General features: G+C 55.7%; 4 protein-coding genes across 6 annotated transcripts in view; all 4 read right to left on the bottom strand.

Annotated features, from left to right (window-relative positions):
- Nucleotides 1-8,457: 8,457 nt before the first annotated feature.
- NCLN (nicalin) lies at nt 8,458-24,330 on the bottom strand. 3 transcript variants are annotated; one of them, XM_030845800.2, is made up of 15 exons: nt 24,024-24,329; nt 18,630-18,820; nt 18,364-18,508; nt 16,635-16,729; nt 15,724-15,804; nt 14,230-14,333; nt 13,130-13,218; nt 12,908-13,047; nt 12,487-12,665; nt 11,558-11,645; nt 11,445-11,483; nt 11,206-11,369; nt 10,261-10,314; nt 10,088-10,166; nt 8,458-9,974 (listed from the first exon to the last, which is right to left on the bottom strand). In XM_030845800.2, exons 1-15 carry the CDS (start codon nt 24,205-24,207, stop codon nt 9,918-9,920), a joined length of 1,689 nt encoding a protein of 562 aa, XP_030701660.1. In that variant the 5' UTR covers nt 24,208-24,329; the 3' UTR covers nt 8,458-9,917. The 3 variants fall into 3 exon arrangements, with proteins under 3 accessions (XP_030701660.1, XP_030701661.1, XP_030701658.1); XM_030845801.2 differs by having other exon boundaries at nt 11,206-11,366; XM_030845798.2 differs by lacking the exon at nt 8,458-9,974 and having other exon boundaries at nt 10,004-10,166; nt 24,024-24,330.
- Nucleotides 24,331-32,049: 7,719 nt separating this feature from the next.
- Nucleotides 32,050-33,444, bottom strand: S1PR4 (sphingosine-1-phosphate receptor 4). Its single transcript, XM_030845629.2, has one exon. The coding sequence runs from the start codon at nt 33,442-33,444 to the stop codon at nt 32,050-32,052; it is 1,395 nt and encodes a 464-aa protein (XP_030701489.1).
- Nucleotides 33,445-43,709: 10,265 nt separating this feature from the next.
- GNA15 (G protein subunit alpha 15) lies at nt 43,710-60,110 on the bottom strand. The gene is made up of 7 exons (XM_030845698.3): nt 59,640-60,110; nt 52,083-52,267; nt 50,319-50,473; nt 49,505-49,633; nt 46,996-47,125; nt 45,625-45,778; nt 43,710-44,651 (listed from the first exon to the last, which is right to left on the bottom strand). Exons 1-7 carry the CDS (start codon nt 59,782-59,784, stop codon nt 44,425-44,427), a joined length of 1,125 nt encoding a protein of 374 aa, XP_030701558.1. The 5' UTR covers nt 59,785-60,110; the 3' UTR covers nt 43,710-44,424.
- A 6,215-nt stretch (nt 60,111-66,325) lies between these two features.
- Nucleotides 66,326-67,283, bottom strand: part of GNA11 (G protein subunit alpha 11) — a 19,819-nt gene continuing 18,861 nt past the window's right edge. The window contains exon 7 of the mRNA XM_030845701.2: nt 66,326-67,283. This exon is cut by the window's right edge and continues 1,167 nt beyond it. The gene's annotated coding sequence lies outside the window, so the exon portion shown is untranslated.

Here is a 67,283-nt window from a genome sequence, read left to right as displayed (position 1 = left end):
ACAGACATAGGAAACATACTTATGGTCACCAAAGGGGAAGAGGGTGGTATAAATTAGGACTTTGGGATTAACAGATACACACTACCACATATAAAAGAGATAAACAACAAGGACTCACTGTAGAGCATAGGAAACTATATTCAATACCTTGTAATAATCTATAATGGAAAAGTATCTGAAAAAAGGGACTTCCCTCGTGGCACAGTGGTAAAGAAGCCGCCTGCCAATGCAGGGGACACGGGTTCGAGCCCTGGTACGGAAAGATCCCACATGCCGCGGAGCAACAGAGCCACAAGCCACAACTACTGAAGTCCGTGTGCCACAACTACTGAAGCCCACGTGCCTAGAGCCCGTGCTCCGCAATGAGAAGCACGCGAACCACAAGGAAGATTAGCCCCTGCTCGCCGCAACTAGAGAAAAACCTGCTCGCAGCAACAAATACCCAATGCAGCCATAAATAAATAAATAATATAATTAATAAATTTTAAGAAATATTTTTAAAAAGAATCTGAAAAAGAATATATATATATATAAAACCAAACCACTTCGCTGTACACCTGAAACTAACACAACACTGTAAATCAACTATACTTAAAAAAAAAAACCTCTCCAAAGATGTCCCAAAATTAAAACCCCAGTCCTTCCTGCAGCCCACAAGGCCATGCACAGCCTGCCCTGTCCCTTCCCTGCCCTCCCCTCCTCCCTCTCTCCCCCTCGCTCCCTCTGCTCCAGACACACGGGCCTCCTGGCTGTTCCTCCAACACACCAGGCATGGTCCTGCCTCAGGGCCTTTTCACGGGCTGTGCCTGAAATTCCCTTCCCCCAAATGGTGCAAGGCCCACTCTTTCAATCTCCCATCACTTTCTCTGTCCACCTGATCGAAAATCGTTCAGCTACCATTACTTCCTTTCTCAGGCTTCCTTTTTCCTCCATAGCATTTATACTCATTTTAATTTAATTAATTTAATTCTAATTTGCTATATACTTACTTGTTTATTGATAAGCCACATAGCTCTTTCCAGGCGCCAGGCTCTGTGCTAAGTGCTTGACATGTATGAACTCATTTGATCCACACAGCAAATGCCTGGGGTGGGTACAGACAAATAAACCAGATATTTTACACTGTCATCAATGCAATGGAGGAAACAGAAGTGGAGGGACGGCTTTAGGAGGCAAATTCAGGGAAGACTTAGAGAGGATGGCCTTCAAGCAAAGATGAGAATGAAGCAGCAAGTGCAAAGGCCCTGAGACAGGGTTGGAGAAACAGGGATCAGTGGCTGTAAGAGAAAGAGCACCACACAGCCACTGGGGGCAGTCTACCAACAAGGACTTCATTTTAAATTTATTTTCTTTGTTTTTATTTTAAAATAAAAACAGGATCAGTAACAGTGCCATACTGAGCCAAAGGAAACCTCAGTAATTCTGAGTCTATTTAAAATGTTGACATTTTGTTCACCACGGATTTTTTCAGCATTATTTTTAGGTTTTTTTCAATTATTGCATTGGACTGCCCTGGTGGTGCAGTGGTTAGGAATCCACCTGCCAATGCAGGGGACACGGGTTTGAGCCCTGGTCTGGGAAGATCCCACGTGCCGCGGAGCAACTAAGCCCGTGCGCCACAACTACTGAAGCCCGCGTGCCTAGAGCCCGTGCTCTGCAACAAGAGAAGCCACCGCAATGAAAAGCCTGCGCACTGCAACAAAGAGTAGCCCCCGCTCGCTGCAACTAGAGAAAGCCCGCGCGCAGCAATGAAGACCCAACGCAGCCAAAAATAAATAAATAAAATAAATAAATTTATAAAAATAAATAACACAACCCAGATCTTCAAATAAAAAAAAAGAAAAAGTTAGTGCATTAAAATAATCTTTATCTTGATGATGTTTTTTGGCACCCCCCCCTTAAACTTTGCTCCCCAGGCAAACTCACCCTCATAGCAAACATAAGAGGGAAGTATTGTTCCCATACCCACTTTACAGAGGGGGAAACAGGCCCAGAGAGGTCAAGTCACTTGGGCAAAGTCACACAGTGAGAGTACTGGGATTTGAACCCAGCCAGCTGGACTCCAGAACCCACACGCTTCCCGTGATCCCACACCATCTTTCCCATGCTTTACACAGCCAAGCTTCCATTTCCTTATTTGCCAAGTGAGATTAAGAGGGTGAAGCCCCTGGCATGGATTCAGTGAGCTAACAGGTGAGGCTCAGCATAGCGCCTGGGACATCTTTATCATTCAATAAATGGCTATTATCATGACTGTTACCAGAAGCCACCTGCCCACCCCCAGACAGGAGCAGGACGTCAGGACTGGGGGAGGAGCAGAGCCCGGGTGAGGGGTCCAGAGTCCTCTTAGAACATTCCACCCCTTGGCCCTGCCCAGCCCCTGGTTCTCGGCTCAGCCCCAGGCTGGGCTTGTGGAGCCAGGCTGGAGACAGGCTCTGTCTCCATGGAGACAGGATGCTTGAAGCCCTGTGGCCCTCTGATGTGCCGGGAGAGTCATTTAAAAGAATAAAAATAAAACCCCACCAGCTCTCCTGTGAGTCAAAGAGGCATTTTTCTCAGCCTCTTTCTTCCACTGAGGGGAACAGCCCAGTCTAGCTTGAGTCTGACCTCCGGGAACTTAAATTCAGCATCCCACATCCTGAACAATACTCATCCCTAGAGTTTATTCCCTGACACACCTCAGCCGTATCAGGGAAAAGGTCATGGCAGAGAAAACTGAGGCTGTGCGCTTGAAAGCATCTGAAGCCCTCGAGGCCGACTCTCTGATTTATTATCAGCCAGAGGAAACCTTGTCACATTGGCATCATGGCAGGAGGCCCACGGTTTGGGCTGTTACTTAAAAGGCAATGAGGGTGGGAACAGAGCCTGTTGGGGGATCCGGGGCTGGGAGGTTTCTGGCAAGTTGCCTGGCTCTCTGGATCTGTCGTCAAACACCTGCCCCAGGACCTTTGCACTTGCTTAGTGTTCATCTCCCAGAATAGGGTTTCTCAAAATAATTACCCAAACTTAAATAAATTTATCTTAAAGGAAAACTGTCTACATTTGGGATCAGGTCATTCTCTGTGGGTGGCTGAGCAGCATACTTGCCCCACCCACTCGGTGCCAGGAGCACCCCCAGTCGTGGCCACCACAGATGTCCCCAGACACGGCCCAGGGTCCCCTGGGGGCAGAACTGCCCCAGGTGAGAACTGCTGATGTGGACAGGTAAGGTGCTTACCTCAGCAGAGGGGCCAGGTTGGAGTCAGAGGGCAGAGTGTGCACGAGACCACCTGGGCATCCTGCCAGGAATGCAGATCCCCATCCTGCGGGTCTGAAGTGCGGCCTGGGACTCTGCCTCCAGGTAAGGGCAGCAAAGTTATGAGGAGATATCCACTGCGTTCCCGTCTTGACTTTTACTAGCAAGACTCTCATTTCATAGGGTGTGGGTGTGAAGAAGGCTGAGCCCACGAAGGGAAATGTCCTTTCTGAGTCCCTGCCTTGTCCCTCTCTGCTTGAGGGTTATTGGTGGCGGCGGAAAGGTCAGCCAGCGGGACAGAGTCAGCAAGTGGGGCGAGGGGCCCAGCCTGGAGCTGCCCTGTGCCGGTGGCCCCTTCCCTTCAGTGGTCTCTGCACAGCCAGCCTGAGTGTCTTCCTGGGTGATGGTCAGCCGCACCCCGTCCCCTTTGACCCTGGTGCCCTTTGGCTCTGCCCCCTCCATGCCTCGAAGACCCTTACTGCCCAGGCTGTGTACAGCTCTTCTGGCACATTCCAGGGGGTTGAAGCCCTAGGCCCATCCTACAAGGGCCTAGGGACTCAGGATGTGTCCCCCAGAAACACTACACCGCAGTCCCCACCTGCCCCAGATGCCTGCCGCCTTCACACATCTAAGGACATAAAGCAGCCAGAGCTCTCCAGTTCTCGGTGCCTCCAACTCCACTGCCTTCCCTCGCTTGGGAAGGAGCTGCCCATCCACTTTCTTGCAGGGACCCTGGATCCTCCCCGGTCCCCACTATTTGGCTTCAGGGATGGGAAATGATTCCTCATTGGACCAACCCCGCCCTGTTCCCTCTTTCAGCAAACCCCACTCCCTGGACAGGACGGGGTCGGGGAGGGGGAGGTCTGAAGCACAGCTTGGCCAACCCTGAGAAAGCCTGGAGAAGGGGAAGGAAGGAAGGAGGGGCTGAAAACAGGAACAGAGATCCAGCCGTGGCCGCCCAGGGGCCGTGGCCCCTTCCCCCCACCCTTTCGCCACAAGAGTGGACACCTGCCCCACAGGGCTTCTTGCCCTGGGAATTTGAGCTTGGGAAGAAGAGGGGCTGGGTGCACACCATGTTGAACACCAGAGTCGTCAGGGGTTTTATTTCCCCCCAGGTGAGAATGAGAAAGACAAGAATAAATTCCCGTTTCTGAATGAGCCAGCCTCAGTGTGATCCAGGCCCTTGCCATCAAAACCGCGTGGGTTTCTATATCGTAGGATTCCGTTTCTGTGAGGCGTCCAGAGCAAGCAAATCCACGGAGGCAGAGAGTGGCTTCGTGGTTGCCAGCGGCTGGGGGCGGGGATGGGAGTGACTGCTCATGGGGACGGGGTTGCCTTTTGGGGTGATGGAATGTTCTGGAATTAGATAGAGGTGACGGATGCACGTCTCTGTGCATGTACTAAAACCCACTGAACTATACACTTTAAAAGGGTAAATTTTATGGTATGTGAATATATCTCAATAAGGCTTTTTTTTTTTAATTAAAAAAACCTGTCTGAATGCCGGCTGTGCCCTTTTGCCACGCGACCTCAAGGCAAGATGCTTCACCTGCCTGGATTTCCCTTTGGTTCTCTGTAAACTGGACATAAAAGCAGGTATGTGAGCCTGACCTGTACCTTTAGGAGGGATGGAAGGAGGGTCCCCGTTGGGCACCAGGGTCCTGGTTTCGGGCAGGAATCGTCAGTGGGCGCTGCTGACACCGTGGGGTGACCTGGAGGAGGAGTGGTATTTGCAGAGACTGAAGGATCTCCCTGCAAATTGCTTATTCATCACAAAGGGGGAAACAGTGACTCTCCGGTGAGATGCCCCGCAGACACTACATCACACTGCGCTCAGGAATGACACTCCCACTTCATTCACGGTTCCTGCAATGGCCCACCCGCCCCCTTTCCCCCCATCCCGGCTTGATTTCCTCTGGACCTGCTGCAGGTCAAATGGCGATTAAAATCAGTAGTAACTCTCAGAACTGAGACTGAAATGTCGAAAGAAGCCAAGGATGTATGTCCCCCGCAAAGGACCACAGAGCCACCCTGCTCTGGTAGCGGCCAAAGTTTTCCCACGATGAGAAAGGAGAAAAACCAGAGGGCAGATTGGGGGCCGCAGATTTTCCTGGAAAGAGCCGTAAAGGTAAGCACTTGGGGGTTGGTGGGTCCCTGGTGAGAAAGTAACCATGGACCATACACAGTCTGGTGGGTGTGGCCGTGTGCCAATAAAGCTTTATTTACAAAGACAGGGAGCGGGCCGGACGCAGCCACGAGCTACAGTTCTCTGACCTCTGGTTAAACACGCTCCCTCCCAAGAGGCACCTATGAAGGCTTGCGATGGTATGTCCATCAGCAGGGTGCCGGGTGGGTAAGTTGTGGTGTCTTCTGAGGGTAGAATACTACACAGCAGGGAAAAGGGGTGTGGGGTGTAAGTGGGAGATGCCAAAACAAGAGTTAATGCAAGAGAGGGACGGCACAATGCCACCCATATAAGATGTGTAGGCCACACACCAAGCAATGCTGAATATTGTCCCTGGATCCGTAAATGTGCACGTAAACGTTTTTAAAAGAATGACAAAGTTACAGACAGTGGACGATGCCTCTGTGCAGAAGCGGGAGGGACCGAGGTGGTTTCATGGGACGCTCTTCCTGTTTTACAGCCTTAAAACAAAGACCCCTGGGAAGAGATCAAAGCCACTGGATGTGACCCTCTGGGGGTCCCCGTGGGGGGTGCAATGCCCTCACTGGAGGACACCTTTGCCCAAATCGTTTGCTGCCGCCCAGGGTTGATGGGGACCTCGGGTGATGCTCATGGGCACTGAGGGAGCCCAAGGAATGTGGTCATCTTCATAACTGTCCCCTGGGAGCCAGTGACCTCTCCACATCTCTCCTCTCCTCAGCCCACCTCTCCCTACAGCTCCCCATCACACTGAGAGCAGAATGCAAACGCCCACCAACGTCCTGGGGGCCTCCCTGCCCTCCCCTCCTCCCTCTCCCCCCCTCCCTCACTCTGCTGCATACACACGGGCTTCCTCTTTGCTGTTCCTGCAACACGCCGGGCATGGTACTGCCCCAGGGCCTTTGCACGGGCTGTGCCCTCTGCCTGGACCACCGTCCTGTCATCCCGATTTCACTCAAGAGCCCCCTCATGTCCACCGGGCATTATTATTATTATTATTATTATTTTGTGGTACGCAGGCCTCTCACTATTGTGGCCTCTTCCGCTGCGGAGCACAGGCTCCGGACGCGCAGGCCCAGCGGCCACGGCTCACGGGCTCAGCCGCTTCGCGGCATGTGGGATCCTCCCGGACCGGGGCACGAACCCGCGTCCCCTGCATCGGCAGGCGGACTCTCAACCACTGCGCCACCAGGGAAGCCCAAGGGCATTATTTTTATTTATCCGTCTTTCCCAGCCGACCGCGAGCGCCACGGTCTCCGTTTGGTGGCTGCGCCTGCGGGCCCCCGCACGGTACCTGGCATGTGGCGGGGAGGTGGGGAAATACTGGTTGACACCAGTCGAACGAGACTGATCTGTAGTGACCAGACTAGCGGGCGCCTGGGGAGGAGGGCGGAGGCAGGGGGTGTAAGGGGAGCCAGGGGCGTTTGGGACGATGCACACACCACGCCCTCCACGTGGGATGGCTTCATGGGTGCCTGTCCACTGTGCCTATGGACAGAAACACTTAAACCATTTTTATACATGAACCTCAATTCCAGAACGAGGTTTCGGGTACATACGGTACACACATCCACGTACCTGGGGGTGTGAGGACAGGATGAGGCTCCAGCATGTAGATGGTGGCCATCTCTGTCTGCCGGGCCGGTGTGGTTGCAATTTTCCTTTTCTTGGCTACAGTCAATGGAACAGTTTTGTGGAAAACGAGGAAGAAATATCAACCTGTGTTGAAATGAGGAGATGAGGGACTGGCTTTGCCCCTGAGACGTGGGGAGTTTTACATGAGTCCGTGCTGGGGCCAGAGCCACCTTCCAGCCTCAGGACAGTGGGGGGCGGGGTGGGGGAGGAGAGTGGGGGGAGGAGAGTGGGGTCTGAGGAGAGGCAGCTGTGACCCTGACCCTATGGGCGTCACTAATGCAACTTGAGCAACCCCCTGCGGTCTGGCCCACACGGTCCCAGGAGCACCCTCCTAGCCCCTCCTCTGGGTTCGGGGAACCCAGCCCACTCCTCCCCTCCTGTGCCCCCACCTGGACAAGCACAGTCCTCGGCGCCTGGCGCCCTCCCCTGTCTGTCCCCCCGCAGCCGCCAGCAGAGGGCGCCTGTGAGCACCTGAGTCAGGCCCCGCTCCCTCCTCTGCCCACAGCCCCCCAGGGTCCCACCTCCCTGGGATAAAGGATCCCACAACCCCCTCCCTTGGCTCCCCCGATGCCTCGTCCAAATTGCACCCCCCTCACTAACTCCGTCGCCTGTGGCTTCATGTCCCCGCAGCATACGTCTCTGTACTGTGTATCCTACCCCACCCCCAGAACCCAAGCTCCTGAGGGCAGGGCTTTGTTCAAGGCAGACCCTCGGGAGCTCCCAGGCCAGAGCAGAGAACCTGACGCCGGAACCCCTGCGTTAAGCTGCACGGGGCACCACAGCCAAGCCAGGGCCTCCCCGTAGCCTGGTCTGCGGCTGGGTGGCGGGGCGGGGGCGGGGCGGGGGGTGGTGGCGGCGCCTGACCAGTGGGCGTGGCCTTCACACAGCCATTGCACCCTGCATCAGGTTGAATGGTGTCCCTCCAAATGTCACGTCCACGCAGAACTTCAGACTTATGGTCTTATGGAGAAATAGGGCCTTTGCAGATGTGATTAGCTGGCATGCAGTCCTGCCGGAGTAGGATAGGCCCTAAACCCAAAGACGCATCCTTATGAGAGAAGACAGAAAAGACGGCCACACGACACAGAGACCAGAAGCCGGGACAGACCTGGGATCCTCGCCCTCACAGCATCCAGAGCTGGGACACGACAAATCCCTGTTTTGAGACACTGAGTTCGTGGACAGCCACCGCAGGAAAGGAACATGGCCCGGTGTCCCATCAGCTCTGAACTGGTTTTTACCCCATTCTGCAGTGGGGAGTGGTAGCAGTCTCAGCTGGGGGCAGGAGGGATGCTGACCCTGCTCTCCATACGGGCACCAGGCCCCCCCCACCCCCCGGGGAAACGCAAACCACTTTCAGGTGGGCAGGACTGAACCCTGAGTCCCCAGCCCCCGACAAGACAGGACACGCAAGGCTGTCATTCATTATGGCTTTATTTCTGATCGTCCGGCCGCGTCCCACAAGCATCCTGACTCCAACTGGTCAGCGATCCTGACCATGCGCCCTGGGGAGGAAGGACGTTCACGCGGCAACCACAGCTCGTCCACGGCTCACACACTCACATGTGGGGAAGGATAGGATGGGCCAGGCGGGGCCGGGCCCATACCCGCCCCAGAGGTGGCGGGGCACTCGGTAAACAGTCTTTGGGGGAGATGGGCCACCGGGCAGGGAGAGGGTGGGATGAGACAGAGGACCTGCAGCCTCCACGCCTGCCCGTCCCAGGCCTGACAGGACGGTCCAGCGGAGCCAGGAGCCCCCAGGAGCCCGTTCCCTCCAGTGAGCGTCGGGAGGCTTTGGGAGCGAGCCAGTCCCCAGCCCCTCCAGGCCCCTCAGAACTGGAAGGCAGGCGAGCCCTCCATGGTGGCCAGGAGGCCCCTGGAGTCCCCTCTCCTGGACCCTGGCCCCCCAGCACTCAACACTTAACTGACTGTATTGCTAATGAATCTGGGTCTCCCTGAGGTCAGTCCCAGCCCTGCCCCCTCCACCCCTTCCGAGCAGCTCAGGCCCCACCAGGCACCTGGTTTGTGGGGCTCAGGCCCAGACCCACCCCCTCATGGTCGCAGGAAGAGCTGCTCCCATGGTCACGTCTCCTCCTGGGATGGGGGGGTGCCCACTCCCCCCGAAAGCATCCTCCTCCTTGCATATGAGGAAACCAAGGCCCAGGGAAAGGGGCAGAGGGGCCTCCCCCCACCCCGGGAGCTCCGCAGGGGGACAGGCTGAGCGCGGAGCCCCAAGAGTCCGGGGCAGGGGCAGGAGGGGCAGAGGCAGCGCGAAGCAGGGTGAGCAGCGCAAGGGCCCCTGGGGAGGCTGCCAGGTGTTCAAGGCGCCAGCCGCCCAAGGGGGCTCAGGGGAGTCGTGTCCCAGGGCCAGCTGGGTGAGGGCACAAGGCTGCGAGGGGGCGGCCAGAACCTGGGGACCCAGAGGCAGTGCCACCCTCTCCAGACGGGAGAGAAGGGAGTACGCGGGTCGACGGAGGGGGTGGGGACAGCCTCGAGGTCAGACGCAGAGCCAGCACGGGGGTGGCCTGGCCCTGACCCTGTTGGCCTGTGACCACCAGGTCCACGGTCAGCATCATGGGCGGGGGTGAGGCCGAGGCTGAGCTGGGCACAGTTCCTCTTTCCTGGCGTGGCTTACGCGCCCCGAGGGCCACGGGGCCGACTCCAGGGCAGGGGCTCATCCACACGTCTGTCCCCGAGTCCGCGGCCAGGCCCCAGACCAGACAGACCTCCACCAGCGCTCCTCCGAGGGAGCTCCAAGGAAAAACAAGAGAAAGAAGCCCCCAAATCCTCAAGAGCAACACAGAACAGCTCTGTAATTCAGGGTTACAGCCGCCGAGGCCGCGGGGCAAGGACCTGCCCTCCTGCCGGCGCCCAGCAGCCGCGTCACTGCGTCTTGGCCTTCAGCAGTCTCTGAACTGTTTTGTACAGGAGGTCGAAGTGCTGGGGGCAGCGGGAGGGCTCCAGTGAGGTCAGGCGACCCCGCCAACAGGAAGGCCCTCGGGCCGCCCCAGGGGTCTCCTGAAAGGCCTCGCATTCCCCAGTCCCCTGCTCACCTGGACCGCCGTGTAGGCCATCCCGAGGTAGGCGCCGATGCAGACGGCCAGAAGCAGGTCGAAAATGGCCGGCTTGACCCTGGGGAGGGGAGGGGGCGGCGGGGTGGGTCAGCGGGCTGCTCCCCAGCTGTCCCGAGGACCCAGTCCCCTGGACAGTGACCCAGGGCGCTCACCTGTAGGCGTTCATCACCTGCTTCAGCTGGTCATAGAAGACAAACTCAGGGTCCCTGGTGAGAGAGCGCTTTCTCAGCAGGCTCACCCTGATAGCAGGGCCACCGGAGGTCCCACCAGCCTAGGAACGTGGCGGGGGAAGGGGGCACCCCAGGTGTGTGCCTGCACAAGGCTGCCACTGTCCCTCCTGGGGAAGGACCGTGCTTTATTCTCAACTAATGTCTTTCCTGTTGCTTTCTGGGGTATACTCTCTAAAACAAAGTGTGGTTACTGTGGAAATTATCTGGTCTGGGAAGTCTTTCTATAGAGGGAGAACGACCACAGCCTAGGAATTGGAGGCCCCCAGCTCCACAGCCGTGGGTCCACTCTGAGCCTCAGTTTCTTCTTCTATTCAAGAGCTTGCTCTCCCTGGAACACCAGGAGTTGGGAGGAAGGTGGAGAGCCAGGAGGGGCACCAAGCTTTCCGGGGGGGTGTCTCCTGCCTATGGATCCCCCAGACACCCCTCCCCAGTCCTTGTTCAGTCCAACCAGGGAGCATGGGAGCCCTGAACAGAAAGAAGACAAAACTCAGGAGGCCTGCAGTGGGGAAGAGCATCCCGAGGGCAGGAGGGGACCTGGGGTATGAGTCACCCGAGGCCCAGAACACAAAAGGTCCACGAAGAGTAGCTGGGAGTATAGGGCTGCCACATAAAACACAGGGCTTCAGTTCTACGAGGACTGCAGATACAGAAGAAATGGGCTTTCAGTGTAAGTATGTCCCAGACACTGCGTGGGCTATACTTACACTGAGACAATTGTGGTTCACCTGGAACTCGTTTAACGGGGCACCTGCACTTCTCACTTATCGTTTTATTTTTCGTCCAGTGTTTCTGTCTGCTCCATCTGGCCCTGGGGGAAGGCCCCAGAAGAGCCCACCCGCTGGCTGGCGGGGCGGCGCCCGGCCTCACCGCTTGTCGGCCTTGACGTGGTGCGGCCTGACCTCCTTCAGGTAGTGGCCGAGGTGGTGCTGCAACGTGCTGAGGAACGTGCCGTCCTTGCCCACCAGCTGGGCGGCCCGCGGCTGGGCGGTCAGCCAGTCCATCACCGAGTCCAGCTGTTCCCGCTGGATCTGCTGCGGGGAAGCGACCGTGGTCACGGGACCCTGCCCCACCCCACCGGCCCCCCCGCCTGCCCACCCGCACGTTACCATCTGCTCCGTGAAGACTGGCATGTCCGGGGGCGTCCCCTGCAGAGAGAGGAGAGCATGGGGCTGAGTCCAGAGCGGCCGGGCGGGTGGGGGGCCTGCAGGCGGGGGCTCACCTTCTCTGTCAGGTTGTAGATGACACGGGTCAGGGCCTCGGCGATCAGCCTCGTGTTTCGGGTCAGAGTTTTGGAGTCAACCCGGGACCTTCGAGGGCAAGTTTTAAAAACACATGTATCAGGAATTGGCATCGTTCATAATCGCCAAAAACCAAGAACGAGCATATACCTGATAACGATAAAGACAAGCAGGGTGACGGCCCTCCCAGCAGACGGGCGCCCCCCACACTGCAGGCTCCTCTCTGGGACGGGCCCGCCCCCGACGGGGCTGCCCTGCACCCAGGGCGCGCGGGCCGAGCCTGCGCCCCGTGGACGCGCGTCTGCCTCAGTGACTGGTGGCCCCGGGCCTATCTCCTCCTCTGGACCTTGGGGGAGGTCAGGACACCCACACCTCCACGGGCTGCTGAGGGTGGAGTTGCTGTAACGCCCTGTAGTGGGGGCAACAGTGTCCCCCAAATTCACGCCCACCCGGAACCTGGGAATGGGACCCGATTTGGAAGTAGGATCTCCGCAGACGTTATTAGCTAAGATGTGATTGCACTGGAGTAGGGGGGCCTGAAGTCCCACGGCTGGTGTCCCTGTAAGGAGGGGAATTTGGTCACAGGCACAAGGGAGAGGCCACGTGACCACGGAGGCGGGGACGGTGGCACGGCCACAAGCCCAGGGACACCAAGGGCTGCCAGCAACACAGGACTGTAGAAGAGGAGCCTCAGAGGCAACACATCCCGACCTGAGTGAGCGTGGGCGTGGGGTGCGGGGCTGCCCCGGGAGGTACCCTGCCTCCCCCGCCCCAAGTCTTCCCTCCACCGAGCCACACCCTTCTCCTGGCTCGTGCCCCAGTTCTAGCGCCACCTCCTCCAGGAAGCCTGCCGGATGCCCCAGGACCAGTGGATGCCCCGGCCCATGCCTGCTCCGATGGCGGTGCTCACCGCACGTCCATGATGCTGCTGCGCTGGCCGTCACGGTGGCTCTCCAGATGGGACAGGGTGAAGGCAGGCAGCCGGCGGATGGCGAAGCGCTCATGCTCCCAGGCCAGGATGTCCTCCGCCAGGTTGATCTTCTTGTGCACCATGGAGAACCGCACCTCAGGGAACTGGTGGGCGGCCACCTGCGAGGGGCACTGTCAGGCTCTGCCCGGTGCCCGCGGGCTGTGCCCCAACCCCGCCTGTCTCTGTGGCGGTGGTCCCTCGCGTCTGGCGGGTCCCAAGTCCCTCCCCGAACCTCCTGCTTCTGGAACCCAGGGAGAAGCCCACCTGCCCCCCTCCCCGGAAAACCCACCTGAGGCTCACCCGAGGCCCCAGGGTGCACAAAGCTCCCATGTCCCAGCCTTGCCTCCGGCGGGGCACCTACCGTCTCGAGCTCCCGCAGGAAGGAGTGCTGTAGCGTCCCCTCCCTGGGCGGCTTGGACACATGCAGGTGCAGGCTGTCCCCCCGGCCCAGGGTGTCCAGGCAGAGGACAAAGGCCACGTTGTCCTGGAGCAGGCTGGAATCTGAGTGCAGTGAGGGCTGGTGGGTGGAGGTGGGGGGAGTACCGGCGGCCCAGACCCCACCCTGGCCACTGGGGCCGCTCACCTGTGTGGTCCAGATTGTCTTCTAACCAGCGCTTGGTGCCCTGGTAGTTGAACTTTCCTCCTCCAGACGCAAAGAACAGGAGGTTGTACCTAGCAGGAAGCAGTGGGGCGCCAGCGTTGACACGTGGGAGTCCAGGTCCCCGACAAGGAGGAAGTGGTTCCCCCCCCAAGTATGAAATCCAACCAGCCTTCAGGGCTGGGCCTCCCTATCCTGGCACTGCTGACATCGGGGCGTCCTGGGTGCTGTGGGGTATGCAGCAGCATCCCTGGCCCCCACCCAATGGATGCCAGGAGTCCCCGAGTCATGATGATCACAATGTCCTCAGACATGGCCCAGTGTCCCCAGGGGGCTCCAGGTGAGAAGCACAGCTCTGTTGCCCCTCTGGCGAGAAGCATTGCTTCAGGGGCCTCTCTGAACTCTCGAAACCAGGAGAGACTGGGTGGACCAACCAGGAAATAAAAAGTGACAGGTGATTCAGCACCCTGTCCCTCGAGAAGGACTGAAGCCAGGGGTGTCGTGAAGGACCATGTCCCCGTGCCACCCCCCCCAGCCCCATCCATCCCGCCGTGGCCACGGCGATCCTTATAGAAGAGGGAGACACCTGGAGGAAGAGAAGGCCACGTAAAGCTGGGACCGAGGAATCCATCACTGCTGGAACCCGGCAGCAGCAGGAAGGACCCTCCCCTGGAGTTTCAGGAGGAGGCGCGGTCCTGCTGACACCCTGATCTCAACCTCCCCTCCCTGCCCAGGACGTAAGCACTCCTGCTGCTCAGGGCACCTGCATGCGTGGAGCCAGGCCCGGCAGCTCAGGGAGACTCGCTCGTCACTGGGCCCCTGCCGTCCCAGGGCAGCGTGACATAAGGACGAGCGCCCACACCGGTGACCAGCTGTGCCCGGGGCCGCAACGGGGAGACGCCAGCCTGAGCGACCGGCTCGCAGGTATTTCTGCTTCTTGCCGTTGGAGTGTCCCCGGCTCTTCCAGGAGCGAGGGCAGCCCAACCTCCTGGGGAGGATTCCCAGGGGTGCACCCGGGAGGAGCTGGGCCCCACGACCTGACGCTGTGATTCCAGGGTCGGAACCGCTCTGCCCCCATCACTTACGCGGCGTGGGTGCGCTTGTAGGTATAGAGCCTGGAGAAGAGACGGGTGAGCTCCAGCAGCACAGAGATGCCACTTCCATTGGAGTCCGCGCCGTGCGACAGCCACTGCGGGTGTGCAGAGAGGAGGCCGAGGTCACCCCACGTCCACATGTGGCGCCTCGCACCCCCCCAACCCCCCTCCGCATCTCACCCCCGGTCCACATCTCCAGCGCAGCTGGGCTCACCCGCCCTGCGCGGCCCAAACCTGAGACCGACGGCCCCTGGGTGCCGCCCGGCCCCCACGCACGTGGGAAGCCCCGTGCGCAGCCTCCGTCCAGCCTGGGCATCTGCCCTGGGAGCTCCCTCCAGCTGGACCTCCGGCCTTCTGCCCCCCCGCGCTGTGAACACCACCACCACCGCCGCCCCCGCCCCGGCCCGGCGTCTGAGTCCTGCGCTCTAAGGCGACATTCCCCACGGGGAACGACTGGTTCTTGGAGAGAAAAAAACTGGGTTGTTTGCATGGCTTGGGACCCTCCCACAGTCACAGTGCACCAACTGACACACGACGCTGTTCAAGTTCACAGGGAGGGGCCCACAGGGTGCTCAGTGAGGGAAGCCAGACACAGAAGGACACACAGGCTGTGACCCCACTGAGGGAAAACGTCCAGGACAGGCCGATCCACAGACACCGAGAGTGGGTTCCTGGCTGTCAGGGGCTGGGGGAGGGGTGGGGTGACTTCATAGGGACGGGGCTTCTTTTGGGGGGATGGAACACTCTGGAAGCAGAAAGCGGTGATGTCTACACAAATTTTGTGAATTCACTAAAAATCTCTGAATTGCGTGCTTTAAAAGGATGGATTTTATGTTATGGGAATCACATCTCAAAAATTTAAGAAAATTTCACAAGAAAGGGAAAACGAGGACACAGGTGTCTAAAAAGGCTCCGTGGGGGTGGATGATGAAAAGGGTGAGACAGTGGCTGTGAGCCGACTGTCCAGGGCCGGCCTCTGGGCCCCAGCGTCCTCAAGGACAGCCTTGGCCTCCCAGGGGAGGCGGCCCGCAAGGCGCGGTCAGGGGCGCACGCCCGGCTGCAGGCCCTCCCAGCACCCACTGTCCGGTTCAGCCGGCTGTTGATTCTCCAGCAGGAACCTCCCACCCCAAAGTGCCGGGGGCTCTGAGGGCACAGCCCCGGGTGGCCTGCAGCCTGGAGGGACGCTGGCCAGGCCAGCCCTCAGGGGTGCCGGGAACCGGACTTCGGGGGCCCCCTGTCCCAACACTGCCTGTGCAGACATGGGGTCCGCACGGGCACCTGCTCTCCTCTTGGGTCTGGGGTCTCAGCCATGCCGGGCCGAGGTGCCTGCATGACCGGCCCCCAGTGAGAAGCCCGGGCTGGGTCTCGTGGGCCTCCCCGGGGAGCGCCCCTCCCTCTGCTGTCACGTCTCGTTTGGGGGAGTGAAGCTTCACGATGACACCGGCCCCGCAGGGTGTTCACGGGGCCCTGAGGGCACGGACGTACCGGGGCCACCCCGAAGGCGTCGTAGTGGGCCACGATGACGATGGTGGGCAGGTCCTCTCCGCCCAGCCCGGTCAGCCGCCCCTGCAGAGGCACAGGCATGAAGGGGCAGCCGGCCCGAGGCCGTGGCCGCCCCCCACCCGGCGGCAGTGTTCTCGGCTTTGCCGGCTACACTGTGGACACGGGGGTGGGCGGGTGGCCGCGGGAAACCAGGCCCACCCTTCAAAGGCCGAGCCCTGCTGATGGCAGGCATGGCAAGGTCCTGACAGCGCAGGAAGAGCTCGGGGGGTCGGGGTCCGGCACCCTGGCCGGCCCTCCTGCGTAAACCAGCCCCCGGCCCAGTCCAGCAGGGAACAGTCGGGAAAGTCATCCTGCCAGGAGCAGGGCCCACGGGGCCGAGCCGGGGGCAGCCTGTGCTGAGGCCCCGCGCCCCTTACTCTCTGGACAGAGGGCAGCTCTGCAAGGCCTCAGCTGCGGCCTCCTTGTGGGGGGAAGGGAACAAAACCGCCAGAGGCTTTTTTTTTGGGGGGGGGGGCGGGTGCAGCGAGACAACCCCATGGGCGGCCCGTGGAGCTGACCCTGGTGGGGAGAGGCGAGGGGGAGGACTTGGACCTTGCTCTGGCCTGGATGCCTGCATACACCCACCCTCCCGGTGGGAGATTAGGCTTTAATTGCTGCCCAAAGCTCTGCTCTCCGCCTGCTCGGCCGAGCTCCCGCGATGTTACTGTTAGGGGAAGGGCCGGCCACTCGGGGTGGGGGCTCTCGGTGGGGCAGGGGTTGGGGGAGGAGGCAAGGCAGGGTGTGTGGCTGGAGGCCCATCTCTCCATAGGGCGGGCGGGCGGCCACCTGACCCGATTTCCCGGTCAGAGGCTCCCTCTAGTGGGGACGGGCAGTGAGGCACGCCGGGCACCCACCTCCACGCTGGTGATGAGCCAGTCGCTCACGGCCTTGCTCTGGACCCCGCTAGTGACCATCTGGAAGCCGTTGGCGGTGGCGGTGTGCAGCAGCACTGAGGACAGGGGCGGGGAGGGTTGGCCTGAGCCGGGGGGGCTTCCCGGACCAGAGCCGGCATGCTCACCACCCCAGCACCCCAGACTCCAGGGGTTCAGTCTGAGCAAAAGCAGAATTGACCACACAGACTAGAACACAACGTGGTAACTGGACACGGGAAAGAAGCTGGGTGTCCAGTATAAGAGCCGGTGAAACAGTCACCCGGACACCACTGAGGCCGGTGAGGAGTGCGTACGCGCCCTCGCCCTGCAGGACCGTTCCTAAATCACAATGGCGCGTGCACGACCTCTGACCCAGCTTCCCAAGGATCACTTCAGCAGTGACCCCAAAACAGGAGTTTCCCATCACATGGCTCAGGACCCTCCAGCCCAGCCCCGAAAGCGAAGATGGCGTGAGGACTCAAAGTTTCATAAGAAGGAAAGTTCCGTGCTGTCCTGAGCCTAGGTGAGGCGGTGCCCACCTCGCTCCACGCAAGCCAGTGGCCCACTGCGCCTGCCACTTTTTCACCTGGGGCAGCGACTGCCCTAAAACGCCCATGAGCTCACCCTGTCTCAAGCCCTTCCGTTCTTTACACATTTAAAAATACAACAGTGGGAATTCCCTGGCGGTCCAGTGGGGAGGACTCCGCGCTTTCACTGCCAAGGGCCCGGGGTTCAATCCCTGGTCGGGGAAGTAAGATCCTGCAAGCCGTGCGGTGCGGCCGAAAAACAACGACGACAATGACACAAACCACAATCGTGATGGCCATGGGAGGTGTCATCACTGGGGGAGCTGGGAGGGTGCCTCTCAGGAACCGGAGTATGTCCGCAACTTCTTATAAACCCTAGCGTTATTCCAAAACAAACAAGCTACGCCTAAGAAAGTGTTGTGATCCTGATCTATGATCTTATATTCTGTTTTTTCCACAACCAATGTAAAATAAGCACTTTCTCACACCCGATGCCGTTTCTTAATGGCTGCATAATATTCCACCAGGCAGCTGACTCCTCCTCCTCCCCTCCGCTCTAACTAGAAATTAAGATCTTTCCAAAAACTCACTCTTGTGCTGCCACAATGGAGAAGGCCACTGTCCAGACTTTAATCCAGACGAGGGTTTGGCAAACCTTTGCTGTAAACTGCTAGAATCGAAATTTTCAGCTCTGTGGGCCAGTCTGTCACAGCCACTGAACTCTGCTACTGTAGTGTGAAAGCCCATAAGCCGTGTGAAACACTGGCTGTGTGCCGATAAAACTTTATTTGCACAAACAGGCGGCCGAGGGCCACAGTCTGCCACCCCCCAGTCTAGCATCCACGCAGCTAATAATCTGGCCAGGAGGAATGACCCTTCCTTTACAGCTTAAACATTGTTTCCCCAAGGAGCTGGGTGAGTCCACTGGGTGACTCCGCTGTGTGGACAAACCTGCCTGCCTTGCCCACTCCCACCAGCTTCCTTTTCCTACACCAGCGATTGGATCCCTTTGGCTCAACTCTTTGACCACTTTTGCTAGCTCACTCTCCCCCATGGCCCCCGGACCGGTCAAACAGCAGAGCTCCCGACTGCCAAGCTCACCGCAGCATCCCCCAGCCCGGGAGAGGGGGTCCTGGAAACTGCACAGCGGGGCCCCTCTCCGCACATCCCCACCCCGAGCTCACCTTCAGCGGCTGAGGCGGAGCCCTGGGAGGTGGACGCAGCCTGCGTCTGCTCGTAGATGGACAGCAGGGCGTCGTCCTCCACGGCGAAGTACACGGGCACGATGGTCTCCATGGCCAGCATCTCGGGCTCGATCTCCATGAATTGCTGCGGGAGAGACAAATGTTCAGGCGGCTTCTGGCAGGGGGGCCCGGGGCTGCCCCTGGAGGGCGGGCACCGGGGACTGGACTGGATGGAGCCGGAGCCGGTGGGGCGGGGCGGGCCTCACCCGGATGACGTCCTGCGGCACCGCAGCCATGGCCCGTGGCAGGATGATGACCACGGCACCGGCCGACTGGCGTAGGGCGCGCTGGTAGCGCTCGTACGAGAAGTCCAGCAGCCGCATGAGCACACAGCGCCGGCTCAGCACGTCCGCGTCGATGGTGCGCGCCTCCGTGTTAAGCACCGCGTTCCGCGTGCCTGCAGGGAGTGGTCCCTCAGCTGGCCGCCCGCCCACCCACCCACCCACCGGAGCCGCACCCACCCCAACCCTCGGCTCGCCTTCCGAGAACTCAACAAAAACGAAGACCCTTCTCCTTGGACCAACCCCCCTACCCCTACATTCCTAAACCAGGGCTGGACCCACTGCTCTGGCACCCTCCCCCCGCCACTGCACCTCGGCCACAGTCATCCCTCATAAAGTGACGTGGTCCCTGCCCACCCAGCCGCCCCGCGAAGATGTGCGGGCTGCCTGCCAGGCTGGCTGCTGTGCCCCACCCCCGCCCCATGTCCCTGCGGCAGCTCAGGGGCGGATGCCCCCACCCCAGCCCACAGAGGCAGCCAGTAACCCCCCCAAGCCACCCACCCGGAAGGCAGGACCGTCAGCAGGAGCCCCGGGATTGGAACCCAGTCGGTCCTGCTCCCCCAGCCCTCCTCCCCTAGGTTCCCCGTGGCTCCCGGGACGCAGGGCCCCACAGGTGCCTCACGCCCTGCCCAGGGTGTCAGGAGACCCCCAGCACAGAGCCCAGCACCCACTCCAGGGTCTAGTCCCCAGCAAAGGGAGCCCCCAGGCTACAGGACTGCCCCCCACAGTTGCCAATGACCTGAGGAAAACCCAAACCCTGCCCTGGCTGACCTGATCAGTGGCCCCCGTCCCACCCTCCCCAGACCAGGGTCCCCTCCCCTCACAGCTCTAACACGGCCTTGTCCATGTCCCCGGGGCCCTTGCTATCTACTCCCCTAACTAGCTTGGGGGTTCCAGGGGTAGGGACCTCGTTCACCCCAGCGCAAACCCAGCATCGCCTGGCGACTCCCAGCCCAGCAGGCTCAGGACATGGAACGAACCAACGCCCGGTCTCCCCGAAGCCCCTCAGGAAGGGAAACACCAGGGTTTGTCCATCTTCTTCCAGTCAGGGCTGCACTGTTCCCCCTGGGCCGTCCTGGGTGCTGTGGGGTGTAGAGCAGCCTCCCTGGCCCCGCCCCCTCGATGCCAGGAGCCCCCTAGTCAGGGTAACCACAGATGATGCCAGACGTGGCCTGGTGTGCCCTGCAGGCAGGACCACCCGTGTTTCTCTCATCTGGGAGCTCAAGAAAGAGCCAGAGAATCAGGGAGGGAGGGAGAGGCTGCTTCCGGCTTGGACCCCTCCCCGCTCACAAGCTTTTCCAGGCAGCTGCCCCCTCCCCGCCTGAGCAGAAGTAGGCTACAGCCAGGACTGCAGGGCGCTTTCCTAAGGGCAGCAGGTCCCCTCAGACACAGAGCACTGCTGTCCTGAGAGCTCTACTGGAGAAAGGCGGCGGGAAGCTGCGTGGACATTTCAGCGGAACGAGGAGGGGGCGCCAGCACCCACAGGTGCACGGCATGCAGCGGCGGGCCCTCGGGGCCATCCCTGGACTGATGGGAAAGGGGGCTCAGGCAGGCCCCCAGCTGCCAGGGCCACCAGCACCCAGGTGACAACGGCACACAGCGAGCCCAGGCTGACCCAGCATGCACAAAACAAGCAAACAAACCCTACTGCACACGGGGGCCAGACACGGCCCTTAGGGCCTCCAGCTGGAGACCCACACAGTGAGCGTCAAAATCATAACGCAGAGAAACAGGTCTGCTTCCCCCAGGGAGCCAGAGCGTGCTGCCTGGAGGTCAAGCCTGCCGGGCAAGGCGACACCTGTGCCCAGACGGACTCAGGCTCAGGGCCGGGAGCGAGGTCCCCACCTCTGCTTCCCAAGAATGTGCCGTCGGGAGAAGCGTGGCTTCCTACAGCTCATCCTGAGGGCTGGTCCGCGGGAGGGGCCCAGCAGAACACAGAAAGGACAGCGCCCCAGGTGGGAAAGGGCAGGGCTGTCTCAGGGGCGGGGTCTGTGACCAAGGAGCCAAGCTGGGCTGTATGCCCCAGGCTGGGGGCTGTGTGCCTCTCCCCACCCCACCCTCCCGGGGCCTTTCCTCTGCTTTAGGGCAACGTGGGAGCCTGGGAGGGCCTGGCGGGGGAGAGTGGCAAAAACCTTCAGGGGCCCCTGAAGCTCTGGGAATGCCGGACAGGCCCCTCCCCCGTGTCCCACGTGTCCAGCCGCAGCCTCCCAGGAGCCCGCAGCCTCCCAGAGTCGGCTCGGATGTCACCTGTCACCTCGGGGTGGGGACACAGAGGACCGCCTGTGGAGCCTACAGAGACCGGCTTCCCAGGGGATGGGAAGGAGGGGGTGAGAGCGGAATCAAGTGGACGCCAGCCCCCTAAGTGCCCCCAGAGGCTGAGCGCCCCAAGAGCAGAGACCGTCTTTGCTGGCATGAGGCTGAAGCCAGCGCAGCCTCGGTCACCCCTGCGTCTGGGCAGCCGCTGGACACCTGGACGGAAGTCGCTGGTTCCCACAATGGGACCACACCTGGACAGAGGTCACAGACTTCTCTACCGAGGGCCCAGGGCCAGTCCTCTCTCCTTGCGGGTTGCACTGGTCCTTTGTAGCGCGAAGCCACCGACCAGCAAGGGGCGGAGAGCCCGTCCCCGTGCCCGGTGTGGGTGCCCACATCCCCACCTCCCAGGGCTGTTTCTGAGGGGACCAAGTGGGATGGGCGCGAGCGGCCCAGCCCAGAAAGGCCAGAGTCCATTCGCGGGGCGGGGTGGGGGTCACACCCCAGCTCAAAGAGCACACGCCTCCCCTTCCCGGCACCCTGCCCGCCTGTTTCTCAACAGGAGCGAACAGGAAGTTGGGAAAGGAGGCCCAAAGCAAGGGTTACACCAGGAGGCAGGAGCCAAGGGCGTGCGTGATGCTGGGGACGCTGCAATCAGCAGTGACCCAGCAGACCAGCCCTCAGAGGCTCCGCAACCGGGGAGGAGCCGGAACTCCCTCTGCACCACCGGGCCTTCCCGAACTATCCCGCCAGTATCTCCCCAGGCAGCGGTGGGGACCTCACATCCCTGCCAATGGGGGACGCTGCCTGGTGTGATCTGGGTGGAGGTGTAGACGTGCGAGCTGAGACGGGTGGGCGCCCTGCCAGGCCCCTCCGCTCACCCCCGAGCCCACTCGGCATCCGGGTTTCTCACCATGAGCAACAAAGATGGGGGCCGGAAAGGAGGACATGTGGGGTGGGGGGAGACACCGGGTCAGAAAAAAGAACGGGAAGGAATCCAGGAACAGGGGAAAGAACTCAGGTAAAGGAAGGGAAGAGGGAAGGAGGGCAGGGAGAAAGGAGAGAAGGTTCCCGAGGACCTGTGAGGAGAATGATGCAGTCAGGGAGCGGGTCTGCGCACCTGTCTGGGACGGGGAGAGGGGGCCACAACTGCAAGCAGGCCAGTGCTGAGCAGGCGGTGGGGGAATCCCGGGCATCCAGGCTGCTGGATTACAGCTGCCCAAGGGTCCCGGAGTGGAGCTGGGTGTGTTGGGAGAGCTCCCGGCAAGGCTCCGAGTGCAGTGCGAGAGGGGACAGCGGAGTGACTGGGTGCGGGAAGGACTGCCGGGTTGACCTGGAGAGTTCTAGGATCCTGGACTGCAGGATCCGCTAGACCAGAACGGCAGCCGCTAGTCACACGTGGCTATTCAAGCTTATTACAATGAACCACCAAAAGGTGCTGAAAATCCCCTTCTTCCACTGCATGAGCCACATCTCAAAAGACCACCTGCGACAGCACCGACTGAAACCCTCTCCCCAGGGGGATGTCAACAACGCATACAAACTGCCCACTCGTTAGGGGCTCCTGGCCTTCCTCCCCACCGGTCGAGAGCCTGGGGTCTAGAGACATCACTGTAACCCCAAGTTCTCCCCCTCAGCACTGCTGACAATCTGGCCCAGGTCATTCTCTGGGAGAGGCCGTCCCAGGCGCTGTGGGGTGTGGGGCAGCACCCCTGGCCCTACCCCCTCGATGCCAGGAGCTCCCCAGTCATGACAACCCGATGGCATCACTCAGCGACCCCTGGGTTGACAACCACTGCACTGAACAGAAACGACATAACTCTGGGGTGATGAGGAATCTGAGGGGAATCTCCCAACACTGGGGCTCCCCAGGGGCCTGGCAGTGGCAGGGGATCCAGGGGGCTCAGGCTAGGCCTGATGTCCCAACAAGAGACGCTAATCCAAGAGAACCAGAGCTCAGACATGAGGGGACCAGGGGGACTGGGGAGGGCGGGCCTTGACTTGTGGGGGCCTAAGGCACCGGGCTGGAAGAGAAACCAGAGGCTGGAAGAGAAACCAGAGGCCAGAAGGTTCTGGAACACCAGATACAGCAAGGCTGGGGAAAGAGAGGGAAATTCAGAATGACTTGGGCACTGGGGTCAGAACTTTGACAGATGAGGGAGCAGGGCCGGGGAACAGGACCTGGGCAGGATCCAGCCGCGGGGACCTGAAATCCTGGAAAGAAGGAGCCAGGGTGGGCCGGTGTTGTTCCAGGAAGCTGAGGGGTGGGTATGCACCTAAGGGGGGAGCAAGAAATAGGGTGCAAGGCATTCCAGGAGCCCAAAAGGAGGGGACTGAAAGATTAGCTAAGGAATTCTGAGGAACCTGGCTCATGAGTTGGGACCAGGGAGCAGAGCCTGGGGAGAGATGGGCCTTGACACGGAGCCAGGTTGGGGTCAGTGATCAGAGCTTCTTGAGCCCTAAAGGGGGTCAGAATGCAGACACTGGACAAAACACACCGGGGTGCCAGGAGCTGTGCAAGGGTGGCCAGCTCGGCCTGGCAGAACCGCGCTGAGAGGCTCCACTCCAAGTGAAGAAGACCCAAGGTTGGGGCTCTGTTCCAGCTGGGAATCAGAGAGAGAGGACCCAGGAGAAAAGGAGCAGGGACAGCTTGGCCTGAAGGTGGGAGGAAGCTCTGCGTTCTGGAGCATGTAGCCCTTGTCGGGGACGGGGCCGGGGTGCTGTGGCAGCCAGCGCAGCGGGTCCCTGGGGCAGAGAGAGCTGGGGGCCTAGCGTCGGTCCAGGTATCCAGGCTCGGACTTGCCTGGGATCTGGGTAAGTGTCTGGCGGCCCAAGTGAGGTCTGCGGGCTGGACTCCTGCTGGACAGGTGGGACAGGCAGGTCCTGGGGCCCGGGGAGCAGAGACCGAACCGAGGGAGGGGGCATCCTGGCCGGCATAGGCCGGAGCCCCGGAGACGGGAGAGGCTGAGCGGAAGGTCTGTTGCGGGGAGGCAAAAGTGGGGGAGGTCAGGAGCCCATGGGGAAAGCCCGGCCCCGGGGGGAGGCCAGGGGCCCGGGTCCACGCACCGTAGGGCTGTCCCTGCAGGTCGTACTGCTGCATGCGGTACACGGTGAACTCGTGCGCCGCGTCAGCGGCGGGCAGCGGCGGCGCCACGAGCAGCAGCACGGCGGGCAGGAAGACGATGAAGCCAAGCGGCAGGCAGGACGCCTTCAGCATGTTCTCCAGCACCTCTCCTGCTTCCTCCAGCATCCTGGCCGGCGGCGGGGCCGCGCGGGGCGGCGGCGGGGACGGGACGGCGGCAGCGACGGCTCACGCGAACTCACCTAGGCATGAGTAGGTGCCGGGGTCCTGCGGGCGCCGCGCCGGGCAGCCCGCGCCCGCTCCGGGGTCCTGCGGGCACCGCCGAGGGCCGTCCGCCCGCCGCGCTGCCTGCTGGGAGTTGTAGTCCGACCGGCGCGCGCTGAGCCACCTGGGAGTTGTAGGCCTATTCCGTTACTCCCCGAGAAAAGAAGCTGTGGTGGACCGTCTGACTAAGGTTTCACATAAACCCCAAGTCAGAAAATACGGAGACTTAAAAATATATATATAATCGGCGGAACTTACTGAGGCCCTGTCTTTGCTGTGATAGAAGGTGGAGGGGGGAAGGGGGTTGTGCAGGACGTGACCTTGCGACCCGGAGGAAAGTTGGGAATAAGGAAGAGAGGGGCCGGCCTGATGCGCTAGGTCTCCTGGGAATTGTAGTCTCATTGAACAAGCATAAGGGGTCATGGGAGCTGAAGTCTTCCTGGCAGAAGTTCGGAAAAAAAATCACTTAAAACTCCCAAGAAATATAGATGTTAACACCATGAGGGCAAAGACTTGTGTCTGCTTTGTGCACTGATGTATTCCTCAGAGCTTAACACAAGGCCTGGCACACAGTGGGTGGTTTATATAATTTTTGGATAAAAGAATGAAAGAAGTATCAAGAAATCATGACAGAAGGTTCCTAAAGGGATGTCGCAATGGATTATGGGACTTGTAGTCTGCAGCTTGGTGTTGTGCGGGGTTGGTGATATATTTATACTTAGGCGTATTTATATTTGGGACATACTCAGTAAAAAAAATAATATTCGTTCATCAGAAATTCAAATTTTACTGGGTGCCTTAAATTTGTATTTTCTAATCTGGCCCCCCTGAGAACCCAATTCTCTCTGGGCCAGTGGCCTTAAGGGGCATCAGTAACTCACACCCCCTTGTACAGATGGGAAGACTGAGGCCAGAAGGTGCAGAGCACATGGCCCTAGCCCACAGGTTCTGATACCGTTGCCTAGGGAAGTGGGACTCCCTTCGGTCCCAAGTGAAAGGTGGCAGTTGTGTTGATTAACAGCATGAGTTCAAGTCCCAGCTCCTCCACTTCCCAGCTGTGTGACCTTGGGCAAGTCGCTTCACCTCTCTGAGCCTCCATTTCCTCAGCTGCCAAATATGATGATAAATAATCAAACACTCTTTCCCGGCTCCCCAGGGGTGTGTGAGGATTCAATAAGATAATCCACGTGAATGCACTTAGAAAGGATGAGGCATACGTGAAGCGCTCAATAAGTGTTGGTATTATGAGAACGCACCAAGCTCGTGCAGCCTCAGAGCTGCCGCATCCACTGTTCCTGCAAAACACTCGCGGGCCCCCTCCCACTTTCTGCATGGCTAGTTCCTTACTGAAATGATGTTGGACATTTCTCAGTTTGACGTTTGCCACCCCCAGCAAATTGTGACCTTTCCGCGGGCAGGTACCAGGTTGTTTATAGCTGCAACCCCATTGCCCAGAATAGAGCCTGACACACAGTTGTTGAGTGAATGAATGAATGAGTCATGAAAACACCAACACACCAGCCCCTCCCTTCCAGCTGTGTCCCTTGCTTCCAGCCATCCCCAGGCAGGTCCTAAGCATGAGGAGTCAGGAGTGGCTTGGCAGGGCAGGGAAAAGACTGAGAAATTCTGGCCCACATGGTCTTCATCAGCAAATGTTTATTACCTGCTTCTCCATCTACCCCCACTCTTCCAGGCCAGGCTATGAACAGGCAAGACATGCACACTCACCTAGAGATAAAGCAAGAAAGGGGCCTAAACTTGGCTCAGATAACGAGGCTTGGACTTTAGGGCTGCCCATTCCGCCTCCTCTCCTGAGCCTTTTTTTTCTGTCTGTAAAATGGGGAGGTTCAACTAATCCTGCTTTGTGGAGATGAAACCTTGGGGCAGCCCGAAGAATGAAATGGAACATTCATTCTGAGTTTTCCAAAGGAGAGAAGGAACTGGTATTCATTCCTTCATTCATTCATTTATTCATTCATTCATCAAAGAGGCAGTAACAGACAGGGATCCAGAAGTCACCTGTGGGGACTTCCCTGGCGGTCCAGGGGTTAATACTCCACGCTTCCACTGCAGGGGGCGTGGGTTTGATCCCTTGCCGGGGACCAGCCCCAGCTGAACAGGTTTCACCCAAAGGGGAAGACGGAGTCGGCGTGGACAGAGCACAAGACACCTCAAAGGATGCAAGGCTCTGACAAATTTATTCTCCTGATTTTAAAGTATTTATACTATAAAGTAATCTCATTTTCAAATTCAACATCCTCATTCCCACGCCCAAAACTCCCCCACATAGGCCACAAAACAAAGGTAATTTACATCAGCAGATTGATTAAAACAGGTTAGGTAATTTTCCCATCGCCCAGAGTCTCTCAAAACAGGTTAAGTCCATGTTGGTCACATCTACGTCAGGAACTCTGTTTACGGTTTCTTCATTCTTCTCAAAAGATTAAGGTGTTCTTGTACCTGGACATTCTGCTCAATCAAGCTATAAACTTAAGCAAATAATTCTATTAACAATTAAAAGCAAAAATACAACATTTCATCCACAGATTTTCTCACCCTATAATAGTAATCAAAACAATCAAAACAATACACATTATTTTTTATACTTCTAAAAGGCCATGGGAACGGACATTGTACCGTAAACTCATTGATTAAAGCCACTGTTGCATAAAACCTTGCCACCATACCCAGGTATTTCCCAGCATGTTTATAACTCCACTGGGAGGCCATAACTCTTGCAATTTTTCTTTTAAAGTACAAAGCTGCTGCAGAAATGTTCCCACCATTATATTTCCCCAACAAATATAATCATTAAAGGAGCCAAAGTAGCTATAATCCTTCTCTTGGTTTTTACCCTAAATTGGGGTCTTTCCTAAACCCCTGCATTAAAACTATACATTTTTCCCAACACCAATAACAATCCTACAAAAATCACCTTAGGCAAAGGCAGGGGAAAACAAGGGGAATCACACAGAGCAAAGCTTTGCTTCCACACAGAGGAAAGCTGTGGTCCACGGAGAAAATGGGAAACAAAGCCCTGCTGCGGCGGGAGAGCAGTTGCCATTGGCCAGGTCTCTTATCTGCTACCTGGGTTCCCATCTGAGCTGGGCGTGGGAAGCGAAGCAGCCATGGGGACAAGTTGGGGGGGTGAGGGTCTGTGCCCCACCTCTGTTGGCCCCCAATTTCTCTCCTGATGGCCCCTCTGCGACTGTGCCTGTCTTAGGTTGTTCCTTCCCTGAGGAATCTTACCCGTCTCTGGCTAACCAGCCATCCTCCGGGGCCAAGCAGGGAGATGTGAGGTGTGCGAGTGAGCGAGGTGCAGCGCCCCCAGAGAAGGTCAGTTCTCTGTCACCTTGGTAGCCTATGCCCCCGTGGCCTCCACGCCCAGCACCTGCCCTGGGATTCCCTCGCCAACTGGCGGGGCCCCGGCTCTGATCACATGTCTTCGGGAACCCAGGTTTCTCCTCCAGAGAGGGCCCAGCTTACAGCACTGGGCAAGAGAGACCAATTACACGGCACCAGCCACCAGGAGGGAGCTGCTCTTCATGGAACAACAGGGTAGGGGGAGTGTAGAAAACCCTGTGTTCAGGAAGCTTTGCAAACGAGAGCTTTGCTTTTCCATTTTTATGTCCAACAGCATCAGCTTTGCAAAGGAGAACTTTGCCTCTCCATATTTATACCTGACAGCACCAGCTTTGCTTGGCACTAAGGGTCTCGTCCGTGCTGAGACTCAAAGGCACTTCCTATGTGGCTCCCGACAATCCCTGGTCAGGGAACTAAGATCCCAGAAAACAAAAAAAAAAAGTCACCTGTCTGGGTTTGAATCCCAGCTCTGCCTCTTCCCAGTTGTGTGACCTTGTGTAAGCTACCTAACCTCTCTGGATCTTAGTTTCTCCATCTATAAAATGGAGTTATGATGGTACCTGCCTCCTGGAGATTTTCCAAGGATTAAATGAGTTAGTACAAAGGTGACTAGGATAACGTTGAGTGATATATAAGGCATTTTAAAATGTTGTAAGGGGGTTTCCCTGGTGGTGCAGTGGTTGAGAGTCCGCCTGCTGATGCAGGGGACACGGGTTCGTGCCCCGATCTGGGAAGATCCCACATGCCGCGGAGTGGCTGGGCCCGTGAGCCATGGCCACTGAGCCTGCACGTCCAGAGCCTGTGCTCTACAGCGGGAGAGGCCACAACGGTGAGTGGCCCGCGTACTGCAAAAAAAAAAAAAAAAAAATGTTGCCAAACGCAAGTTCCTGTGCCCAATGCACAGTGAGGACAAACAAACCAGAAGTTGGAGTTTGGAGCAGAGAAAGGTTTATTGCAGGGCCATGCAAGGAGACCAGTGTCTCATGCCCCATAAACCCCGACTCCCCAGAGGGTTTCAGCAAAGCACTTTTAAAGGCAAGTGAGAGAGAGACGTGGTTAGTTGCTGCAAACTTCTTGGTTTTGGAATCCTTTGTTCTTGCAGCTGTGCAGGTCAGGTCAGGTCAGGATGTTCCTGTAAACCTCCAACAAAACAAATGTTATTCCCTATTCTGAAACATTTTACCTCTATGTGCAGGGACTCTTAAACGTCAGAGCCTCGAGAATAGGCTCACCTGCATATTTCAGGCTATAGGCAACATTCTTGTACAAAAGGTACAAAGCCACCATGACTAAGCACAGGCAACAGGGCAGAAAGGTTAAAGTAAAAGGAACAGGTCTAAAAAGGAGTCAGGGGCTTCCTCGGTGGTGCAGTGGTTGAGAGGCCACCTGCCGATGCAGGGGACACGGGTTCGTGCCCCGGTCTGGGAAGATCCCACATGCCGCGGAGCGGCTGGGCCCGTGAGCCATGGCCACTGAGCCTGCGCATCCGGAGCCTGTGCTCCACAGCGGGAGAGGCCACAACAGTGAGAGGCCCACGTACCGAAAAAAAAAAAAAAAAAAGAGTCAGATTTGTTCTTCCCTATTACAAAATCAGACGCGTAAGTTTGAGGGCCTTTATATTCCTTGTCTTAACAACATCCCAGGAGGGCAGGGGATATCCATATCCTCATTTTACAGATGAGGAAACTGAAGCCCATGGTGAGCGGCAGAGCTGGGGAACGGTGATGCGTTACAGACACCTGAGCCACCTAAGAGCAGAAGTCAGGATTCATGGGAACAGTTTCATCGTAGTCAGGGAGGAAGGTGGGGGTGGAGAGTAAGGAGGGGAAGAAGTTTCCCAGGCTCATTGTGAGGCATGATGCTAGGACTAGTTCTCCCAACACTCTAGGTCATGGAGCACCTGCTATCTGCTGGGTCCTGTGCTGGGTGCCAGGGACATAGCTGTGGCCCAAACACTGTCACTACCTCCACTCTCATGGAGCTCCAAGTCCAGGGGAGAAGGTGGTTGAGTAACCAGGCGCGATCGGATCTATGATGGAGTTGCACAGGCAGGTGTGGGAGCCCGGAAGAGGGCTGAGGAGGAGAAATCAGGGAGACTTCCTGGAGGAGGTGATGCTAAAGCTGAGACCTGAAGGATGGGCAGGGCACGTGCCAGGCAGGCCACTCTACTGGGGACAACAAAGGCAGGTGCAAAGACCCCAGATGGGAGGGAGCAGCAAGGAGTGCAGCTCAGTCAAAGCAAAGTGTGACACCCCACAGGGCAGAGGGGGCCACAGGGCCAGCTCACACAGGCCCAGGACACAGGCTGAGAGCTTCAAGGAGGCCCAGGCTCCACTCACACCAAATTCCACCGAGACCTCACCCTGCCTGCCACTGTCCTGAATAAACACACGTGGACCAGGAATCAGGAAAATGTAAGAAGTATCCCAGCTTATACATGCTTGGAACGTTTTCCAGTCCTGTCCAACAGAATTTTCTGTGATGATGGACATGCTCTGTGTCTACACTGTCCAAAACAGTAGCCACAAGTCCCATGTCCCATCAAGCACTTGAAGTGTGGCTAGCGTGACCAAGTGTTATGGGCTGAATTGTGTCTCCAAAATTCACATCTTGAAATCCTAACCCCCAGGACCTCAGAATAGGACCTTATTAGGAAATAGGATGGTTATAGGTGTAATTAGTTAAGCTGAGTCACACTGGAATAGGGTGGCCCTAATCCAATAGGACTGGTGTCCTTATAAAAAGGGAAAATTTGCACACAGATGTGCACACAGGGAGAACCCATGTGAAAATGGAGTCTACAAACCAAGGGACGCCAAAGATTGCCAGCAAACCCCCAGAATCTAGGAGAGAGGGCTCAGAACGAACCAAACCTGTTGGCACCTTGATCTCAGACTTCCAGCCTCCAGAACCATGAGAGGATACATTTCTTTTCTCTTTTCTTTTTTTTGACCGCAACGCTCAGCATGCAGGATCTTAGTTCCCCGACCAGGGATCCAACTTGTACCCCCTGCAGTGGAAGCGTGGAGTCTTAACCACTGGACCACCAGGGAAGTCATGAAAGAATGCATTCCCGTTGTTTAAGCCCCTCGGTCTGTGATACTTTGATACGGCAGCTCCAAGAAACGCACCAACAAACTGAATTTTAAAAATTCATTTTAATTAATTTTACGTACCCACATGTGGCTAATGGCTGCTTTATTGAAACAGCGCAGTAAACAGTTTCCCATCGCCGCATCCCCCATCCTGCAGGGGAGAAGTGGAGGCTCAGAACGGAGCTATCCCATCCAGAGTGGCAGACGGGATGCTGACCCAAGAACTTGGCAAGACGGAGGCAGAAGGACCTGCGGACACTTTCTTGGCTAGGAAGATGGAAAGAGAGCACTTTCTACCAGCCAAAGGTGGCTACATCCGGAGGGTGGACCCCTGCGGCGCTGTCCCATACCATTGCCGCAAGTCCTGTGAACTGTCTAAATGCAAAGGAATTCCAAGTTCAGTCTTCAGTCGCACAGGCCACTTATCGAGGGCTCAGTAGCCACATGAGGGTCCCACACTGGCAGCACAGATGTAGAACATTTCCACCGTCGCTGAATGTTTTGTCAACACACTGATGCCACGCGCCATGGCAAAAACACTGAGCCAGTACCGACCGCCTCCCGCGGTGGGTTCCGTCTGCTATAGGCCCATTTCACAGATGGGGAAGGAAGAGGCAGGTAGTGCTAAAGGGAGAAGTGGTGAGATTTCCCCGAGGTCAGGAGGGCCAGTCGGCTCCCCCTCTGCTGGTCTCCAGACTGAGTTCCAAGAGATGCAGAGGCCAGAGGTGGGGGAAGGAGGCCGCCCAGGACCCAAGATGAGAGATAGGGCAGGGAAAGGGGAAGTGAACAGGAAGGGGCGGGTGTCGTGGCCCTCCCTGTGCTGCAGGCACAGCTCCAGCAGACCCACAGCCCTCATCCCATCACCCTGATGCCACATGTGAATAAGGGGCTGCAGCATCTCATCCCATCATTGAACTCTCGCGTTGCCGGGGCATAGACACCCCCCTACCCAGCCTAACCCTGGCAGCCTGGGAGCCCCACTGAGGCCCACTGTGGGGCTGGGATTTCCTCAGAATCTCACAGGAGGGGGACTGCGTACACAGCAAACGCATTCATCCCTATTCCAGCGCGCTCTCTGTTCCTCCTGTTGCCTCCTGCCCCACGGAGACCGTGGGAAATCCACTCGGCGTCAGCAGCCTCAGGAGGCTTCGGGGAGGACTGCAGGGCCCTGGGACGCATGCCCCCGGCCGCCCTCTTCCTTCCTCTGCATCCAGCCTGCCTCCTGCTGCTGCATCCCTGCGCGCCCGGGCGTGCACCTGGCAGCTGAACCACTGCCCTAACCGTGGGCTCAGATGCTCCGTACGCTGGAGATACTGGACAGGGGCTCCCGCATCCGGAAGCTGTGCGAGCGGGAGCCCCGAAAGCTGTCCCTCGGCCTCAGCGAGCTGTCGGTGGTGGAGGCGACGGACTGGGCCTCGGCAGCCCGGGCCAGGCAGTCCCCAGGCCCTCGCAGTCCCAACCGGAGACACGCACAGCAGAGGAAGCCCAGCACGGCCCGGCACACCTCCCGGCTGCGGAAGGAGTAGATGACCGGGTTGACCGCGGAGTTGAGCACGGCCAGCGCCAGGATCCAGTCCATGCCCCGCAGGTACTCCTGAGCCCAGACGTTGGAGCCAAAGATGTCGGCCAGCAGCAGGCCGAAGAGCGGGCCCCAGCACACCACGAAAGCCACCAGGATCATAAGCACCGTCTTGAGCAGCCGCTGAGCCTTGCGGCGGGCCGGGGTGCACGGGGCCTTCTGCCCGTTGGAGCGCACCACTCGGAAGATGGCCCCGTAGAGCACCATGATGGTGGCCAGGATGCAGGCGAAGACCACCACGCAGAAGAGGATGTAGCCCTTGGAGTAGAGCGGGAGCAGGCTGGAGCAGCGCTGGAAGGCGCAGACGCAGTTCCATCCCAGCAGAGGCAGCAGGCCCAGCAGGGCTGCCAGCAGCCAGCAGAGTCCGATGAAGCTGCACACGCGGCCCCTCTTGGTGGCCCCGTTCTCAGCCACCGGCCGCACCATGGTGGCGAAGCGCTCGCCCGCCGTGAAGAGCAAGCTGAAGGTGGAGGCGGCCAGCGCCATGAAGAGCAGGCCCTCGCGCAGGAACCACTGGGCCGGCGCCAGGCCGAAGGTGCGCGACCCGGACAGCAGCACGTTGGCCAGGTACGCGGCGCCCGTGAGCAGGTCGCTGAGCGTGATATTCACCAGGCAGTAATAGACCCAGCGGCGGGAGCGCATGCGGCTGGCGATGGCCACCAGCACCAGCAGGTTCTCCAGCACCACCAGGCAGCTCACGGCCACGAAGAGCCCGCGCAGCACCCCCAGGCCGCCCTCCTCGGGCCCGCCCCGCCCCGCCAGCCGGCCAGAGTGGTTGTAATGCAAGACGATGAGCCGGCTGTGCCCGATGGCCGCCAGCAGCTGGCAGGACTCGGGGGCCTCGGTCGGGGCCCCCGTGGCGTTCATTGCGGTCCCCGGGGGCAGACTGAGGCCCGGGGTGGTTCGCCCCAGGCAGGGTGGAGCCGCTCGCCTTGCCCGGTCTTGGTTTCCTGTTATTTGAAATTTCCTGTTATGTTCAAGGTACCCCCAGGGTGAGGGTGAGGGTGAGGCCGGGACAGGGAGGGGCATCCCAACGGTCGCTTCCCACCCGGACTCCCGGAGGGCGCTGCGGCTGCTGCCTGCTGCGAGCCCGCGGTCCCTCATTGCGGGTGGGGTCCCAGAGCGGGGGAAACCTGTTCCCCTGTGACACCCGGGCTGGATGACTTCCCCGCCCCCATGAGCTACTCCCTGCCAGACCCGCTGTTCCGTCACCGGCTCCCCAACTGCTCCAAACCCGCCTGGCACACAGTAGGTGCTTAATAAGTGTGCGTCAAGCGGCCGCACACACAGGAGCACCACCAGCTTCCTCAGCGATACCGCAGATGCACCCCGTTTTAGCCTCACGACAGGGCCAGGACCACGCAGTCCACAGAAGGGGAAACCGAGGCCTGGAGAGGCTGTGTCCGCCCCGGGTCCCGCAGAAGAGCACACAGCCAGGAGGTGAATCCCACGCACCCACACGTTTACCCGGGGCTTCCGTGGCGGGACCCTCTCTCCCCAGGTTTTCCGTTGCCTCTCCTGCCCCTGAGCTGGCTTTGCTGGGAGTAGAGCTGCTGGGGACCGCCACCCGGGGCAGCACCTCACATCTGGAGGGGGAGGGGCTCACAGAAGTGGGGAACTCACCCCACTGCCACCGCACAGCCATCCTGACCCGGCTCACATTGACTCAACCAGAGAAGGGTGAGGACGGAGGTGTGTGGGCACCAAGGCGGGGAGAGGAAGTCGGGGATGATGTGTGGAGTGATGTGTGGGGGGCCTGAGGCGGGGGGACACTGCCCTGGCCAGTGTCCGAGGGAGGAGACACAGGTGTCTGAGGGGCTCTGGTGTCCCCCGTGAGTGGCGGGTGGGCAGGACACAGGGGTTGAGGACAGCCCAGGGACTGTGGCCCCCTGAACCCTGAGTTCATCGCTCAGCTCTGGAGCAGGACAGTTACAGGGAAGCTCAAAGGGAGGGGCGCCCTGGGGAGTAGCAACATCTGGTCACTGGAGGTGACCAAGCAGAAACGGATCTGAAGGGGGGGTTGTGAGAGGAGGGGCTGTGCAGGCAGCTGGGGGGAGGGGGGAGGGGATGAGCACCCGAGCCCCAGTCCCGGCCTCACGTGGGACCACCTGACCCAGGCACGTTCACAGGGAGACACATGGCACGTTCTGAGCCTGGGCCCTGGACTGAGCCCTGATCCCAGGCTGAACCCTGACCTTGGCCGAACCTGTGACCATAGGCTGACCCCAACTCTGATCCCTGACCCAGGCTGACCCCCAATCCCAGCTGAGCCCTGATCCCAGGCTGAGTCCTGACCTTGGACTGAGCCCTGGTCCTAGACTGAGCCCTGGTCCTAGACTGAGCCCTGATCCCAGGCTGAACCCTGACCTTGGACTGAGCCCTGATCCTGGACTGAGCCCTGATCCTAGACTGAGCCCTGGTCCTGGACTGAGCCCTGATCCCAGGCTGAGTCCTGACCTTGGACTGAGCCCTGGTCCTAGACTGAGCCCTGATCCTAGACTGAGCCCTGGTCCTGGACTGAGCCCTGATCCTGGACTGAGCCCTGATCCCAGGCTGAATCCTGACCTTGGCGGAACCCATGACCACAGCCTGACTCCAACCCTGACCCCTGACCCTGGTTGAGATTTGACCCTGAACTGAACCCTGACCCCAAGCTGAACCCCAATCCCAAGCTGAGTCCCAACTCTAGTGGAGCCCCAACCCCAACTAAACCCCAACCCCAGCTGAGCCCCTCACCCCAGGCTGAGAGAGCAAATTGAGAACTAGACTAAAATGCTATGAGAGAGCAGAATTTGGCTAATTTGAGGCCAAGCTGCCCAACAGTGGTGACCTTCTGCCATGAATTACCTGCTGACTGGGTGAAAGGCCATACGTGCATTATACCTTATTTAATCTTACGATTATCCCCATGCTACAGAAGAGCAGTCCCCCTTCTAGCAGTCTGTCCTGAAAACACAGCTTTAACAATACACAAGTGAGTACACAAAAGGTTACTCCTTGTCATTTGTAAGTGTAAAATATTGGAAGCAACCCAGATGTCTGTACACAGGAGAGAGGCTGATGCATTACACTGCACTTCACCGTGGAGTACTATGCAGCCATGAAAAAGAAATGAGGGTGATCTCTGTGAGCGGAACAGGGCGATTTCCACGATGTATTGTTAAGTTGAGGGGGAAGTAACAAGCATGTTACCTTTTGTATAATAAAGAAGGGGGGAGTAAAATACCCATATATCAGCTTGTTTTTGCAAAGGAAAGATAAACCAAGAACCAATCAAATTGGTTACCTACAGGAGTGGATGGGATTGAAATTGAAGAGAGGAGGAGATGACACCCTTTGAGTTTTCCTCTTTGTATAGTTTTTAAACTGTTAATGCTTTCTATATTCAACAAAAATTTAAATCAACAACGATGGAGGACGGAAGCTTTAAGATGGACCATAAATAGAAAACAAATGAACTGAACGGTATGTCAAATGAAAAACGTAACCTCACAGAAATAGAAAAGAACCAGCTTATGCAACTTCTGGACACACTACTCACTCTAAAGGCAAAGGGAACTGCAAAAAAAAAAATTAAACTTGGTTCAGTACGTTCGTTTTTGGGAGTGGCATAGATGTAGTGATTCTGAAACTATCCTGTACTGTGGGACTGAGTGAAGTAGCAAATGTGGCGAAGTAGCAAGTGTGTTGATATTATTAGGAATCAGGTGTTCGCTGGGGGAGAGAGGTGCAAAGATGAAATAGAAGAGCCCCGCAGGGATGAAATGGGATTAAAGTATCCACGTGGACTTGATATTTAAACACAAATCAATTTCCTAACTCCATCCATTGAGATAACCCAATAGGAATGAGCACACCTAGCACCCAGATCTTGGCTTCTAAATATCATGCCCTAAAAAAAAAAAAGAAGGGATCCAGGACTCTAGGGAGAAATGATTGATTCCAGGGATGGGGCAGGAAGCATACAAGGTGAGCCTGGAATGTCTTGATGCACCAGAGAGTAAGGAAGGGCTCCAAGAAGGATGGGGACCCGTGGGAGAAACACAAGCTGGCCAAACCTGAGACAATTTGAGCATCAACGATGAACAATCTTAAAATCACACAGACTTGGGGCTTCCCTGGTGGCGCAGTGGTTAAGAATCAGCTTGCCAGTGCAGGGGACACGGGTTCAAGCCCTGGTCCAGGAAGATCCCACATGCTGCAGAGCAACTAAGCCCGTGGGCCACAACTACTGAAGCCTGCACTCTAGAGCCTGTGCTCTGCAACAAAGAGAAGCCACTGCCATGAGAAGCCCGAGCACTGCAACAAAGAGTAGCCCCCACTCACGGCAACTAAAGAAAGCCCGCGCACAGCAACAAGGACCCAACACAGCCAAAAATAAAATAAATATATTTTTTAAAAATCACACAGACAGAAAGTAGGATGGTGGGTGCCAGGGGCAGGGAAGGGGGGGATTCAGAGTTAGTGTTCAATGAGGACAGAGTTTCAGTTTTACAAGGTGAAAAGAGTTCTGCAGATGGATGGTGGTGACAGTTGCAAAATGACGAATGTATTCATTCAGCCATACCTCTGAAATGTACAACACGGTTCATTTTATGTTATGTGTATTTTAAAAAACAATTAGAAAAAAAAAAAAAAAAGAATGACCATTCCGTATGATCCAGCAATCCCACTCCCAGGTGCTGACTCAATAACAGAGTTTAAAAAATCACCATTTGGGGGCTTCCCTGGTGGCGCAGTGGTTGAGAGTCCGCCTGCCGATGCAGGGCACACGGGTTCGTGCCCCGGTCCGGGAAGATCCCACATGCCGCGGAGCGGCTGGGCCCGTGAGCCATGGCCGCTGAGCCTGCGCGTCCGGAGCCTGTGCTCCGCAACGGGAGAGGCCACAACAGTGAGAGGCCCGCGTACGGCAAAAAAAAAAAGAAGAAAAAAAATCACCATTTGGTAACCATCCCAGCAATAATTGATCCAAGCAGGATTCGTCAGTGGATGCTAAAGTAATTAGGTGGAAGTTTGTTGGGGAGCAGGATATTTACGTAATCTCAAAGTATTTTCCTACAGATGATTTATCAGTTACAAAGGGGAAAATGCCTTACTTAGAAACCGGTGAAGAGCAGCTTAACCAAGACACCAAGTAAACACACAGGGAATGGGGGAAAAAAATGGGCTTCGTGGGCCTCCTGGGCCTCCTGATACAAGGCACTGAGAAGGACACATCACTTCTAGGCTATTCCTGCCAAACGTGGATCACCTGCCTCTGATTGTGGGAACCATCAGACAGACCCACACTGAGGGACATCCCACAGAATAATTGGCCTGGCCTCTTGGAAAGATTCGAGGTCGTAAAAGGTCATAAGAGACAACAACAACAACAAAAGCCTAAAGCTGTCTCAGAAGAAAGGAGATCAGAGATATATGAAACTACATGCAATGAGTGACCCCCAACTGAATACAACAACAGGGGAGGGGGGAGGCGGGAGTTGCTATAAAAGACAATATTGGCACAACTGGTGAAATTTTCGTATGGGCTGTATATTAAATACTATTGTTGCATCAGTGCTAGATTTCCTGAATTTGACCAACACCTTCTGGTTACATAACTGGAGGTGTTTGTTTGCAGGAAATACATTTGGTTTTTTTGTTTGTTTGTTTGTTTGGTTTGGTTTTTTTTTTGGTTTTTTGGAGTCATGTTGCCCACTTCCAAATTACTTAGAAAAAAATTAAGAAAAAGAATAAAAAATGTGTATATTCTTTATGGAATAGATTGTATAGTTTTAGATTATGTTTATAGAGAAATATAAAGCAAAAGGTTAACTGTGGGAGCATCTAGCTCAGGGGTCTGCAGACTTTTTCTGCAAAGAGCCAAATAGTAAATATTTTTGGCATTGAGGGGCAGACAGTCTCTGTCACAATGACTCTGTTGTCATCCGGAAAGCTGCCCCGGAACATGTGTAAATGAATGGGCCTGGCCATGTGCCAATAAAACTTTATTTACAAAAACAGGCTTAGAGCAGGTAGTGACCCCTGACCTAGAGGAAGAGTCTATGGGAGTTCATTGTCATCGTCTTGCAACTTCTGTAGGTCAAATATTTTCAAAGTCAAAAGATGAGTGAAGAAAATGTGGATTTCCTAACTTTGTGGTCAGATTATGGTCTCCAAATATCATCTCTCATTAAAAGGAAGCAGGGCTCCTTGGAGAAATGGCCGGGTCCAGGGCTGGGGCTGTGAAGTATGGGATGAGCAGAAAGCATTGTGCTGTGCCAGAACGATGAGCTCTTTTTTTTTTTTTCTTTTTCGCTGCACCACGCAGCATGTGGAATCTTAGTTCCCCAACCAGGGATGGAACTCATGCCCCCTGCATTGGAAATGCAGAGTCTTAACCACTGGACCACCAGGGGAGTCCCCAGAACTATGAGCCCTTAAGGCCACTGGGTCACATCAAAAGGACTTAGGGGGCTTCCCTGGTGGCGCAGTGGTTGAGAGTCCGCCTGCCGATGCAGGGGACACAGGTTCGTGCCCCAGTCCGGGAAGATCCCACATGAGCCATGGCCTCTGAGCCTGCGCGTTCGGAGCCTGTGCTCCGCAATGGTAGAGGCCACAACAGTGAGAGGCCCGCATACCGCAAAAAAACCACAAACAAACAAACAAACAAAAGGACTTAGGGACCAACTCAAAGAGGTTTCCACTGGCCAAAGATGAAACAATGTGGGCATAAGAAGAATAAGATATGCAGTGGATAGAAACACATCAGATGTTACATCCATGAGTTCATAGTGACACAAAAGGAAAAAAAAAACTCTCTGGTGATCTTTTGTGGATATTGAGGAAGTAACAAATTATTGTGAAAACTGCTAAAGAAAAGTCAAGAATCAGGCATTTACCCTGTCTTTCCTGCACAGCCTTTACTTCTGGGTAACCAATTACTTGATAGGGGAAAGATGTTTTTTTAATCATACTCCATTTTGTAAATTGCTTTAAATTGTGGTAAATTACATGTGACATTAAATTACCATTTTAACAATTTTTAAGTGCACAATTAAGTGGCATTAAATACATTCACATTGGGGCTTCCCTGGTGGCACAGTGGTTAAGAATCCACCTGCCAATGCAGAGGACACGGGTTCGATCCCTGGTCCAGGCAGATCCCACATGTGCCACCATTACTGAGCCTGTGCTCTAGAGCCTGCGAGCCACAACTACTGAGCCCGCGTGCGTAGAGCCCATGCTCTGCAACAAAAGCCACCGCAATGAGAAGCCCGCGCACCGCAACAAAGAGTAGCCCCCGCTCGCTGCAACTAAAGAAAGCCCAGGCACAGCAGCGAAGACCCAACACAGCCAAAAATAACTTAATTTAAAAAAAATACATTCACACTGTTGTGCAACCATCCCCACCATCATCTCCAGAACTTTCTCATCTTCCCAAACTGAAACTCTGTCCCCATGAAACACTGACTTTCCATCCCCCTCCCTCAGCCCCTGGCCCCCACCATCGACTTCCTGTCTCTGTGGATTTGACTCCTCTAAGGCCTCATGTGAGTGGAATCAGACAGTACTTCTCCTTCTGTGTCTGGCTTATTTCACTGAGCATAAGGTCCCAAAGTTCATGCATGTTGTAGTGTGTGTCAGAATTTCCTTCCACTTTAAGGCTGAATCATATTCCGCTGTATGGGTGAACCATATTTGTTTATCCATCCATCTCTCAATGGACACGGGTTGCTTCCACCTCTTGGCCATTGCGAATAATGCTGCTGTGAACACGGGTGTACAAATATCTCTTTGAGACCCTGCTTTCAGTTCTTGTGCTTGAGCTGGGTTTTTTAACAGAAAAATTCCAGGCAATAAATGCAGAAGAAATGAAAGTGTTCAAAGTCACCATTTTTGCAACCCCTAATGATGCATGTAAGCAATGAGCACCAGTGGCCATTAACACCATTATGAGAGACGTTCACGTGGAAATTTCACAGTAAATGAATCAGACTTGTGCCACCTGAACCCACTGGTCATTTTTAACGAGGTAGGGGAGGGAACCAACTGGGTGTTAATGTTGTTACACGTCTCACGGAGAGAGAGACAAAGACACGGAGACACAGAGATACAGAGAGAAAACAAACTAGATGTGTTGTCTGGTGGAGCTCACACCACCTAGGAAGTCCGCTCATGTTTCTAGGTAGATTGATTCACAGGGATTACAGGGGACAGAGGAAACCATTAATCCACATCAGGGAAACAACCCACCCAATCAGGAGGCTGGTAAACTCTACCAGATAAACGACCTGGTTTCTTCAACAAATAAATGGCAAAGAAAAAAGGTTGGGTGATGGTTATAGGTGAAAAGACACCAAGAGATACAGCAACCAAATGCCACGTGTGGGCTTTGTTTGGGTCCTGACTCAAAGGAGCTACCTGCGGAAAAAACACGTATGACGTTTCATCATCAGCAATGAGACATTTTGCCATCATGAGCCCACCAGGGGGATGTACTAAGAGGGACCCTGTGGCATTCTCGCCCAAAATGCATGCTGGTAATTACATCATGAGCAAACATCAGACAAGCCCAAATTGCGGGACGTTCTATAAAATAACCGGCCAGAACTCTTTTTTTTTTAATTTTATAAATTTCTTTCTTTTCTTTCTTTCTCTTTCTTTCTTTCTTTCTTTCTTTCTTTCTGCGTTGGGTCTTTGTTGCTGCGTGCAGGCTTTCTCTAGTTGTGGCAAGCAGGGGCTACTCTTCGTTGCGGTGCGCGGGCTTCTCATTGCGGTGGCTTCTCTTGTTGCGGAGCACAGGCTCTAGACGCACAGGCTTCAGTAGTTGTGGCTCATGGGCTCAGTAGTTGTGGCTCGCGGGCTCTAGAGCGCAGGCTCAGTAGTTGTGGTGCATGGGCTTAGTTGCTCCGCAGCATGGGGATCTTCCCGGACCAGGGCTCGAACCTGTGTCCCCTGTATTGGCAGGCGGATTCTTAACCACTGTGCCACCAGGGAAGTCCCCTGGGCAGAACTCCTTAAACAGGTCATGACAGACAAAGGCTGAGGAGCCGTCACCAAGGAGACAAAGACAGGAGGTGCAATGTGGAATCCTGGCCCAGAAAAATGGCAGGAGAGGGAAAACTGGTCAAATTCTAACGAGTCTAGAGGTTAGGTAATAGGATGATGGTTGATGTTAATTCCCCGGCTTTGATAACCTGGCTTGTAGCATGGTTATCTAAGAGGTTCACATCAGAGGAAAGTGGGTGGACGATGTTCAGGAACTCTGCACTATTGCTGCAACTTTTCTGTAAATCTAATATTATTATAAAATGAAAAGCTTTAGGGAATTCCCTGGCGGTCCAGCGGTTAGGACTCCACTCTCTCACTGCCGAGGGTCCGGGTTCAACCTCTGGTGGAGGAACTAAGATCCCCAAAGCTGCAAGCCGTGCAGCACAGCAGGGTGGCGGCGGGGAGTTTTAGAAAAGACATTTACAAGACACATGGGGAAATCTGGATACTGACTGGATATCAAATACCCAAGGGTCATTGCTAACTTTTTTAGATGTGATAATGTTTCATTATGTTTATCCTTTTTAGAAGGGAGTCTTTGTATATTACAAGGATGTGGATGAAATGGTATGATATCAGGGATAATGAAAGTAACCAGGGACTTCCCTGGTTGCACAGTGGTTACGAATCCACCTGCCAATGCAGGGAGCATGGGTTTGAGCCCTGGTCCGGGAAGATCCCGCGTGCCGCGGAGCAAGTAAGCCCGTGTGCCACAGCTACTGAGCCTGTGCCCTAGAGCCCGCGAACCACAACTACTGAGCCCACGTGCCACAACTACTGAGCCCGTGCGCCTAGAGCTCGTGCTCCACAACAAGAGAAGCCACCGCGATAAGAAGCCCATGTGCCGCAACTAGAGAAAGCCCACGTGCAGCAACGAAGAACCAATGCAGCCGTAAATAAATAAATAAATAAATAAGAATTGGGTGCCTAACTCAGGGGACCAAGGTCATGCTGACGGCATGTACTCTTGATATAATGGGACAAAACCTTCTTCACTTCTGTGCTCCTCTGACCTAAAATCTAAACCTCAGTCTAATCATGAGAAAAACATCAAACGAAACTCAACCGAAGGACGTTTGACAAAATACGTTTTATGAGAGGTATCTGGGAACGTGACCTTCTTTGGAAATAGGATCACTGCAGATAGAATCAAGTTAGGATGAGGTCGTTTGGGCGGGCCTAATTCAGCGTAACTGGTGTCTCTGTAAAAAGAAAATTTGGACGCAGGCACGCACAAGAGGAGATGGCCACGTGAAGACACAAGCAGAGACGGGAGGGACGCAGCCACAAGCCAGGGATACACAGAGCCACCAGAAGCTAGAAAAGGCAGGAAGGACTTTCCCCTAGAGCCTCTGGAGGGAGCACGGCCCTGCTGACACTTTAGTCTCAGACTTTGCCTCCAGAACTGTGAGAGAATACATTTGCGTGGTTTTAAGCCCCTCTGTCTGTGGTACTTCGTTACAGCAGCCCTGGGAAAGTAAAAGCTGTCCAGCACTCCTCAAAACTGTTAAGGTCATCAAAAACGAAGAAAGCCTGAGAAACCATCACAGCTCAGAAGCGCCTAAGGAGACGTGGTGATGGAATGTCGTGTGGGAACCTGGGTGGGGTCCCAGGACAGGAAAAGGACATTAGGGGGAAAAAGGAAATTTGTTGGACTTCAGTTAATAATGGGTCAATATTGGTTCATTAATGGAAAAAAAAAAGTACCATATTAATAATACGGGAAATCAGGTGTGGTTTCATAAGGCAACCCTCTGTATTCGCAATTTTTCTACAAACCTAAGACTATTCTAAAAATTAAAGTTTATTTTTTAAAAAGTAAAACAAAACAAAAAACCTCTTGAATGAATAATAGAATCTTGGCTTGGCCACCACCCAGGTGTTTAGCCTTAGTCAAATTATTCAGTTTCTCTGTGCCTCGGTTTCCTCATCTGTAAAATGGGGGTGATGGGGTTGGTGCTTCATGGGCCTGCCCTGAGGATGGTGGGAGAACAGGATCTGGAGTAAGTGGAATCATCATCATCTCCATCAGGGATAGGCGGTGGGTGCTGCTGGAATTTTGGGTGAGCAGCAACAGAAGGTCAGCTCAAATGTCCCCGGGGCCAGGGAGAGAGGCTGAACTCCACTTCCTGGCTCAAAGTGCACACAGTCCCACACGGCTCTGTGTACCATGCCCTACACAAGTGACTGCACAAGTAGAACTTTTTCCTTCCTTGCTACCCTCCCCGGGACAGACGACCTGAGATGGGACCGCGCGGGGCAGGGGGTTGGTTGTTAACCAGGACGCCCCTAAGAAATCAAAGGTCTCCAGAATGTCATTTCTTTAATGTCCACCCTTCAAGGGGCCCCGCAGAAGGTGAGGTAATAAATACAGAAGGTTGTAAGATGCAGCACGCCCGGCCCCCAGCCTGGTAAGGAAGGGGGGCGGGGGATGCCTGTAGATCTCGGTTTCCTTCATCTGAAAACTGGGGCAGGACACACTTCGAACCACGAGGCTCTGATACGGCAGCGTTTTCTGGGCGTCTTTTTCGTAAGAAAACGCAAGTCCCTGAGCTACGCAGACCTCAGGCTGGGATGCGGCTCTTTTCCGCTAGGGGGCGCCAGAGTCCGCGTCCCTCGGCATGAAGGACCACTCCCCTGTCCCGGGGCTGGTGCATCACCCCCAAGAGGGTCCCAGACCCCTGCCCAAGGGGGGACATACCTGGAGGTGGGGGTCCTGAGAGAACCCCATCCACCCAAGTCCTGGATCCCCTGCTCTCTTCACCTTTTCCTGCACCCCGGCCTCCCAAAAGGCCATTGTGCTCCCTCTCCAAGGAGATACAGTGAGTCGAGGAAAGGAAGACACAGAGGCTGTCCTGCTGAGGGACGGAGAAAGGAGGAGGCGCCGATCGGCCTTCCACCCCGGCTCACTCGTGGCCCTTCTGCCACCTGGGCCTGGGGCTGGAGCAACAAGGGGCACCTGGGTTCGCTGAGCGCTGGTCCACCCCGCCCCCACCGCCCGCAGGTCCCGCCTGCCACGCGCGGGTCTGAGTCCGGAGCGTTGGGCCTAGGTCACAGCAGGTTGATGTCGTCCAGGTAGCGGGCCAGGACTGAGTCCCGCACGTCCTTGAAGACCTTGCGGATGTTCTGTGTGTCCGTAGCGCACGTGTAGTGGCTGAAGAGGCGGCGGGAGCGAGAGCCCTTCCTGCTCCCGTCTGCGCCGTCCACACAGCTGGTGTACATGCCGGTGTACATGTCCAGGATGAACTTCTTGGCTGCCTCCGTGTCCTGCTTCGGGCCTGGGGACAGGGGTGGGCAGTCAGGGCACACGGCTCATGGGGCAGGTGGGAGCCTCTCCCTCCTGGGACCAAGGTGGGCGTTGGAGACCCTGTCCCCGATATGGGCAGCAACAGGGCTGCAGGGACCACCCACCAAAGTGCCTGCCTGCCACCGCCATCTTTTGCCTTTCTAGCTGGTCACTTGACTCAGGCCAAGCCAATAAGAGCATCAGGTATGTGTTCATGCAGGTCACATGATCTGGAATGGACCAATGACACTGGTCTCTGGGACTTTGGGCTGAACTGTGTTAAAAAGAGACCCTCTCTCTTGGCTGGGCTTGGAGCTGGGGGGATGGGAGCCTGGAACTGCAGAGAAAGACATCCTGGGGAGGTGCAAATGGGGAAACCGAGGCCGAGAGAGAGGGGGGAAGGATGGCCATCCTGGTGAGGCACACATGCGATTCCCCCCACCACCATCTCACATTCATATATATATATGAATATTAATATATATATGAATGAATGACTGGTGTCCTTATAAGAAGAAAAGAGACAACCAGAGACAAAGTCATGTGGTGACAGAGGCAGAGATTAGAGACATGCATCTACAAGTCAAGGAATGGCAAGGATTGCAGGGGACCACCAGAAGCTAGGAGAGAGGCCTGGAACAGATTCTCCCCTGGAGCCTCCAGAAGGAACCAACCCTGCTGACACCTTGATTTCAGACTTCTGGCCTACTGAACTATGAGGGGAAAAATTTCTGCTGTTTTCAGCATCCAGTATGAAGGCTTGTGTTAGTTTATCCCCATTCTACAGAGAGGGAAGCTGAGACTCAGAGATCTTGGGCAGAGGAAAGAGATGGGTCTGGAACTCAGGCCTGTCCCATTGCATTTGAAACCCCACTGGCTCTAGGCTGGGGTAGGACCTGGACCAGCATCTCTCTTGGGAGCTGCTTTTGGGAAGTGAAGGGATAGAAAGTTCTAGAACCACTCACCCTGGAAACTGGGGAAGTAGGTAGCCAGGTGGGAGGTGGGGATCTTCTCCTCTAGGATGTCAGTTTTGTTGAGGAAGAGGATGACGGAAGTGCTTTTGAACCAGGGCAGTTCCAGGATGGTGCCAAACAGGGCCAGGCTCTCCTTCATTCGGTTCTGGGTTGGGGGGCACAAGCAGGTCATGGATCTAGACGGCCAGCTCGGCCCAAACAGGAGCCCTCTCCCCACGTAGAGATGGGGCTGTCGGCCCCCCATCCAGCAGCTTGAGGCTCCCCAATTCCCACCCAGCTGGGTCTGAGGGTGGTGTGGCCAGCTGCCTATGTACGCCCGAGATGGTTTTGTGCCTGTACTGGTTTGGGTAGTGTCCCCCCCACACCAAAATTCATGTCCACCTGGAACTTCAGAATGAGACCTTATTTGGAAATAGGGTCTTTGAAGATGTAATTAGTTAAGAATCAGTCACACTGGAGTAGGATGGGCCCTAAGTCCAATGTCTGGTATCCTTATAAAAAGGAGAATTAGGACACAAGGAGATGGCCACGTGAAATGGAGGTAAAATGGGGTGATGTTTCTATAAGCCAAGGGACGCCAAAGACTGCCAGTGGCCACCAGAAGCTGGGAGAGCCTGGAACAGATTCTCCTTCACAGGGAACCAGCCCCACTGACACCCTGACCACAGATTTCTGGCCTCCAGGACTATGAGACGATACACTTCTGTTGTTTCAGCTCTCCCCCACCCCCATGCCCACCACCTCCCAGTTTGTGGTACTTCATCACAGCAGCCCTAGCAAACTAGGCCATCTCGTGTGGCTGGACTGGAGAAAGATCTGCGTCAGAATGACCTCAAATTGATTCTATCTGATTCAGTTTGAAAGTCGAAATTATAACCTTGGATCCCGAAACTGTCTATGGGAAAGTTTAACCCTGAAAAGTGCACATGTCAGAGATGATAATGTGCCTGACCTTCACGCCGGGAGTTAATTAGGAGAAGAGTTCACGCAAAGGAGAAGAATTCTGAGTAAAAGCAGGACATTGTCCCCATGACCCACATTCCCAGGACAGCTTACATTGTGCTTCAGTGGGGTGCGGGGGTGGGTGTGTGTCTTGAGGCTTGAGTGTCCGACTCTGTGTGTGTGTGTGTGTGTGTGTGTGTGTATGTGTGTGTGTCAGGGTCCTGGCCTCACAAATGCTTGTAGATCTGTGTGTTGGGGTTCAATGGTCTGACCACAAAAGAGTGGACGGTGAAGCTCAAAGCCACGCCAGACACACAAAGCCCCACTCAAGAGTGCCTGCTCAGCTGTGGGTCCCCGGGCCAAGATGGGGGTAAGAAAAGCAGGGGAAATGGTGCCCCTGCATCGATCGTGGCCCCTCACCTCTTGGTTGTTTTCCTCCAGACACTGGTCGTATTCACTCAGCGAGGCCAGGTAGATGAGGGCGATCACATTCTCGAAGCAGTGGATCCACTTCTTGCGTTCTGACTTTTGGCCCCCGACGTCCACGATCCTTACCGGGAACAACTCCCTTTCAGAGTTCAGGCCTAATCGGGACCCCCGTGACGAGGCGTCCCAGACCCCAGTCATGGCTGGGACATGCCATGAGCAATATTAATAGCAACAAGAATAGATGCCAGCCACCTTGTGTGTTATAGCGTTTCACCCCATGGAGCAAGTATCGCTATTATGCCCATTTTATGGATGAGGAAACTGAGGCATAGGGAGAGAGGGCACTTTCTAGAGCTTCTACTACACTGGGCTGCCTGATTTCTACCCCATGGTAGAAGACAGCTGGTTGCCCTCACTCTGCCCTGGTTCTGGCTGGGTGACAAGAGGGAAATTGCGGATCGTCTCCAGAACTCAGTTTCCCGTCAGCTGTGTTCTAGTTGACTGTGGGAGTGTCCAGTGGCCACACAGACGGGCAAACGCCGTCCCCTCTGTGTGTGGCCCAGGGAAAGGGTTCGCCTCCACCCCCACACACACCACAGCAAAAGCCTGGGCCCTCCTGCCTTTCTGTTCTCTCTTCTAAGAAACGTGGGTTACTGACAACAAGCCCTGTGTCATTTCCCCAGGGATGGGACCATTACTCAGGCAGCTGGAAGGAAATGCCAGAAGCCTCAGAGCAAGAAGGGACTTGCCCTGCTGTACCGGAGGAAAATCCAGGCTGATGCCTGCGGCTCCTGATTCCTGAAACCAGCCTCTCTCATGATCCTCAGAGTCCCTCAAACCCCGTATCCAGAGCGGGGCGTGTGATGCAGCGGTTGAGACTGGGGCTCCGATGGCTGAGATAGGTGTGGGGTATGCTGCTTGCCAGCCTCCCAGCTCGGAGTCTCAGTTTCCTCTGAGCCCTCACCTTTGGCCTAAGAACGGACTCAAGTTTCCCCATCTGATAATTCCCTCCTCAGCCCAGCCTTACTTCTGAACTTCCCCAACCACTACTTTTACTCCTAAACGTTTACCAACTCATCCATCCATCTATTCATCCATCCAACCCATCACCCACCCACCCATCTATTTGTCCATATGTCCACCTACCCACCCATCAATCCATCCATCTGTCCATCTATCCATTTATCCATTCATACATACATACACCCACCCACCCATATACCCATCCATTGATCCATCTATCCACCCACCTACCCATCCACGCGTCCATCCATGCATCCACCCACCCATCCATCCGTCCATCTTTCCAACCATCCACTCACATTTCCAAACTTCCACTCTGACCTTCAGCTGATCATCACCAGTGAAGCAAACTCAGCCCCTAACTTTGAGGGTCTCTCCGTCTAGTGGAGGAGACCCAATGCAAATAGATAAATTATGAACCTTCCTGCTAAGGACTATTGCAGAGGCCAGAACAACATGGGGCCGGGGGAGGGGGTGTTCAGGGAAACAAGGGATCAACATGGGTGGGTTGGACACTGAAGGGCCTCAAGCATCCCCCTGCACCCTCCACAGGTCCCTGCCTAAGGTCACTGAAGATTCTCTCAAGGCCACTAAGGTCACTGAGGATTCTCTAAAGGCCACTCCCAGAAGTCGCTTCTCTCACTGTATTCTTCCTGACCTCTCCTTGGCCTTTGACACTGACCATGACTCTGCATGGACCATCCTTTGCTGCACTGGCCACCCACACCTCTGGCTTCCAGCTCAGGCCTGTGTGCGCCCAGCCACCTCCCAGATGCCCCAGACCCCTCAGAACCAACCTGCCCCAAATGAGTTCATCATCTATTGTAACACCTCCTATCCCGCCACCACCACTGTGTCTCCACCATCTACTCTCTCACCTTGATGGGAAACCCATAGGGAGTCACTTTTGACTCTCTGCCCTACATCCCATGCTCATCTAGTCCTGCCCATTCTACATCAGAAAGCATTCTCGCACCGTCCCCTCATTTCCATCCCCAAGGCCACTTCCCGGGCACTTCCCAACACTTTCTGCCTGAACCATGGCTCCTGCCTTCTCCTGGGTCTCCTGACCTCCAGCTTCACCCCTCATTTGGGGCTGAGTAAGCTCAAAGGGTGAGCTTCCCCAGCCCCAAATCAATCCCTCTGGTCTAGCCCTGACTGCACAGTCTCTGTCTCTTCCTTCCCATCACCTCCTAGCTCCAGTGAACTCCTATTCATTCTTCAATGCCCTAATAACAATGTCCCCTCCTCCAGGAAGACGTACCCTCCCAGAGCTCTGGGGGCTCAGTTTTGGCTCCCCCAGGTCCCAGTCCTGATTCCATGGAGGGGCTGGAGGTGTCTGTGTCCAGCCTTGCCTCCTTCAGCCTGGCAGCCCCTTTGGGGGCTGGGACTAGGCAACTCCTACTCATCCCTCAGTGCCCCAGTTCCTTTGCCCCTCCAACAGGAGCCTTCTCCACCCACCAGGCTATGCGCTCACCGCAGGTTGGTTTTCTGCACGGAGAAGCAGTACTCGTTGATGCCGGTGGTGGGCATGCGGCTGCGGAGCACGTCCTGCGAGGTAGGGATGTAGCCCTCCTCCATGATGCGGTCCAGATTTGACAGGTAGCTGTAGAGCCAGAAGCCCTGAGTCTTGGTCTTGAAACCTCCCTTTGCTTCTCAGGCCCACCACCCAGGGCCTGGTGAGGACCTTGCTGTGGGAAAGAGAGCCCCCAGGGCAGGGCCAGGATCTCTGGGGTCCCAGGTGGCTCAGGAGCACAGCCCAAGGCCATGGGAGCATCGGGAGAAGCAGCTTCACCCTCAGCAGCGTGACCCCAAGGACTGTCTCCCTGGCGCAGGCATCACCCTGGGAAAACTGTCACCCCAGGTGTGTCACTGCCCCAAGAACAGTGATAGCTTGGAGCACTAGACACCCAGCGTCGTACCCAGGACAGCTTCACTGCATGATGATGAACAGCGTCACCCCAGAAATGGTGTCACCCCAGGAGAGCGTCATCCTAGAACAGTCACCCCAGAGGCGCCATCACCCCAGAAATAGTGTCACCCCAGGAATGATGTCACCCCATGAACAGTGCACCCCAGGAGCTGTGTCACCTGGGGAGCAGCGGCTCCCCGGGGACGGCCTCACCCCGGGGCAAGACCACCCACAGCATTCCCAGCAGTGGGAGCTGGCCAGCCTGAGGCCCCTCTGCCGGCTCCGATCCCTGGGACTGGGTCTCCTCTGGCTCCGCCTTGGCACCGCCTCGCGCTCGGCACCCCGACCCCGCGCCCGTCCCCGCGGACCCCAGACTCACTACACTGCCGAGTCGAGCAGGTGGAAATCGCGCCGGCGCTCATAGCAGGCGCGGATGCCGGAGTCCCTCCACAGCCACTGCATGGCCACGGCGTAGTGCTTCTCGAAGGTGGTCACCCTGTAGGGGTCCTGGCTCATGATCAGGTTGGCCCGGTGCTGGGGAGGGACAGACGGACAGGGGCGGGTCAGAGCAGCCGGGCGGGGCGGGTTGCCCTCCTGACGTCTCCACCCCCTTTCGTGCCGGCGTCCGTCCACCAAGGGTGGGCACAGGTAGAGCACACAGCGGCGCGAGAGGCCAGCAGGGGCTTGTTTCCGTGCAGGGAGCGTCAGTTCTGGGTGACCCTGCCTGGGGCAGTAACCTCTTCTCTATCTGTTCTCCTTTCTTTGCACCGGAAGCAGGCACTCGTGTTGTTCATGTCTGAAGATAGGGTCTTTACAGAGGTAATGAAGTCACAATGAGGTCATGAGGGTGGCGCTAATCCAACGTGACTGGTGTCCTTGTAAGAAGAGGAGATTGGGACACAGACACACACAGAACGATGACCACGTGAGGACACAGGGAGAAGACAGCCATCTACGAGCCAAGGAGAGAGGCCTCAGAACGAACCAGTCCTGAGGTCTTGTGGGTTGGAACCCTCATGCACTGCTGGGGCGATGCAATCTGGTACAGCCATTGTGGAAAACAGTATGGAGGTTCCCACCAAAATTAAAAATAGAGCCACTGGGAATTCCCTGGCGGTCCAGTGGTTAGGACTCCACGCTTTCACTGCTGAGGGTCCGGGTTCCATCTCTGGTCGGGGAACTAAGATCTCACAAGCCATGTGACATGGCAAATAAATAAATAATTTTTAAAAATAGAGCTACTCTATGATACAGCAATTCCACTCCTGGGTATTTATCCAAAAGAAATGAAACTGGGATCTTGAAAAGATATCTGTACACCCAGGTTCACTGCAGTGTTATTTACAGCAGCCAAGATGTGGAAAGAACCTAAATGTCCATTGATGGTTGAATGGATAAGATAGATATATCTCGAATACTATTCAGCCTTTAAAAAGAAGGAAATTCTGCAACAGGGGACAATGTGGATGAACCTTGAAGACACCATATTAAGTGAAATAACACAGTCACAGAAGGACAGATCCTGCACGATCCCACTTACATGAGGCATCTGGAAGAGGCAAGTTCATGGACACAGAGAGTAGAATGGGCTAGGGGAAGGGAGTTGGGGTTGCTATGAATAAAGTTTCCCTTAGGCAAGCGGAATACATCCTAGAGCTCTCCCTGATGACATTGTGTCTGCAGTTACTGATACTGCATCGTGCGCTTAAAATTTGCTAAGAGAATATATTTCATGTTGAGTGTTCTTCACACAATAAAATAAAAATTTTAAAGAGAAGGGTGATGTGACGCACAGTCTGCATAGCACCCCTCCCCCCAGCAGGGTAGGGCAGGGCTCAGGAACCAGTCCACCGTACTAATATTTCTAGAACAAAACGCCTGCTGACTCAGGACTCCTACCAGGCATCATGGGGTCCAAGGGAGAGATGGCTGAGCCCTGGGGGTCCACGGGGAACCCGCGAAGTCGGTGGGGGGACCTGCTGGTGCTGAGCTGCCTGGAATGCAGAACAGGATCCCAGGAAACCTTGGAGGAGGTGGTTCTTCACAAGGACTTAGGGGATCTGAAGGGACACAGTCCCGCCCTGAAGTCCTAAGGAAACCCCTCCCAGCGTGGCGCCCATGCGGTGAGAGCCGGGATGCTCACCTTGCTCTCGGGCCAGCTGAAGGGGATCTGCAGCCGTTCCATAGCCTCAATCATGCTCTGCATGGACACGAAGATGTTCTGGTAGACCAGGCTCCGGAAGCTCTTGCGTTCCTCCTCCGAGTAGCCCGCCCCGTGGATAATGCGCATCTGCTTGATGAACGTGCTCTTCCCGCTCTCGCCAGGGCCTGGGGAGAGGACTCTGCGGTCAGCTCAGCCCTCCGGGGCTCCCACCACCCGCCACCTCCTGCCACTAGGGTTCAAATCCCCGCTCTGTGATCCCGGGCGAGCAGCTTCATGGCTCTATGTCTCGGTTTCCCCACCTGTGAAACATGGTTTGCTGGGTGGACGTGAGGGGTAAACTAGTTCATTAAAAGTTTGTCCCAGGAGGGGCAGCACACCACGGCCTGCCGGCCACTGTTTTTATTTTGAATTTTGGGGTTTTGTTTTGTTTTGTGTTTTTGTTTTTTTGCCACACCACGTGGCTTGTGGGATCTAAGTTCCCCGACCCGGGATGGAGCCGGGGTCCCCTGCAGTGAAAGCGCTGAGTCCTACCACTGGACCACCAAGGAATTCCTGACAGCTGCCTGTTTTTGCATGGCCAGCAAATTTTTACAGTTTGCATGGTTTTTATATTTCTAATTCTTTTCACCCTTAGTTTTTACATTTTTTGTAATGGTTACAGTTTTTGCATTTTTTAATGGCTGAAAGGAATCCAAAGATTCCTTTTTGGTGACACCTGAAAATGACATGAAATTCAGGTTTCAGGGTTGGTCAATAAAGTTTTATTGGCACATGGCCGTGCCTTGTTGTATACAAATTATCTAGGGTTGGTTTCTCGGGACAGCTGCAGTGTTGAGTAGTCAGAGATCCTCTGGCTTGCAAAGCTGAAAAGATTTACCATCTGACCCTTTACAGAAAAAGTCTGTGGACCCCTGGCCTAGAGTGTGCTTTGACATAGTAAGAGCTACATTCCTGTCCACTATTATTAGCAATAGTAGTCTTTACCATGATTATAATTACTATTATTATTATTCGCTATAATAATTTCAGGAAGAGAAAGTTTTGTGAAGGAAATACAATAAGATAAATAGATAAAGAATGATTAAGTGACTACTACAGCTAAGTGTCACAGAAGGCTTCTCAGTGGAGGTGACATTGGCGTTGAGATCTGAAGGCTGGGAAGGTTGCTCTCGTGCCAATCTGGAGGAGGGAGCACCAGGCAGTGGACACAGCACGTGCAAAGGCCCTGGGGCAGGACCAGGCCTGGTGTTTTGGCGGACTAGCGAGGAGGCCTGTGTGCTTGGAGCTGAGTGAGCGAGGGGGAGAGAGGGAGGAGGTGAAATTATGATTGTGGAAGGGGTTCTAAGGAGAAGGGGGCTTTGAGTTAGGCTGGGTAATCTAGGAGGGCTTCACTGAGGAGGTGACATCTCATCTGAGACCTGGCAGATGACAGAATTCATTAGAAGAGAAGGGGGAATAGCATTCCCAACAGCAGGCACAGCCCATGCAAAGGTCCAGGGGCAGGACTATGCCTGGCATGTTGGAGGAAGAGCCAGGAGGCCTGTGTGTCTGGGGCAGAGTGATCAAGGGGGAGATAGGGAGGGGGAGGGCAGGGAGGGGACAGGGCAGGTCATGCAGGGCCTTGTGGGCTGTGGGTAGAGGAGGGGTGGGGCCTGACCCAGGGGCTCACAGGTGGCCCCTGACTACTGAGGGGAGGGCAGGTTGGGGAGAGGTGAACCCAGCCAGATGGGACTGTTCTGGTCCAGGCTGGACCCAGGTGGCCGCGTGGAGCTAGAGAGAAGAGGACATATGCCCAAGATATTTGGGAGACAGAATACACACGACCTTGCTGATGGACCAGAGTGGGGAGAGGGTTCCTTGCAGGCTCACCTACAGAATCTCCAGGGCCAAGCACTGGGTGAAACCACAGAGCCCTTCTGAGTGCAGGGTCGCACGTCAAAAAGCCGGTCATGGGTCTGGGATAGTAACACTAGAACCTTTGGAAACTCAAAGAGCAAGGCCTGGCTCCCTGCTGTCTGAGCCCTGATATCTCCCTGTCCGAGCCTCTGTTTTCTCGTCTGTGAAATGGGCATGATAGCCAGGCGGGAGGTGTGGGGCCGGGAACCACCTCCAACACCTTGTCACCCTGCCGGTTCCTGGGGGACACTGGTGTGGGGTCCCTCCAGGGGTGAGGAAGCAGACTCGTGCAGGAGGAACTGGGACCAGCAGCAAAAAGGGAAGGGGTGCCCTGGCTGGAGCCAGAAAGAGGAACGAGGAGCAGAGGAAACACAGCAGGGAGGAGGCGGGGAGTGTAAGAAGCGGCAGAGGACGGGGTGGAACTCTGTTGTACCGCCCCTGGGGGGCTCTCGTCCCCTCCCACTCCCAGCAATTCTGAAGGCAGTGAGGGCAGGACCCAGCGACACCGCTGCACTCGAGATCCAAGGAAAAGAGTCAATTTGCTATGGCCCTAAAGGACATTCATGGGGAAACTGGGAATGCCAGCGGGACGTGATGGTGACGGGATTCGGGACGTGATGGTGACGGGATTGCATCACGCTCATCGCCTGCTCACCATTGCCCTGGGGGGGTCTTTGCTTTTTAGTGGGACGTAAACCCACTGAAGTATCTGGGGGGGAAAAGGTGTCAGGGCTGCAACTTTACTCACAAACGGTTCCGATAAAAATGAATACGTACGTGTTAAATATAATATATAAATGTATAACAAATAAACTATAGCTATGCATTATGTAAATTATAAGTATATACACATATACTTATATATAATGTGTGTGTATACATATATATATGTATATCTATATATATAGAGAGAGAGATAGAGGGAGAGAGCGAGCAGGGTGGGATGGGATAAAGGGCATGTGATAAAATGTTAACATTTGCAGAAGAATCCGGTGCAACTTTTTTATAACTCTGAAAGTATTTTAAAATGAAAAGTTAAGAAAGTGGGAAAAAAAACCCTCAAGGGCTTCCCTGGTGGTGCAGTGGTTAAGAATCCACCTGCCAATGTATGGGACATGGGTTCGAGCCCGGGTCCGGGAAGATCCCACATGCCGTGGAGCAACTAAGCCCGTGCGCCACAACTACTGAGTCTGCGTGCCACAACTACTGAAGCCCATGCGCCTAGAGCCCATGCTCTGCAACAAGAGAAGCCACCGCAGTGAGAAGCCCGTGCACCTCAATGAAGAGTAGCCCCCGCTTGCCACAACTAGAGAAAGCCTGCATGCAGCAATGAAGACCCAACGCAGCCAAAAATAAAATAAATAAACTTATTAAAATAAAAAAAACCCTCAAATGCCATGTGAGATGCTGCATTGGAGGCTGGAACAGAAAAGGGGCCGTGGTGGAAAAACCAGTGAAATCGAAATCTGGAGTTTAGTTAACAGAAATGTAATGGTACGGTTCCCACGTTAATATCTCAGCTGTGATGAGCACATGGCACTTATGTAAGATGTCACCACGAGAGGAAGCTGCTTAGGAGGAGACGGGAACTCTCTGGACTATCTTTGCCACATTTCTGTCCTTCAAAAATGATTCCAAAATAAAAAGTTTCCTGCAAACAAACCAACAACAAACAAAAAACGCCCCACAGTTCCACAATCTGAAATGCTTCAGTAAGGAGCCACATGTGTCTCAGATTCCTTGGATTTCAGGACGGGGATACATCAAACTCAATAAATATTCCTGCAGTAGAACCTCTGACTACCACAGTCAGTGAGATAAACCCACAGCCTCGCCTCCCACTGGGAAACCTGGGAGATGGGCTGGTGTCCGGAGCTTCTGCTATTTGGAGGTGGAAGAGGTACCGTAAGCCCCCCTGTCCTCCTAGGGTGCCGGGGGGTCCACACGCACCAGCTTGCCTGAGCCCACAAGAGGAATGGCTCTTGGCTCCACATTTCACGTGGGGCAACTGAGTCCCAGATCGGTTGGGTCATGCAGCTGGTGGGTGGCCAAACTGGGACTCAAACCCGGTTCTGAGTCCAGAGCTCACGGGCTTTTTAATAATCATTCCGGGAAGTTCCCCAGGCACTGCCTGAATTATCGTCACTAAGATTCCCACTGTTTTCCCATTCGCAGTAGAGACGTGGGGGCTCAGAGAGGTGAAGTGACTTTCCCAGGGTCACACAGCTACTGGAAAAGCAGAGGAGTAAACACAAGCCCTTGTGGATCCTTCACCTTCATCAAAGTATCAGTTCATGTGATGTTTCTACGGACGCTCGGAAGCTCGTCGGCTCCTCTGGGTGCTGCCAAGACGGCGGTGAGACCTACGGCAGGGGGCTGCACCCTTTGACCTTCCTCTGGGTTGCCCCCAAAAGTGTGGAGAACAAAGAAAGATCTCACCAAGAAACAGTTAATTTTTATTTATTTATTTATTTTTGGGTGCGTTGGGTCTTCGTTGCTGCATGCAGGCTTTCTCTAGTTGCAGCGAGCGGGGGCTACTCTTCATTGCGGTGCGCGGGCTTCTCATTGCGGTGGCTTCTCTTGTTGCAGAGCATAGGCTCTGGGCACGCTGGCTTCAGTAGTTGTGGCACATGAGCTCAGGAGTTGTGGCTCGCAGGCTCTAGAGCGCAGGCTCAGTAGTTGTGGCACATGGGCTCAGTAGTTGTGGTGCACGGGCTTAGTTGCTCCACGGCATGTGGGATCTTCCTGGACCAGGGCTCAAACCTGTGTCCCCTGCATTGGCAGGAGGATACTTAACCACTGCACCACCAGGGAAGTCCGCAACAGTTAATTTTGTTGAGATGCACCGATTTCCTTTTTTTTTTTTTCCTCTTCTGTTTCATTAAAGAAAAAAAAATATCCTGGTTGCCACCCACAGCTTGGGTTTTGTGACTCACAAGTGGCTCACAACCTGAAGTCTGAAAAACTCCACCTTTGCAGCTGTGACTGTCCTGGAGCCACTGAGGAATCAGGAGTCTCTCTGCTCCCTCTCCTGATGTGGTTCAGCAAGCCCCCCAAATGGGACTGGGAGCTGCAGGGAGAGCTGTTGCCACCTGGCACGTCCTCGCAGCCAGACGGGAAGTGATTGCTTCCTTCTGGGAATGGGTGAGGAAGTAGAAACTCGCGGAGGCCAGGAGCCGTGCCAAGCCCCAGGCATCGCGAGACGCTGTGCAGCTCCTTCCATGGTTGATGGCAGTCCCAGCCCCGCCATCCTCCCCCAGGAAACTGGGCCACTGGGACACAGGGAGCTGCCTGAGAGCAGACAGCTCATCTTCTTTGCCCAGCTCTGCCTCAAAACTGGCTGCAGACCCCAGACCCATCCTGCCGCCGCCCTGGGCCTCAGTTTCCCCATCTGTCATTGGGCTTCTGTAGAGGCACGTTCACAGGGCAGTCAAGCGTGTGGACTGTGGAACCAGAATTCTAGGTTCCGATCCTGGTTGTGTGACCTTGGGCAGGTCGCTTCACCTCTCTGGGCCTCGGTTTCCCCGTCTGGAGTGGTTCCTACCTCACATAGTATGGACAGAGCTGGCTCCTTTAATTGCCTTATTCTGAGTCTTCCCCCTCCTCAACGTGGTGACCACTTCCTGTCAGGGACAGACCCCCAGCCCCTTGGCCTTCTTCCTCCAAAGGGTCAGCCACCTCCCAGAAAAAAAAAAAAATAATAACTTTTGGATTCAATTCCTGTTTTTAAAGAGGGCAGGTGTGGAAGCAGCCCTCAGGGCTTGGATAGGGGTGTTGAAACCACAGTCCAGCGGGCTGTCCATAGGGCCACCATCTGTGCTTGGGCACGTGGACAACCTCCCCTCTCCCCTCTCCCACCCCTACCAGCAGAAGTGGCTTCCTGATTTGGGACTGGCTGTGCAGTGATCAGTGGGGCAAGGGACTTTCCCAGCTCCAGGAAGATATGGTACAGCTCTGGGGAAAATCATCCCTGAAACAGGATTCATTCATTCATTCATTCACTCATTTATAAATCATGCATCGGGTATCTGCTCTACGTCAGGTCACCATACTCCTGAAATAGGTGCTGGGGACACAGGAGTGAATAAGATGGACATGGTCCTCACCTCTGTGTTGCTTGCTGTGTAACTGGAGAGACAGACAATAAACAAGGAAACAAGAAAACACCTGAGAGAGCATCAGCGAGTGAGTGGTATGAAGAAAAATCAGGCGAGAAAGAAAGATGGGGCTGACTTTGAAGCCCGGGAAATCAGGGAAGACTTCTCTGAGGAAGTGACACTTGAGCTGAGACCTGTCTTGAGTGAAAGGAGTGAGAGCACCAGCCATGCAAAGGCTTGGGGGATGCTGAGAGCCCTTGGCAGGGAGAATGGCATGTGCAAAGGTCCTGAGGTGTGGTTAAAGAAAACCTGAGATGTGCAAGGAAGTATCACTAACACTGCCAAACCCCTAGCCCAACAGGTCAAGAAAAATGGAGCAAAGACAAAGAATGAAAAAGGAGACATCACTACAAATCCCACAGACATGAAAGGATGACAAGGGAATGTTATAAACAACCTTATGCCTATACATTTGACAACTTTGAAGAAATGGACAAATTCTTTGGAAGATACCAATAACCAAAGCTCACTCGAGAAGGAATAGCCCTATTTATTAAAAGATAGTAAATAAAATATATATACTAGCCTAGCTATTACAGAAAGTGAATAGAGATAGCTATGAAATTAAATTCTTAATTAAAACCTTCCAGGCTCAGACAGCTTCACTGGGGTCCCATGCCCCCACTCTCTCCTCTCTCTCCACCCCTCAGGGCTGCCCCTTGCCACTGAGCAAGAGAAGAGAGAGGACGGCCATCCAGATGACCAGGCTCTTCGCCCCAGGACAGGCAGATGGGACTTTGGAACACTTCCCCGGCCCTCGCTCAGGGCTCAGGCAGTCCCAGGAGACCCTCCAAGGCTGGCGTCCCTGGGCTTAGGCCAGCAGGGTCATACACAGGGCAAGGTGGCTGGGGAAGTGGACACACGTGGATAAGAAGACGTGAGGTCTCAGAGGCTTCCAATCCACCACACCCACGTCACCCCCACTCCCTCACCCTGTTCTATTTTCCTCCTGTTCTTCGCGCTGCCGGAAATTATTTTACCTGCTTATTAGTTTGGGGGCTTAACATCTGTTTCCCCCACCGGAAGCTGAGGTCCCCAGAGGCAGGGACACGCTCCATCTCCTCTGCCGCTGTGCCCCCACGAATTACTCAGTATGTCTTGAGTGAATGAACCGACCAATCAATCAATCAATCAGAGGCACGTGGCAATGCTCTCTCTGCCCACACGACTCGTGCTGATAAACCACCAGAACAGACCCAGCTCTCCAGAGGGACGGGAGGGGCTCGGAGGGCGAGGCTGGAGCTCCCCGGGCTGTGCGGCTCATTCCCTTCCTGCGACGCGGAACCGATGGGGCGGGCCGGGCCTGCCTGACAGAAGCCAGGCCGCCGGCCCAAACCGCCTCTGCTCCTGCAGATGCCCAGGAGATGGCCGGACCGCGGGACGGGCCCACAGCTCACCCCTTGGGACGAGGAACCGGGCCTCAGTCGACTCATCCTGAAAGTGGGCTCCCAGGCTGTCCCGCCCGGGGTGGCCGCGGACTCACCCAACAGCAGCAGCTTCAGCTCCCCTCGGTCCCGCTTCTTCTGCTCCAGGAGGATCTTGTTGATTTCCTGGTCGATCCGGGCCGCCGACTTCTCGTCCTCGGTCAGGCACCAGGCGCAGCAGCTCCAGGTCAGCGAGCGGGCCATGGTGGGGCCTCAGCGGGCACCAGGCGGCATCACCCCCGCGCCCTCCTCCTCCCCCGGGAGGCACCCCGGCCGGCCGCTCCGGGGTGGGCTTCTGACAGCCGGCGGCAAGAGTCTCCCTCGTCGTGGGGGTCGCCCCCCCGGGACCCCCGGCTTCCCGGCCTTGGGCACCCGGCGGCCCAGCTCGGCGAGGCCTGCGCGGCGGGTCAGGGGTGGAGAAGGAGAGGAGATGCCGGCTTAGGGCTCCCCGCCCACCCCCAGACCTGCCCGGCCCGGCCCGACAGGTTGACGGCAGTAGAGCCAGAGGTGAGGTGGGCGCCCCAGGGGAGGGCGGGGCGGGGAGCAAAGGCCCGGCGTCTGCAATCTGGGTCTGCGCTGCGCCTCCTTCCTCATTCTGGAGAAGGGGTGGACCCTGTCCTCCTGGGCCTCTGACGCCCGGCCCCGGCCCACCCACCTCTCCCCCTCCTCTGGGCCAATTAGAAGCAGTCATCAGAATACCCCACAAGGTCTTTTTTAAAAGCACAGCCAGGGCCCGGCGTCACTTACTGTTTTAAGTGCTTTTGTGTTTGGCGGGGTGGGGGTTGGTCATGCGGACAGCACCCCAAGTTCCTTGCCATCCCCGCTGCACAGATGGGGACATAGAGGCACAGCCAGGCAGTGACAGCCCCCGGGGAGCCTCTCCCACCCGTGGGGCCTCAGTCTCAACTGCAGAGCTGGCAGCTTTGGGACTTTGGAACCGGGCCATTCATTCTTCTTGCAAACATTTATGCGGCGCCTACTGTGTGCCAGGCATTCTACGCACAGCAGGGACCCAAATGACAAAAAACCCGATCTCCCTGCCTTATGCTCTAGACAGACAGATAAAGAAATACCTTAAATATATGTATATCTAAGCCTATCAGATGGCCATAAATTGTGAGAGGAAAATAAAGCTGGGAAGGGGGATGGGAGATTGGGGGGGGCTCATGTGTGGCTTGAAACAGGGGGTCAAGGAAGGTCACTCTGAGAAGACAGGCATTTGGGAGGAGAAGTTGGACAGGCAGCCTGGACATAGAGGGATCTTGGGAGTCAAGCCCTCATCCCAGCGAGGCCATGAGGCCCTCGTTCCCTGACGACTCAGCCTTCAGGACCTTAGAAGCAGGAGGGGACACAGGGGTGGCTGTGTAGCTGCGTCCCCACAGAATGTCTCCAATCCAGCAGCTCTTTGCTGTGTTCGGGGATAGAATGCTCTTTGAGAGGTTCTAGAAAGCTCTAGAAAGTTCCCAAACACCCCTCCCCCCCAGAGATATACAGAATCTGGGAGACCCCGGGCCCCTCCCACAGGCACTGGTGAGGCTCAGAGAGGGTGTGTGCTGTGCCTGAGGTCACACAGCCGCAACTGTCTGCCTGTGCCACGCCCCAGCCGGCACCAAGGCGGTTTCCTTCGCTGTTGATTCATAACGACCAGCAGATGGGAAGTTCGATAGGGGCCCCGTTGGGTCACTGGGTCCTGGCAGGCACTGCCCTGCTCAACCCCGTTCCCACCCCCGACCGGATGGCCGTGAGGAGGGGGTGCTCCCCGCGGCCTGAGGCCTGGGTGACTTCCCACTACCGGGGAAGGTGAAGAAAAGCAGAAATAATAATCTGGGCCACACAGAAGCAGAACGGAGGTAACCAGCTTGGCAAAACCCAGAGGCCAGGCTGAGTCACAGACTGGAGGGTGGATGGCGGGGCAAGGCCAGGAGCACCTGGGGCCACCCCGCTGTTTCCCAAAGGACACCAGGTCCCTAACCCATCACACAGGGCCAGGGCGGCATCCCGCTGACTTCAGAGAAATAAAAACAGGTGCCTTGATTCCCCCTCCTCCGGGGCCCATACTCTGTGAATTTCTCCAGCCTCACAACAAATCTTCCCACTTCCCCAAACAGGCGAGGAGCTGCTTCCTCTCCAGATGAGGTACCATCCTGGCGGGACACCTGTCACCTATTAGTTCATTCGGGAATAACAGGGTGAGCTGTGTGTGTGTTTAAAAAATACACACACACGGACCTCCCTGATGGTCCAGTGGGTAAGACTCCACGCTCCCCATGCAGGGGGCCCAGGTTCCATCTGTGACTGGGGAACTAGATCCTGCATGCCGCAACTCAGAGCCGGCGCAGCCAAATAAATAAATAAGTAAATTTTTAAAACATATATTAAAAAAAAGTACACACACAGACTTCTCTTGCAGTCCAGTGGTTAAGACTCCGCCCTTCCACTGCAGAGGGCGTGGGTTCCATCCCTGGTCAGGGAACTAAAAATTAAAACAAACACACACACACACACACACAGAAAACACAGAAAACATGAACATATAACCTAATAATTTCCTGTGAAACTGATACCCACGTGATCCCCACCTAGGCCAAGATTCAGGGTATCGTCAGCCCCAAGAGGGTTCCCAGATACCCGTTCCAACAAGACCCCCTTCCTCCTGCTGGGCAGTCGGTACTGCACCAACTTCTGTGGTATTTCCGTGTTTGGGGGGTATTTTTGGTAACAAGATTTATTTTGCTTTTTGTTTTTTCAATTTACGTGGCTTGGTAGGTGCTTCCTTTGGTGTACGGTTTTGTGTTTTAACAAATGTACACAGTCATGTAAATTATGGCTAAAACAGTTGACAGAATATGGTCTGTCACCTGAAGAACCCCCTCCAGGTACCTCTTTATAGCCAGACCCTCCCCTGAGCCCTCACCCCTGGAAACCATCAGTCTGCTTTTTTTTTTTTTTTTTTTTTGCGGTACGCGGGCCTCTCACTCTCGTGGCCTCTCCCGTTGCGGAGCACAGGCTCCGGACGTGCAGGCCCAGCAGCCATGGCTCACGGGCCCAGCCGCTCCGCGGCATGTGGGATCCTCCCGGACCGGGGCACGAACCCACGTCCCCTGCAACGGCAGACGGACTCTCAACCACTGCGCCACCAGGGAAGCCCGATCTGGTCTTTGTTGCTATGGTTTTTTGAATCTTTTTGAGACTGTCATATACATGGAATCACACACTGTGTAATTTTTGAGACTGGCTTCTTTCACTTAGCATCTGAGATCCGCCTATGCAGTGGGGCATGTCAGGAGCCCTCTCCTTTGGACTCTTGGGTAGTTTTCTGTTGTGTGGGTTCATCACCCTTTATCTGTTCACCCGTAGAAGGCCATTTGGGTTGCTCCCAGTTTGGGGGTGATAACGGATAGTGCTGCTGTAAACATGCACTATAATCATCATCAGTGCTCATTTCTCTAGGATATTTCTAGAAGCGGGATGGTTGGGTCATAAGGTAATTGTACGTATAACTTTGTAAGAAACGGCTGAATGCTTTTCTGGTGTGGCTTTCCCATTTTGCACGCCCATCAGAAATGCCTGAGGGGGGCTTCCCTGGTGGCGCACTGGTTAAGAATCTGCCTGCCAATGCAGGGGACAAGGGTTCGAGCCCTGGTCCCGGAAGATCCCACGTGTTGCAGAGCAACTAAGCCCGTGCGCCACAACTACTGAGCCTGCGCTCTAGAGCCCGTGAGCCACAACTACTGAGCCTGTGCTCTAGAGCCCGTGAGCCACAACTACTGAACCCGCGTGCCACAACTACTGAAGCCTGTGCATGTAGAGCCCATGCTCCACAACAAGAGAAGCCATCGCAATGAGAAGCCCGCGCACCGCATCCAAGAGTAGCCCCGGCTCGCCACAACTAGAGAAAGCCCGCATGCAGCAACGAAGACCCAATGCAGCCAAAAATAAATAAATTTATTAAAAAAAAAAAAACCCAACTGTGGAATTGCTGGGTTACAAGGTATTTCCCAGATATTAACTCTCTTTTGCCAAAGTGCGTGTACCAATTTACAACCCCAGTAGCTCTGGTAAGTTTTTTTTGTTTGTTTTTTAAATTTTTGCCCGTGCCACCGGGCTTGCAGAATCTTCGCTCCTCGATCAGGGATCGAACCCGTGCCCCCTGCAGTGGAAGCCCGGATTCTTAACCACTGGACCACCAGGGAATTCTCTCTGGTGAGTTTTTTATGGACCTAAATTTATCCCATCCAAAAGTCTCTCCTTTATTCAGAAACGACGATCTCCTTGCTGTTCCTTTGGTATGAGAAATGCCCTTTCTGTTTAATGAGGAATAGGATGTCTACATGGTTTTACAGTACCTCACAGTCCTCAGCTGATGGGAGGCCACAGCTGGGTCATTCCCTGGCCACTGCCCTTGGCCATACCCAAGGTCATGCCCCCGCCCCCACCAGGGCTGGCCCAAGGCTGGGGTACAAATATCCATCCCCTCCCTTTATTAACTGATGAATCACGGATTTGATTCCACTTCTGCGAGTATATCCATACCGAAAGCAGGGTCTCCAGAGGGTCTTTCCCACCCAAGTTCACAAAAGCATGATTCACCGCAGCCAAAAGGAGGAAACAGCCAGGATCCCCTCGCCGGCCACCTGGGCCGGCTTGGTGGGCGGGGGACTCGGGCTCGTAAGGTTTTCTGTCTTGAAAGCCTCCTGGTTTTGTAACAAGGGCCCTGCGTTTTCACTTTGCACCGGGTCGCGGCTGGTGCCCAGGCTCGGGGGCGCCGCCTACCGTCAGGGCAAGGGCCCGGCCGCTCTGTGCCTCGGTTTCCCTGTTGGAACCGGGATGCGGAGAGGACCTCCGGAGCGGATGCGCGTTCGCGCGGACGGGCGCGGAAAGCAGGCGAGCAGCACCTGCCGGCCGCGGGGGACATGACGGCCAGGCGCGCCGGCAGCATCCGCGGGCTCCCTCCCTGCACCCACCTCCCGAATCCCACTCCCTCCTCCGCCTCCACCTGGGACCACTCCATCATCTCCCACCTGGTCCAGCTGAGTCCCCTCCATCCGGGTCCCTGATTCCGCCCTCAGCCCCACAGTCTGTCCTCCCGGCAGCGGCCACCAGAGGGCGCCTATGAGCACTGAGTCAGGCCCTGTCCCGCCCCTGCCCACAGTCCTCCAGGGTCCCACCTTCCTGAGGGTAAAAGCCCAAGTCCTCCCCGCGGCCCACAAGGCTCTGCACGACCTGCCCTGTCCCCTCCCTGCCCTCCCCTCCTCCCTCTCTCTGCCTCACTCACTCTGCTCCAGACACACGGGCCTCCTTGCTGTTCCTCCAATGAACCAGGGCTGGTCCTGCCCCAGGGCCTTTGCACGTGCTCTGCCCTCCGCCTGGCAATCCCCTCCCTCAGACCACAGCATGGCCCCTTCTCTTCACGTCTTCCAGCATCCTATTCATACGCCACCTTCTCCGAAAGGGCTTTCCTGAACAGCCTGCCTGAAATGGCCACTATCGCTGCCAATGACTCTTCCCTGCTGCTTTTATTCATAGATTGAGTCATGGTGATAAGTGCTGTCTCCCTGTATATGCAGTGCCTAGGACAGTGCCTGGCACACACGGGGCCTTCAGGGCATTTCCATCCCACTGATGAGTGAGTAAATAGAACTGGAGGGGGATATGGAGAAATGCGACCCTGGCGTACAGCTGGTGGGAAGGAGAAATGGGGCAGCCGCCGTGGAAGCAGCCTGGCGGTTCCTCAAACGGTTAAACGTGGAATCGCCATTTGACCCAGCAATTCCACTTCTGGGTTTATAGCCAGTAGAATGGAAAGCAGAGTCTCAAAGAGATACTTGCACACCTGTGTTCACAGCATCGTGATTCACGACAGTGAAAAGGGGGAAACAACCCAAGTGACCATCAACGGATGGATAAACAAAGGTGGTCCATCCACGCAGTGAAATGATTCAGCCTTAAAAAGGAAAGAGATCCTGACACCTGCTATACCATGGATGTACCTGAAGGACATGATGCTCAGTGAGAAGCCAGACACAGAAGGACAAATACTGTGTGATTCCACTCACATGGAGTCCCTGGAGGAGTGAAATCCATAGAAAATAGGATGGTGGGGGCCAGGGGCTGGGGGAGGGGGTGGGGAGTTATTGATTAATGGGTACGGAGTTTCTGTTTGAGGTGATGAAAATGTTTTGGAGACAATTACTGCTGACGGTTGCACAACACTGCAAATGAAACTAATGTCACCGAACTGTATATTTAAAAATGGTGAAGCTGGTAAGTTGTAGGTGTATTTACCACAATGTAAAAAATATTTTTTTTTAAGGAAAAAAAGACTGAGAGCTGGCAGGGAGATCACTGGTCCAACATCTTGGTTTGCAGAAAGAAATGGGGCCGGGGGAGGGGCCCGTCTTCCCAAGAGGATCCGCGACAGTGAGTGGCCAGTTGGGCCCAGAACCCAGGCCCCATCTCTGTCCCCTGCCCCCCACGAGGAGGAGTTCCTCTTGCAGGATGCTCCAGCCCACAGCACAGCACATTGACCTGAAGTCAGGGGCCCTGGGGCCGCAGTCCCAGCTCAGGGAAGGAGGTACACCCCGGGCGGCCGAGCTGCGGCTCCCGTGACCTCAGACCCCATCCTGAAGGTGCCAGGGCCCCGCAGGCCACACAGGAGTCAGGTGACAACCCGGGGACCTCAGGGCCCCTCTGCTGCTCCCCGCCCCCAGTCAGTAACAGGAAATAAGCCACAGGGGGCCGAGTGTTTAGGAACAAAATTTATTCCAATTTAAAACAGAATTCATTTCAGGAGAAAGGTATGAAAAGTCTATTTCCATCACATATCTCTGGATTAAGGGGTCAGGGCCCCGACACGCTGCCTGAACATGGACAGCTCCGGCCACAGGAGACTGGCACTGAGCCGACGGCGCCCGCCCCTCAGCCCGCACGGACAATACATGCATTTCAAATGACAAAAGGTTTAAAAACAGCATTTTTATATAATATTCTTTTTTAAATAGATTAAGGTTTAAATTGTCTGAAATCAGGACTGTTTAATATACAAGTGGGCGAGGTCACCCCCGCCAGCCGGCACGGCCCCTCACACCACTGGGGCGTTGGCACTCGGAGGGCAGTTCTGCTGGGTGACGTGACACAGCAGTGGGGGTAGGTTGGCACTCGGGCAAGCGCCTCGGAGGCGAGCGAGCCAGGCGGGGAGGTTGGGCACAGCAGCCGGGCTTGCCCCGGGATCTTGGCACTCCAGCCCCTCCGGAAGTTAACACTCTGGATGCGCCCCCCACCGCCTCCCCCTCGAGGGCCTGCCCCGGCTCCCTGTGCGTTGTGGGCCCCTGGGAGCCCACCGCCAGCGGCACCACCGTCCCCGGCCGCACGTCAGGGCTATGGCACAAACCCCGCAAGTGGACGCACGGCACCAGAGAGGGCCCTTCGGGTGGAGATGCCCAAGGAAAACAGGCCGAGAAGCCTGCCCCCGACCCTGGGCCCTGCGTATCAGGCACAGGAGGGAGGTGGGAGGCGGACGGACAGAGACAGGGCTGGTGTGGGGCTGGTCTGACGTGTGCGCTGTTTCTCTGCACTCCCTGGTCAAGGGCCGCCCTGAGCACTCACTCGCAGGGCCCAGGTACGCAGGGCAGGTGCGGGGCGCCACCGGCGGGCCACTCCCGTCACGTTGGTGCAAGAAACCAACCACACAAAACCAACCACTG

The sequence above is a fragment of the Globicephala melas genome, chromosome 3 (genome assembly GCF_963455315.2).
Source record: "Globicephala melas chromosome 3, mGloMel1.2, whole genome shotgun sequence".
Taxonomy (NCBI): domain Eukaryota; kingdom Metazoa; phylum Chordata; class Mammalia; order Artiodactyla; family Delphinidae; genus Globicephala; species Globicephala melas.
The sequence above is the reverse complement of the archived record's forward strand: the minus strand, read 5'-3'. Positions and strand labels throughout refer to the sequence as shown.

Excerpts from the sequence above, each read along its gene's own strand:
- NCLN (XM_030845798.2), bottom strand. The coding sequence starts at position 24,207 with ATGCTGGAGGAAGCAGGAGAGGTGCTGGAGAACATGCTGAAGGCGTCC. Across the intron at positions 13,048-13,129 it reads AGACAATCTGGACCACACAG|ATTCCAGCCTGCTCCAGGAC; the intron begins GTGAGCGGCCCC and ends CACTGCACTCAG. Across the intron at positions 11,370-11,444 it reads CAGTCTTCACGGAGCAGATG|CAGATCCAGCGGGAACAGCT; the intron begins GTAACGTGCGGG and ends GCTTCCCCGCAG.
- S1PR4 (XM_030845629.2), bottom strand. The coding sequence starts at position 33,444 with ATGAGGGACCGCGGGCTCGCAGCAGGCAGCAGCCGCAGCGCCCTCCGG.
- GNA15 (XM_030845698.3), bottom strand. The coding sequence starts at position 59,784 with ATGGCCCGCTCGCTGACCTGGAGCTGCTGCGCCTGGTGCCTGACCGAG. Across the intron at positions 47,126-49,504 it reads GTGCAGAAAACCAACCTGCG|GATCGTGGACGTCGGGGGCC; the intron begins GTGAGCGCATAG and ends GTTCCCGGTAAG. Across the intron at positions 44,652-45,624 it reads CTACTTCCCCAGTTTCCAGG|GCCCGAAGCAGGACACGGAG; the intron begins GTGAGTGGTTCT and ends CCCTGTCCCCAG.